At 44.2% G+C, this 68,340-nt stretch overlaps 8 protein-coding genes and 1 long non-coding RNA gene across 17 annotated transcripts in view; 4 read left to right on the top strand and 5 right to left on the bottom strand.

Annotated features, from left to right (window-relative positions):
• LOC134020588 (uncharacterized) overlaps window positions 1-881 on the top strand; it is a 5,010-nt gene extending 4,129 nt beyond the window's left edge. Inside the window, exons 3-4 of the long non-coding RNA XR_009930424.1 lie at window positions 540-587; window positions 849-881. This is a non-coding gene — a long non-coding RNA (uncharacterized LOC134020588). The remainder of the gene's footprint in view (window positions 1-539; window positions 588-848) is intronic.
• Window positions 882-1,147: 266 nt separating this feature from the next.
• LOC134020587 (two pore channel protein 2-like) lies at window positions 1,148-5,186 on the bottom strand. Of its 2 annotated transcripts, XM_062460749.1 has the most exons (12): window positions 4,981-5,186; window positions 4,616-4,781; window positions 4,467-4,519; window positions 4,270-4,346; window positions 3,846-4,029; window positions 3,523-3,639; window positions 3,325-3,431; window positions 2,668-2,740; window positions 2,368-2,467; window positions 1,841-1,906; window positions 1,590-1,654; window positions 1,148-1,416 (listed from the first exon to the last, which is right to left on the bottom strand). In XM_062460749.1, exons 2-12 carry the CDS (start codon window positions 4,713-4,715, stop codon window positions 1,366-1,368), a joined length of 993 nt encoding a protein of 330 aa, XP_062316733.1. In that variant the 5' UTR covers window positions 4,716-4,781; window positions 4,981-5,186; the 3' UTR covers window positions 1,148-1,365. The 2 variants fall into 2 exon arrangements, with proteins under 2 accessions (XP_062316733.1, XP_062316734.1); XM_062460750.1 differs by lacking the exon at window positions 4,981-5,186 and having other exon boundaries at window positions 4,616-4,791.
• A 3,125-nt stretch (window positions 5,187-8,311) lies between these two features.
• ric8a (RIC8 guanine nucleotide exchange factor A) lies at window positions 8,312-23,989 on the top strand. 4 transcript variants are annotated; one of them, XR_009930546.1, is made up of 13 exons: window positions 8,312-8,462; window positions 8,887-9,092; window positions 12,993-13,040; window positions 13,302-13,319; window positions 14,817-15,524; window positions 15,941-16,035; window positions 18,777-18,927; window positions 19,677-19,772; window positions 20,179-20,323; window positions 20,537-20,681; window positions 23,283-23,402; window positions 23,550-23,741; window positions 23,868-23,989. XR_009930546.1 is itself a non-coding variant. In XM_062462837.1 (13 exons), the coding sequence occupies exons 2-12, from the start codon at window positions 8,955-8,957 to the stop codon at window positions 23,686-23,688; spliced, it is 1,803 nt and encodes a 600-aa protein (XP_062318821.1). In that variant the 5' UTR covers window positions 8,312-8,462; window positions 8,887-8,954; the 3' UTR covers window positions 23,689-23,726; window positions 23,837-23,852. The 4 variants fall into 4 exon arrangements, 1 of the variants encoding a protein (XP_062318821.1); XM_062462837.1 differs by lacking the exon at window positions 23,868-23,989 and adding an exon at window positions 23,837-23,852 and having other exon boundaries at window positions 23,550-23,726; XR_009930547.1 differs by lacking the exon at window positions 13,302-13,319.
• A 1,998-nt stretch (window positions 23,990-25,987) lies between these two features.
• Window positions 25,988-27,091, bottom strand: LOC134021731 (cytochrome c oxidase subunit 8B, mitochondrial). Its single transcript, XM_062462836.1, has 2 exons — window positions 26,835-27,091; window positions 25,988-26,222 (listed from the first exon to the last, which is right to left on the bottom strand). Exons 1-2 carry the CDS (start codon window positions 26,943-26,945, stop codon window positions 26,130-26,132), a joined length of 204 nt encoding a protein of 67 aa, XP_062318820.1. The 5' UTR covers window positions 26,946-27,091; the 3' UTR covers window positions 25,988-26,129.
• A 527-nt stretch (window positions 27,092-27,618) lies between these two features.
• Window positions 27,619-28,869, bottom strand: LOC134021730 (spexin prohormone 2-like). The gene is made up of 5 exons (XM_062462835.1): window positions 28,696-28,869; window positions 28,542-28,619; window positions 28,366-28,423; window positions 28,158-28,232; window positions 27,619-27,995 (listed from the first exon to the last, which is right to left on the bottom strand). Exons 1-5 carry the CDS (start codon window positions 28,705-28,707, stop codon window positions 27,916-27,918), a joined length of 303 nt encoding a protein of 100 aa, XP_062318819.1. The 5' UTR covers window positions 28,708-28,869; the 3' UTR covers window positions 27,619-27,915.
• Window positions 28,870-29,320: 451 nt separating this feature from the next.
• Window positions 29,321-37,557, bottom strand: tesmin (testis expressed metallothionein like protein). 3 transcript variants are annotated; one of them, XM_062460746.1, is made up of 10 exons: window positions 36,820-37,557; window positions 36,505-36,660; window positions 35,605-35,770; window positions 35,088-35,272; window positions 34,815-34,894; window positions 34,594-34,665; window positions 34,051-34,153; window positions 32,102-32,239; window positions 30,119-30,252; window positions 29,321-29,911 (listed from the first exon to the last, which is right to left on the bottom strand). In XM_062460746.1, exons 1-10 carry the CDS (start codon window positions 37,255-37,257, stop codon window positions 29,728-29,730), a joined length of 1,656 nt encoding a protein of 551 aa, XP_062316730.1. In that variant the 5' UTR covers window positions 37,258-37,557; the 3' UTR covers window positions 29,321-29,727. The 3 variants fall into 3 exon arrangements, with proteins under 3 accessions (XP_062316730.1, XP_062316731.1, XP_062316732.1); XM_062460747.1 differs by having other exon boundaries at window positions 36,505-36,633; XM_062460748.1 differs by having other exon boundaries at window positions 36,505-36,607; window positions 36,820-36,960.
• Window positions 37,558-38,311: 754 nt separating this feature from the next.
• On the top strand, window positions 38,312-45,895 carry LOC134021728 (uncharacterized). The gene is made up of 20 exons (XM_062462831.1): window positions 38,312-38,676; window positions 39,406-39,552; window positions 39,662-39,768; window positions 39,883-39,991; window positions 40,425-40,541; window positions 40,714-40,775; window positions 41,369-41,518; window positions 42,025-42,216; window positions 42,287-42,380; window positions 42,460-42,601; window positions 42,713-42,896; window positions 43,104-43,203; window positions 43,397-43,515; window positions 43,709-43,746; window positions 43,835-43,947; window positions 44,083-44,231; window positions 44,360-44,454; window positions 44,809-44,887; window positions 45,089-45,197; window positions 45,448-45,895. The coding sequence occupies exons 1-20, from the start codon at window positions 38,598-38,600 to the stop codon at window positions 45,519-45,521; spliced, it is 2,259 nt and encodes a 752-aa protein (XP_062318815.1). The 5' UTR covers window positions 38,312-38,597; the 3' UTR covers window positions 45,522-45,895.
• On the bottom strand, window positions 45,893-52,842 carry LOC134021729 (kelch domain-containing protein 10-like). Of its 2 annotated transcripts, XM_062462832.1 has the most exons (10): window positions 52,596-52,841; window positions 51,910-52,002; window positions 50,273-50,494; window positions 50,032-50,186; window positions 49,595-49,743; window positions 49,090-49,174; window positions 48,270-48,336; window positions 48,139-48,186; window positions 47,890-48,029; window positions 45,893-47,751 (listed from the first exon to the last, which is right to left on the bottom strand). In XM_062462832.1, the coding sequence occupies exons 1-10, from the start codon at window positions 52,687-52,689 to the stop codon at window positions 47,542-47,544; spliced, it is 1,263 nt and encodes a 420-aa protein (XP_062318816.1). In that variant the 5' UTR covers window positions 52,690-52,841; the 3' UTR covers window positions 45,893-47,541. The 2 variants fall into 2 exon arrangements, with proteins under 2 accessions (XP_062318816.1, XP_062318818.1); XM_062462834.1 differs by lacking the exon at window positions 51,910-52,002 and having other exon boundaries at window positions 52,596-52,842.
• Window positions 52,843-53,681: 839 nt separating this feature from the next.
• LOC134021727 (ubiquitin-conjugating enzyme E2 H-like) lies at window positions 53,682-59,477 on the top strand. 2 transcript variants are annotated; one of them, XM_062462830.1, is made up of 8 exons: window positions 53,683-53,960; window positions 56,876-56,952; window positions 57,032-57,106; window positions 57,244-57,283; window positions 57,415-57,467; window positions 58,696-58,824; window positions 59,141-59,252; window positions 59,361-59,477. In XM_062462830.1, the coding sequence occupies exons 1-8, from the start codon at window positions 53,908-53,910 to the stop codon at window positions 59,365-59,367; spliced, it is 546 nt and encodes a 181-aa protein (XP_062318814.1). In that variant the 5' UTR covers window positions 53,683-53,907; the 3' UTR covers window positions 59,368-59,477. The 2 variants fall into 2 exon arrangements, with proteins under 2 accessions (XP_062318813.1, XP_062318814.1); XM_062462829.1 differs by lacking the exon at window positions 59,361-59,477 and having other exon boundaries at window positions 53,682-53,960; window positions 59,141-59,313.
• The last annotated feature ends 8,863 nt before the right edge of the window (window positions 59,478-68,340 follow it).

The raw sequence follows: 68,340 nt of genomic DNA, 5'->3' as shown, positions 1-68,340 counted from the left end.
TTTGGAAGTGTATGTTACTCTCAGAAAACCAATTGCTCACCTAATGTTCCAAATTGACCAGAGAAATGAAGACAGAAAGATGACTTGTCCTTGGACAAAAATAGATGGCTTCTCTTTCACATTTAGTTAACAAAGGTTCGAATGTTACTCTGAGAAACCTGCTGTTTCTACTTTAATCCTCTCTGTGACCTAACAGCAACACAGTGTTAATCTCCCTTACTCTTCAGATTTTCAACCAAGTTCAACCAAGGTTTGGGAATCAAAAACAAAGTGAAGCATTTTCTTTTAACCGTTGGGCTCTCGCAGACCCCCCACATTGCGAAGGTTAAAAGAAAATGATTTTTATTTGTTTTTGTATTGGGTAAAATTGGGTAAACACAACGATCATGTTCTGTCAACTTCTTTCCTTCAGCCAAGGAGTTTAGCCTTTCTCCTGCTCTCCAGGCACCTCAGCACAGAGCACAATGTTCTCATGCCACATCACATGAGCTGATGTGACATGTTATTGATTCTTCCTTTTGTATCTCTTCTGCTGGCAGAAGGGTCAATGCTTCAAATTTAATACAGAGGATGAGGCAGAAAGAGAGGTACTTTATTCTGTTTCTTAAATTTGACTATATACTGTTTATATACAGTTTTGTTTTGCTGCTTGCAACTATAATGTATATTTATAAAATCGACATAATAGTTTTACTAAAGGAACAGTGTTATTCAGAAGTGTCATTTTGCATTTCATTTGTACATGTAAATTACTGTGAAGTGATTGTCATTTGTATACTTAGACAGTTAAGTGCTGAAACATCAACTCATCCAATCTTCCTTATGTCTCCTGCATGCCTGGGTGTTAGGATGGGAAGTTACAAGAGGTATCATTCTAAAGATGGCAGTTGCATTTTAGAGAAACTTAATCCAAAGTTTATTTCTATAGCCAATTATTGTGACATGAAATTAACTTTGGAGGCAAGTAGAGGAGAAAGACCGTTAGCGAGGTGTCTTCTCAGTCAGACCCGCCCAAGGACCCGCCCTTCGCCCCTCCACAACTTCGCCCTCTTGTCCAAATATGGTCACTTCCAAAAACCCAAGATGGCGACCAGGACGTGTAAAAATCAAGGCTTCAAAACTGGCTTTCACAAACCAATGGGTGACATCACGATGACTACGTCCATCTTTTATATACAGTCTATGGTCAAAAGTAACAAACATACTACCACACACACACACCAATATTTTCCTGTCCAAACACTTTGCAGAGGGAGCTTTGTACCCCCATGCACCCTTACCTTGTGTCTTCCTCGGTGTGGCTGCGTTCCTGGAAGACCTGTCCATGGAGCAGCTCAAACGCAGCCCTGATAGCCAGCCGCCTCCTCAAGATGGATGTCTGGATTGACATCTGCAGCACCATGAAGGAACACAACACTAACACAAATTATATGCTCTATCAACTTGTATGGATAAATGTTCATCAAAATAATGCAATTTTATTATATTATATTCAGTACAAGAACATACCTTTTGTTTTGTGGTAGATGGTACAAACAGACAATTAAAATGAATGGCTCGTGAAAACAAAAATATCTACTCTGACTTACCACTAGATATCCCCTGAATTGATTGTAGATGATAGCCGTCACAAGATTCATCAGAAAAAAAGTTCCTGAAGTATATAAAAAACATTGAAGATTACTGTAGATTACAGATTACAGTAAACACACCAGGCTAAAATAAGATATTTGATAAATAATTTGCATTAATACAAACACTTATATGAGCATATGAACAATCCATTCCTATCATTGATATCATCAAGAACAAAACAGAGAAACTATTTCTGTAGACAAACCAAAGCCACTGAAGAGCATGAAGAAAGCTGAGAAGGCTCTGTTCAGGGAATACGCCGGTGTCATCACTGCACAACAGAGAGAAAACAAGAGTCATAATCTAAACTGCCATGATGCTGCTGTTTTGGTTTTCTAACCAGGTGGAATCCCATGGTATTATAGCAAAGAGGAGGTAGGGCAAATTTGTAGCAGGGAGGATGTTTGTCAGAGACGGCAAACCATAAACAGTTTTGAGGATGAGATATATATTTAAAAACCTAACAGTTTAGAGCATATGTAACGGGTGTGAACCTGTGAAACTCAATCCTCAGGCATGTAACAGGCCACCCGCGTTAATGAATAGCTAGCTTTTCTTTGGCGTAGCTGGTAGTGGTCACGCTTGGCAAATCGGAGGTCGTGTGTTCGAGCCCAGTGAGTGGCGAACGAGCTTTGTCGTGACGGAGCGTGGCTACAGCTGTTACATACCCGTCACACATATGTTCGGGCGCCTATACGTGCAGGTGTGTGTCTGTGTGTTCCAGTACTTTACCGTCTGGGTTGTTGGCAGTGGTCAGCAGGACTAGCAGTGATGTGAGTGACTGAGGAAAGTTTCTAAAATAGAAGTCCCATTCCTTATTCTCTTCTGGGTTCTGGTGAAAAAATCCACACACGTAAACACTCACCATCAGCTTTCACTCAATAACTCAGAACTATTTTCTAATAATCATCAGTTCTCTGTGTTGTTGCTGGTGCTGATATATAATAACATACATATTCCTGAAAGGCCATACTAAGCTGTCTCACTTGCTACTAAAAGGAATTTAAGAAAATGTCAACAAGTTTAACCTACCTCGCCCCGGACAAACAACAGCATAGCAAACATGGTGAACAGGAACACATGTAGAACCACAAGGAACATCACACTGGCAAGAAAGAAGAATTTTACTTCACCATCAGATTATGCATGGCATGCTACATGTCTGTGCCCCTCCCCCCACCCAGATGTGGTGCAAATGTCGCTAATCGCCTGGTATAAATAAATAAAAAAGGAATCTGGCTGAAAATCTCAAATTTCGAATACCTTCAGGAATGTACCTTTCATGTCATGTCATGTTTTTTCTAAAAACCTGCCTTGTGTGAGGCTCGAACTCATGACCTTCAGACAACACGCGAGACATGCAGTATGTCTGATGCCCTCCACCCACAGGTCAACAGATGCAGTGGTATAAGCTTAAAAAGAACCACCTGGTATCTGTGAGGTCCAGACTCATGCCCTGCAGATTATGATACTGAGATGCTGCTTAGTGTGCTAAAATGCATGAATGAATGTGTACATAGTGTACATGAATGCATGTGTATCAATATTACAATCTAAAGTTTATGTGAGGCTTAATCTCACAACCTACAGATTTTTAGATTGACGAGCTACCTAGTGCATTCCAACACCACACGCCTAAAACAGTTCAATCAATACAGATGTCACCAAAAAATCTGGTACACTAGCTACCTTGCAATCTCAGGTACTGTCCTCTTGATGCATTTCAAGGTTTTCTTCATTAAAGATGAGTTTTGAAGGAGGAAGAATGGACGCAAAATTCTTCTAATTCTCATTGTCTGTAGTCAAGAATGTAATCACACATGTCAGGATACATCTATGTTTCAAGTAAACAGATTCACAATATATAAAGTATCTGGGTTGACTTACGCCATCACAAGCCAGACCCAGGGATAACATCCAATCAGCAATAGACACTGTGATGACCACCATGTTGCCTATTAGCCATTTACACTTCAGGAATTCCTCTCGGCCGATGAGATACAACTACAAAGTAAACAACATTGAGGTAGCATGGTATTAGAACCAAAACAGATCCCACCCTAACAGATTAAACTGAGTTATAAATCTGAGTTTATAAATCTTAGTCTATAAATCTAAGTCTATAAATCTTAGTCTATAAATCTAAGTCTATAAATCTAAGTCTATAAATCTGAGTCTATAAATCTGATTCTATAAATCTAAGTCTATACCTTGAGAAGGAGATCAAGACTCAACGTGAGGAGGCAGGCAATCTCAATGGTCTCTGTAAGGCCACAGGGAGGTTCCCATGTAGCTTTCTGCTGTCTGTAGCGCAGGTCTGAAGTCACAGTAAGGGATGTTGGTTTCTCTATGAAGGCCAGGGCCAGAAGCACTGTGATGACCACGTTCAGCCCCCTGACAAGATACACATAAAAGTAACTTGAAGATTGTAAAATGATGTACTGCAAAAGGTGGGCTACAGTTTGCGCAGTGGAGAAAAATGCTCAACTTGTGCAAACATTTGCAATCAAATTATGGATGTAATTAAATATTTATGGATGAATTAATGGCACAAAATAAGTCCTGCACAACAAGTTTCACCACTCACAACAGTTTATCAACACACACACACACACTATTTGCCTGTATCTGTACCATTGACAGGGTCTGGAGAAGTACCAACTGTACAATATGAGTGATCGGAAGTCCATGCGATGGTTTATGGATCGATACTACAGAAAAAACACACACATAGCGGAACAAGTTTTAGTACAAATTGAACACGTTTCTGAAAAACTTTCAAAACTTGAAAACATTGTTGAATACAACGTGGAAAAGTCAGCGAGTACTACATGTATGGCGTCTTCAACAATTACAACAGCTTGCTGGATAAACAGCTCCTCTTCTGTGAACAGAAGAAAGTAGCACCATTCCACCACATGCCTCTCCAGCTCTCTATTCTCTGTCACATCAATAAAGAGATGTTCTAATTAATTCGTACCTTGACCCTCATTCCCCCAGGTAGTGAGTTTTAGCTTCGGTCTCCAGTCAAAGCTTGACCTGTAATGGATGTCTTTGTGTAGCAAAGGAATTGTCTCCATAGTCAGGATCTCAGCTTTCTCTTGGTTTAGGACTGGCCGTGGTCAGTGTGTAGGCCTAACTGGTGACTGGTTACAAAGATTTTACTTGACGTAATGAATGAGTCAGTTTCATTCACAATGCACAACTTCTCTGCCTGAGACAGTCACAATCTTATTTATTAGCTGTGTAGTTATGATGGATTTTACGTCTAAACATGTCTAGAACGGACCAACAAAGCACACAAAATCAGTGTCATATTTCTTAATGAACTCTACTATAACCTACCAAGTGACGTCGATTTCATAGCCTACCGCAAGGTGATGTTATCTTCAAAAACCGTTCCCAATTTAGGAAAATCCCATGTAGGCTAGTGTAGCAGGGTTAAAATGTCTCCACTTCAACGGTCAGACAGAGTATTGGCAACTGGCCGTTGCACGCTGGATGAGGTGACAAAGTTATGTCAAGTATTTCCCACGTACGTCGTGAAAAAAACGCTTTCTCTGTCAGGTCATATTAATTATACGCTAGCCCTCGCTATTGTTTTGATTTGATTTATTCACAATACCACTTCAAATATTACAATAATAATACAGTTGGGGTACAAGACCAATTGGGTAGAGTGAAAGGGTCCCCCAAAGAAGCTAGGAAAGCTTATAGGAGGGGGCCGATGATTCATGTAAGGGTAGTGGTACAGACTATAGGATACACAATACCACAGATGACGCACAAGTACATGCATAACATACATAACATGGTACAGACTATAGGATACACAATACCACAGATGACGCACAAGTACATGCATAACATACATAACATGGTACAGACTATAGGATACACAATACCACAGATGACGCACAAGTACATGCATAACATACATAACATGGTACAGACTATAGGATACACAATACCACAGATGACGCACAAGTACATGCATAACATACATAACATGGTACAGACTATAGGATACACAATACCACAGATGACGCACAAGTACATGCATAACATACATAACATGGTACAGACTATAGGATACACAATACCACAGATGACGCACAAGTACATACATAACATAACATTACATACCTTCAATCATACACATACATCCCAGTAGTTTTTTTATTTTTATTAATTAATTAATTTTTATATTAGGTATAGGTTAATAAGAAATTATGTTTTAGTTGTCTTTTGAAGTTGGAGATAGAGGTCAGCACTTTGAGGCCTTCATCAATCCCGTTCCAGATCTGTGGCCCCCTACAGACAACACTCATATTGGAACGCACATGTCTGCGACATTTTCCTGATATGAGTGGTTTGATTCTCGTTTGGAATATATGCTGGGGGCTGGAGATGGGAACAAGACTACTCAATCTAGGGTTCAGTCTGTTAACAATTTGGAACATAAGGCAGGCATTATGATATTCATTTAACTCAGTCAGTCTTAATAACTTAAAACTGTGGAATAGAGGTTGGGTGGGAGAATTTATCTCTGACCAAGACAGAGCCCGTATGACTGCCCGTATGACTTTCTTTTGCAGGGAAATAAGTTTTTTAAGATGGCTGGTGAAAGTGTTGCACCATATCACATTACAATAGTTAAGATGTGGTTCAAACAAAGTTTTATACAGCGTGAGAAGGACAGATAGAGGAAGAAAATGTCTGATCTTATAGAACAAGCCAACATATTTGGACAGTTTGTTTACGAGATAGTCGATATGACTTTTAAAGTTAAGCGACTCGTCAATGAGGACCCCCAGGAATTTAGTGGAGTACACTCTTTTTATCGCCTGCCCATTTATTTTAATCAGGCAAGGGTCAGTGTTGATACATTTTTTACATGATTTGAATAAAATGAAATTTGTTTTGCTGACATTTAATGATAGCTTATTGCATTTAAACCATGAAACCACTTTGGTTAACTCTGAGTTTACTATATCTTGTAAAATAAGTGGGTCCTTGTGTGATGTAAACAAATTTGTATCGTCTGCAAAGATAATTTTATGAAATATTTTTGAAGAATTTATCAAATCATTTATGTATAGAATGAATAAGAGTGGCCCTAAAATGGAACCCTGGGGGACCCCAAAGATCATGGGCTGACAAGTAGAGTTATGATCATTGACATGGACATACTGTTCCCTCTCATATAAATAACTTCTGAACCATTTAAGTGCTAAACCTCTGATACCATAGTGATGCAATTTATACAATAGAATATCAAAGTCAATGGTATCAAAGGCTTTTGATAAGTCCAAGAAAATACCAACACCACATTTTCCCTCTTCAATGCAGTCATTTATTTGTTCTATTAGGTCAAGTATTGCCATAGTGGTTGTACTCTTTTTCCTGAAACCGTATTGAGAGGCAACAAGAATATCCAGTTTTTGAAGATAGCCACTGAGTCTGGTGTATACTACTTTCTCCATTACTTTGGAGAAAGTGGGTAGGATTGATATGGGCCGGTAATTGCTCATATCATTTCTGTCGCCCGATTTGAAAATAGGAATTATTTTAGCAATTTTTGTCATTTTAGGTAGAGTGCCAGTAAGTAAAGAAAGGTTGATGCAGTGAGCCAGTGGCTCTACAATGACATTTGCAATGGCTTTCATGATCTTACTACATATTCCATCTACACCAGCGGTGTATGAGCTCTTCAAGTCCGAAATTATCTTGAGGAGCTCAGTACTATCTGTCGGTATCATGAAAAATGAGTTAATGTAGCTACCAGAAAGAAAATGCTTGAAGGTGACACCCTGAGGTTGACTTATATTCTTAGCCAGATTTACACCTATTGAGGCAAAATGATTATTAAAATTCTGTACAAAATCATCTTTGGCATCACCAAAGTCAGGCAGAGTAGTAGGTGTATGTCTCCTGTTGAGGACTTCATTTAACACATTCCATGACCTCCTACAGTCCCCCTGTGATGCTTGTAAGAGTTCAGCGTAATGGCTTCTTTTGCTCTTTCTTATGATCTGCGTTAGTTTATTTTTATAAGAAATATATTTCTCTTTATTTAAGGTAGAAGGATTTTTTATGTAGGATTTATAAAGCCTACTTTTATATTTAATAGACTTTAAAATTCCTTTTGATATCCAAGGGTTCTGGAGAGTAGTGCTGCATCTGACAGTCTTCTCAGGGATTGTGTCCATGATGGAGTCTTGAATGATCTTTACCAGACTGTCATATGCTGCATCAGGAGTCCCACTGTCATAGACAGAGTCCCACGACTTGGTCTGTAAGTTAACAATTAGATGCCTTAAAGTTCTCTTGTTGAGGATTTTAGACTTAATATTAGAGAGTGGGGGAGAGAACGATTTCCCAGAGCCAAAAAATATTACAATGGGAAAAAATATTACAATGGGAAAATGGTCTGTAATATCAGACTGCACGACTCCCGTCACCAACTTGGTATTTTGAATATTAGTAAGGATATTGTCAATAATCGTTTTGGATGTCGGTGTAACTCTAGTAAATCTATTAATGGTGGGGAAGAAAGAGGATGAATGCAGTGTTCATAAAGTCATGTTTTACCCCGTCTTCCTTGGAAATATCAATGTTAAAATCACCAAGGAGTATACAGTCTTTTTTTTGCTTATTCAATTGCATACAATCCATGACTCAGTCAAGTCAGTAAATTGTCCGCACAAATAAAATCAGCTCTCTTTCATCACAGCGGTTGGTCGAAAGCTATGAGTGCAAAATTTAAGCAGAATTAGTAGACTGGATTAAAATGCTAAATTTGAAAGCTGTAAAGTCAAGGCAAGGTAAGTGGCTTGTGAGGGAGCTGGAAAGCCTTCTGAAGTAGCCTAATCATGAAACTTGTAATTTACCCTGTCACTACCGACGGTACCGTAATTAGGCAACGAGTCAGTTTTAGGTAGCCTACTCTAGATATTCTCACGAGAATGCATGCCCAGTGTGTGCAAAGATAGCCAACCCGTGATGTAGACAATATAGAATGATTTGTTAAAAAGTCAATATGGCTCAAATGCCAGAGTTGTTATAGCTGACAGTGTTAGTTAAAGTAAAATGGACGGCATCTGTCTCGTAATTCATACGGATAAAAACGGTTTGAGAAGATTGTGCACGTTGCCTAGCTTGTAAGGCTGGAAACTACAAATCCCATGATCCTATGCTGTTAACTCGTAATCTTTCACTAATCTTATCATCCCCGTTTTCGAATCCCAGGCACCAGACCCGAGGAGTGCGGATTACAGACCGACTCATATGAATATTGACTTCGGAAGAGATCGTACATGATTCAAGGCGAGACGGGTACATTCGGGTGCACTTGGAATACAGCAGTGAAAATGGATTTAAATGCCATCATAGAAAACATGGAAACAGGGGATCAAAATGCCGCATTGATGGCACTACAGACGTATAATAAAGAGGTAAACAAATCTGACCACCATTATCAAGTGTAAAACCTGCGACTTTTTACCCTTCTTTGATGATTTCACTTGTTAAGAATAGCCTATTGATTTTAAGATGATCTCTTTCCCGTCATCAATCATGTCATTTTGTTATGAAGTGCAACACTAACAAGCTATCATGCCTCCTCAAAACAACAACAAATTATATGTATTATAGTGATCTGAGAAGTGGCTATTAGCTTCAGCGATTAGCAATTGCACACAAAAAATAACGCTCATCAAATGACACAGTAGCCTAGTTAAAACAGATGTCCAAGCCTGTAGCGTATGCGTGTGCATCTGGGCAGAAGTGTGATATTAGTGTAAGACATGGGCGGAGCGAGGGGATGGCTTCTGGGGCTTGAGCCCAGAATGTTTTCTCAAAAGCTCCAAATCCTGTAAGTAAAAATGTGGGTTGTCATTTTAGGCGCATATGCACCCTCGGTCACTGCAATGTTAGTACGCTATTATAATTCCGAGCATTGCACAATTTTTGTTTTAGAAATATAATTCACAATTTACGAAAGTAGGTCTGGTTGATATCTGCATCAAAATCAGCAAGCTATTCGCAATATCCAATCCACAACCTGAACTCTGTCCTCTCTCTTGACTCTGTCGTCACTCATCACTTTATTTTTATGTCACTCACTCATCAACGGTTCATCATGGACAGTCGGAGTTTAGATTAGCCTACAGTAGCAGCAAGTAAGATTACATTCATTAATGCTTTGCATTGATGCATTAATTATAGTTAGCTAGCTTACCATTGCAAAAGTGGCTAATTGCGACCATTTTGGTCACATACATTCCCGAAAGTGAGCAACTGCAAAATATATTTGGGAGAATATGTGCAAGTGCAAATAATTGTTATGGTGCAACATTTTAATTTATTTACAAAACGCTAGCTAATTAGCCTAACACATATGCCTGCTGTGAGCTGAGACAGTGACTGATTCAAATGCAATAACATTGTGTACGGTTGACAAACAGCCGGCGCTGCATGAAGTCAAACGCACCTATTTTTATGCGAACTTTCAGGAGGTATATAAACGGATTTATTAACTTTTGAGAACGTCTTCTGGACCAATAGGAACAGCGTATTGGTCCAATTATTACACTAGTATATAAGAAACAGTAAATATAATTTGACAGTATGTTTGACAGAAAGACTATCTAACTGGCCAGCCATGTCACTGTCCCCAAATTAATATCAAGAATTTCACGAATAAAGTATCGGCCATGTCATAGACTAGTAATACCTACTAGGCTGTTGGCCGCAGCCTGTAGCGAGTTGAAGAGCGAATGGATGTGAGATGATTGCATCAAAGTTGACATTCTCCAAACGGTAGATATACATTTACATTTAGTCATTTAGCAGACGCTCTTATCCAGAGCGACTTACAGTAAGTACAGGGACATTCCCCCCGAGGCAAGTAGGGTGAAGTGCCTTGCCCAAGGACACAACATCAGTTGGCATGACCGGGAATCGAACTGGCAACCTTCGGATTACCAGCCCGATTCCCTCACCGCTCAGCCACCTGACTCCGTGACTCACCTGACACCTGACTCCTGACTCCATATAATTTGACAATATGTTTAAAAACTAGCCAGCTATCCAGCCATGTCATTGTCCCCAAATCAATATCAATATTTTTACAAACAAAATAATCGTCCATGTGTATCAGGCAATAATTAGGGGAGACCGGGGAGTTATTTAACACGGGGTAAGTTGTAACACTGTCAGTTTGACCAATCAGAAAAGAACAAATTACCTCTCATTGTTAGATCCATCCCCAGCTAGTGTTACAACTCACCCCAGTTGTGGGGTAGGTTGTAACAATGGAACTCTTTGTATTTGGCACTAACTCACATAATCTGTGATTGTGTAGTAGATGTCCAAGTGAGTTATATTTATAGAAGACAGATATGGGTAGTATGTATCAAAGTTTGAGAGACCTAGCACAAACAACCACTGAATTACTGACGCTCAAACAAAAGGTGTTACTTTCATCCCCAGTCTCCCCTACTACTGTCGTATTGGCCGCTGCCTGGCAGAAGTAGACTGACTAGAGGTGAATAGCGAATGGAATGTGAGATGAGTGGTTATGTGACGCTGACACTGTAAATTCAGAAAATTAATATTCTGTTTATATTATTGTCATGTGCATATAGCCAATTGCATAGTAAACAAACCAGACATGTAACAAACTTACAAATTGATGTCTGACTGCACAGAATAACAATATGAGTCCAAGTCATGTTTTTATTACATCAAGCTCCAAAAACTGTATTTTGCACTCAAATTAATGAAAAAAATATATATCCTTGCGCACTCCCATCAACTGTGGAAGACCCTATCTAAACTCAAAATAAAAATCTGACAGTTCCTAGGTTGGTGCAAAGCCCCGAATAACGTCTGGCTCCGCCCCTGGTGTAAGAGTATTAATTGCCTTCGTGGACCACATCTTCAGTACGTGCATGCTACATCACATGTTGGTATCAAGATTCAATGTTGTAGTCTAAACTGTTTAGGGCTTTAACTGTGTTCTCATATTCTCCTGATCTACTCCATATCTGTCTCTCTCTATGTCTGAGTGTTATGTGTCTCTCTCTCTATGTCTGAGTGTTATGTGTATTATCAAAATTTAATTAATTCTTTACGTTTTGTACACAGCTGAGAGCCTAGACTCTGTGCCTCACAGAGGAACTGTTAGCATCTGTGTTTTGTTTTTTACTCACACAAACACTCGCACCTCCCTATTGACAGTGAACCAGCCTTGAAGTCAGTTGTCCAGGTAACACATCTTAGGTGATCTACTGTCAACAATCTTCACTTCTCTGCCTTCAAATGTAACATTCATGGTGTTGTGGTTTGTTTTTATTTAGTATCATTGCCTGTCTACAGGTGTGTATTACCTGTATACAAATGTAAGTCAGCAGTTACATAATTTGTAACAAAACAAGTGAGATCTGGAGCTGGAAAGTAACCTTTGCCAACAGAATATTGGATGGGGAAAATAGATATTTTTTGATAATCTGAATTGATGTTCTCCTGTCTCATCTGCACAAGTGTAGTGACGTGCCACCTGGAACTATCCAGTAGGACTTAATCAATTAAATTAGAAGCTTAGTGAGAAATTCCGAATATATTTTTTTCCACCTTATCTCACAGGTGCAGGTCTCCAACATGAAGCCCTGCTCAGAGCTGGTTGGGATTACTCAGAGCAGTAGGGTTAGGCTGTCGAGACACAAATAGCAGGCCTGTCAAATCCTGCCCATCAAACCGGCTCCCACCTGATCTTGTGCTACATGAGCTTAATACTAGAGGCGCTTGGCACACTTTGGAAGTGTATGTTACTCTCAGAAAACCAATTGCTCACCTAATGTTCCAAATTGACCAGAGAAATGAAGACAGAAAGATGACTTGTCCTTGGACAAAAATAGATGGCTTCTCTTTCACATTTAGTTAACAAAGGTTCGAATGTTACTCTGAGAAACCTGCTGTTTCTACTTTAATCCTCTCTGTGACCTAACAGCAACACAGTGTTAATCTCCCTTACTCTTCAGATTTTCAACCAAGTTCAACCAAGGTTTGGGAATCAAAAACAAAGTGAAGCATTTTCTTTTAACCGTTGGGCTCTCGCAGACCCCCCACATTGCGAAGGTTAAAAGAAAATGATTTTTATTTGTTTTTGTATTGGGTAAAATTGGGTAAACACAACGATCATGTTCTGTCAACTTCTTTCCTTCAGCCAAGGAGTTTAGCCTTTCTCCTGCTCTCCAGGCACCTCAGCACAGAGCACAATGTTCTCATGCCACATCACATGAGCTGATGTGACATGTTATTGATTCTTCCTTTTGTATCTCTTCTGCTGGCAGAAGGGTCAATGCTTCAAATTTAATACAGAGGATGAGGCAGAAAGAGAGGTACTTTATTCTGTTTCTTAAATTTGACTATATACTGTTTATATACAGTTTTGTTTTGCTGCTTGCAACTATAATGTATATTTATAAAATCGACATAATAGTTTTACTAAAGGAACAGTGTTATTCAGAAGTGTCATTTTGCATTTCATTTGTACATGTAAATTACTGTGAAGTGATTGTCATTTGTATACTTAGACAGTTAAGTGCTGAAACATCAACTCATCCAATCTTCCTTATGTCTCCTGCATGCCTGGGTGTTAGGATGGGAAGTTACAAGAGGTATCATTCTAAAGATGGCAGTTGCATTTTAGAGAAACTTAATCCAAAGTTTATTTCTATAGCCAATTATTGTGACATGAAATTAACTTTGGATTAATGTGATTAGAGAGAACTTGTTGTTTTCATGAGGGCTAGCTCCCGATGTGTTAACCAATTAAAAGCACCATCCGTGTTTCTAGCTGCCACCCAATTCCTTGGATTGCAATGACAACACCCAACATAGAACATTTGTTAAATTTGCCATGTTTCTTCACACATTTAGTTATTAAAATGTGGGTTAGCCCTAACCCTAGTTTTGTTAGTGAAGCTATTTTGTGTCTTAGTTTACTCTGTAATCCTTTCCGTCTGGCCACCAGTATCTATATCCAGTCCTACAATCAGAATGTCAGGCTTCTTTCTGTGCCACAGTAGACTGTAGTATGACTCTGCTGACCCTAAAAGTTACTGGAAGGAGTTATGCCAGGCAACTTAGCAGACCCTGCCTGGAACTCATACCTGTGGTACACCTGGCTCTGGTAGCTTCTCCTCTGCACTCAGACTGCACTACTCCTACTCAGAGCCATAGAGATATAGATGGCTTAACTATGCACCATTGTTTGCCAGGATGCACTTCTACTCGGGTACCGTTGTTACCCAGGATGCACTGGGAGTCATTGGCTGTATGAGTAGAAAGGGTGGAGAGCAATATTGTGAAGTCCTTTATCCCAGTGACTACAAGTAAGGGAAAACATTTAATTTATGGTAATAAAAAGTTGCCATTATACTTGGTGTGAAAATGGTATGATAGTTGTTTCTGTTTTATAGTTTTTGGGAATGAGGTTGGCAAGTAAACATTTTATAAATAATGTTGAGTGCTACTTATTTATGGCTTTGCTGAGACACTAGCATGTAACTATAATTTTTTCGCTCTTTATATATCTCTATCTCTCACACACCCTCTCTCCCACACACTTTCTGTTTCTGTCTCATGCACACACACTCTGTCTATATATCCTCACATGTGCTCTTCTCATCTGGCACAGGGCTTGGCTGGGTCTTGTTGGTCTAGATGCGTATACTATATATACTATAGCTTCAAAATATCCTGAACACAGACATACACACACTTTAGGTCTGAGGTACATAATGTCTAAATGTCATAATGTAGATACACCTAATTATGTAAATAGCTCATCAAGGAGCACATTAAATTATTTCATATTCTGATCTTCCTGAAGAAAAACATGGATGAACAACAAATGTATGTTTTGTCAGAACCTGAAAACTTATGTATTTATATGTATGTATTTATCTGGACCTCATGAAAACAAACTCTCTGTCTTAGTCATCTCTGTGCTGGGTTGTCCTGTTGGGTTTGGGGACATTAAGACTCAGTGTGGTTGGTCAGTCTGTGAGGGAGATTTAAGATAGTTATTTATTGACCCAAATGGATTAGTCCCAATGTAGGGCAAGGTGTTAGACCAAGCAATCATGCACTGTGTCTCTGGCACCTCCTAGCGTCTGGGAGAGCTGGTGATGGGTTTCCTGGAGCGAGGCCTCCAGCCTTCCTGCCAACTGGCCTGCCTGGAGACCATCCGCATCCTGTCCCGCGACAAGAACAACCTAGCGCCCTTTGTCACACGCCGTTCACTCGCAGTCCTCAGCCACCATGCGGGAATCGTCCCAGGCGATGGGGAGGCTGTTTCAGGCAATGGGGAGGCTGTTTCAGGCAATGGGGAGGCTGTTTCAGGCAATGGGGAGGCTGTTTCAGGCGACGCCCCTGAGACCCTGGATTTGGAGGTGATCGTGGAGGCACTGAAGTGCATCTGCAACCTCATACTGCACAGCCCCACCGCCCAGGAGCTCGGCCAAGAAATGGACTTGATGACCGGCATCGCCGAGCGCCTTAAGCAGTGCCACGACAATCAGTGGAACCACGAGGTGCGCTTCTTTGACCTGCGCCTCACCTTCCTCCTGACCGCGCTGCGTGTTGATGTTCGGAGCCAGCTGGCCCACGAGTTGCATGGGGTCAGCCTCCTGGGAAACGCGCTCGATGCCACGCTGGGTCTGTGCTGGCCTGACACCCTCGAAGTGGCGAGGGAGGGCGTGGTGGAGGACGCCAAAGAGCTGCCGCAGCTAAGCCGTGAGCAGATTGAGCGGGCCATGGAGATCCTTAAGATCCTCTTCAACATCACCTTCGACTGCTCGCGCCGCACAGTGGATGAGGTGAGGACATGTTCTTTTTTTTTATCGAACCAGTTATTTTTAAAGATATTATTTTGTTTAATATTGTGTAACTGCTACTGTCAAACTTTATGTTGTGTTTTGTTATGGGTTATGTTAAGACATAAAAATCACAGCATAAGCTGTCCTGCCACATTACTGATGTGCCTTGCTCAAGGGCATCAACAGTCTCCCAGCTGCCAGCTCGGTCTGTCTAAATGGAGAGACAAAACTTGGCTACAAGCAAAGGATAATTTGATATTTAAATGTGCGCACACACACACACACACACAGACATCTCCTTTTGATTGTTCTCTATGCTGTTGGGAGCGGTGTAAAGGAACAATACTCTGGATAAGAACCTGTGGTGAGGTTTGTTTAACTCTGGATGTGTGTGACTGTGTGTGTGTGATCCTCAGGAGGAAGCGGCCACCTACAGACACCTCGGAGCCATACTCAGACACTGTCTCTTGAGCACCGCAGACGAAGAGGAGCGCACAGAGGAGTTCCATAGGTGACAACACACCAGTGGCAATTTATTTAAGACTGCAAGGGAAGCTCGGCTTCCCTTTAAATGTCAAAAAATGTATGGTCAAATATTTACTATTATGTTAAATGCGTTAGAACACGTTCATCTCAAAGACGAGTTCGTTCAGAATCAGCTACATGTAGCAGGTCGACTGACTCGATTTTCTTCTCATACTTTCCCGTAGCGTCACAGTGCATTTCCCTGTTGAAGCCTCGCGTCCATGTACTTCAGTGGGGCTGCTTTGAACAGTTTTTTTCAGTGCTTCGAAACTATACGTCATTGGATAAATGCTGCGATTATGTCCTGCCCACGGACGCTTGGCGTCTCTGAGGGTGAATGGAGGAGTGGGCTGGCATGGACGCCGGGCTTCTGCGTGATGATTGGAGGGTCTGTCGAAAGACTGCATCTCCTTTTGATTGACAGCGATTTTGTACTATAAAAAGTCGCCTAAACTATTCTAGCTCAGTCCCATCGCGGATTTTGCAAAGGTAGTCAAAAGACAAACTGCTGCAACCGATTTCCTGGTATTTGCTTGGCTAAATTGCTTGCCAATTTTCATCATACATTTTATACAATTATAAAGCACATTAATTGTTTCAGTTTAACCTAATTCCCACATTTCCTCCTTCAAGTTTAATATCATTTTGTAGATCGTTCATTCATTCATTCATACAGAAGGGTAGGTTAGTGTTGTAGGAGTAAACTAGCCAGTGAACTAGAAAAATAAATGGACAATTTTTATTATGTAGGCCGAAAATGAGCTTCCCCTCTTTGAAAGACAAGCAGCCGCCACTGCAACACACACACACATATTCACACACCGACACACATTGACACATATAGAGCCCTATCTTGCACCCAGCGCAATTGACTTTGTCAACGACGCAAGTATCATTCCTAGTTTGCACTCGACGCAAAGCGGACTTTTCCCTCCACAGTCGCACGTCGGTAAATTAGGGAATGACCTTGCGCTCCCGGGGGCGGTTTAGCGAAAAAAGGAGGCGTGTTCCGGCGCAAACGTTCCCTGGTGCTATTTTGCAGTTTCAGAAAAGCAATTCCGCCACAGACCAGGAAAAACGTAGTTTAAAGTCAATGGCGCGTTATTCAGATTCTATTTTAAGGGCGCATGCTTGGCCCGTGCGCACTGCTGGCGAGGCCAGGGTCTTCTTCCTGCGAAGCTATTGTTTTGATTTATTGTATGGCTGTGTTACATTTCTTTCATGTCAATGATTAAAAAGATTTTCATAAGAAATCTCTACGTATGTGAACTTGATTTGTAACAATTGTGTCAATTTCCTCCCATGCCTGTTTAACCGAAGCTAATTTGGGTGGGTTTCTTCTCCCATGCCCATGCCCATCAGAATCAGAATCAGAATTCGGTTTATTCGCCATGTATATGTTACACAAACACGGAATTTACTGTGGCAGGAAGGTGCAAGCAATAAACATATACGGGTCTTAAATTAAGTAAAAAAGTACAATGGTTAAACTAATTCTAAGAACTAAACAATTAAAAAATATAACAATTTAAAAAAATATATATTGTAGCGACCCTGTGTTATTGGACATTCATTGGTTGTTAATGTTCATGTTCTTATTGGAGGGTTTGGGAGGTTGTGGGATAGCTGGGGTGGGTCATTTTTGGCTGTAGCCTATATATAGGGGTGTTTTGGCGGTTACCTCCCTCTCTGTTCTCCCTTCGTGTTTAAGGTCAACAACTGTGTGTAGGTAAAACAACAAAACCAGAGCCATTAAGCATCATTATCAATATTGTTCAGATTACGAGACTATTTGTATTAGTTAAGGCGTAGACAGTGGCCCACAACTGTCTGTGTAATAAAACCCAGCACTTCACCGGTTGACTCCCGACTCCTCATTAGCATCCCGGCTAGGGGTGCTACAATATATATAAAAATAAGACTAATGAGCAGCATGAGTGGGCAACTTAGTGCAATGAGAAAACTGCTCTGCCTTTCCCATACAATGTCACTTCTCTATCTTTTACGGCCCTGACGAGAACGTTGGTCTCCTCGGCTGTGAACCGCTCCTGGCGTGCGCCTGGCAAATCCGCCGTTATAATAGCAATCCGCCACGGAACAAGCCCGCCTGCTCTTAATTAAAGGGAATGTGAGATGACGCTCTGATTGGTTTATTGCACGTTACGCCGAAACCACACCCATTAGTAATGTAGCTACTTAAGACCAACCCATTTTATAGCAGTTTTCTCTTTATCCCGCCGGTATAATAGCAACAGCGGCGGAGTCCCGCCCACAAAGTTACTTGCGCTTTGCGTTTGATACTTACATTTACATTAAGTCATTTAGCAGACGCTCTTATCCAGAGCGACTTACAGTATGTACAGGGACATTCCCCCGAGGCAAGAAGGGTGAAGTGCCTTGCCCAAGGACAAAATGTCATTTGGCACAGCCGGGAATCAAACTGGCAACCTTCAGATTACTAGCCCGATTCGCTAACCGCTCAGCCACCTGACTCCCTACATACATGATACTTGCGTTTCAGATCGTTAAAAAAGGGCCCATAGACACATACTGTACAAAGACACACATAGTCACAGATAGACACACATACCTAAAAACACATACAGCAAACACACAGAAAAGGTCATTTTCACTGTTCCATAATGTTAACTTGCCTCTTAACTCGTCTCTTTGTGTGTGTCTCTGTGTGTGTGTGCGTACTCATGCTTGTGCGTGTGTTTTATCCAGCCATGCGGTGAACCTGCTGGGGAACCTGCCTCTGACCTGTTTGGACGTCCTTCTGGCACCCAAGGTTCAGCAGGGCTCCATCGAGCACATGGGACTTAACATGGATGCTGTCAACATGCTCCTGGAGTTCATGGAGAAGAGGCTCGACAGGGTGAGCTTCCTGCCTGCCCAACCTCCTGCATAGAGAGCACACCCTAACATACCAAACATTCACATTACATGCTCTCTCATACTCCCTCTGTTGGGTGGGCCAGTGTGGTTAAAAACAGGTGTACCAGTCCCCGTCATTCTCTCACCAAGCCCAATATCCAGTCTACCATTACACCAAGTGCAGAAGCTGCTTCCCCCCTTCAGACCAGACGGTAGTGTCTGAGGGACGAAGCCCTTCACCCTCTCAACTGCTGCTGTCTCTGCCCAGTGCGGGTTACTGGTAGTGTGCTTGTTTATCCAGCAAGGGGTGCTAGCGTAACCTGAGGTAATTACTGGGTAAGGATGAGCCTGTTGTGGAGGCTAGGATAGAGCCTCAGGGAGCCTCACTGAGAAACAGGCCACAACTGGGACCTGCAGCACACTAATGAAACTCATGTTTCCTACCTTGGACACAGAATAATTTGGAACACATCTATCCAGACCCCTTTACTTAGGGAAGAGAACAGTTGTGGAGCCCACTTTCACTTCTGCGTTAGATGTTTGAATAGAGTAGTACGTTTGAATAGTTAGATGTACGTAAAGTAAAAAAACTTTACGTACGTAAAATCAGACATAACAATGACCTGGGTTCAGCTGATACTGGCCACAACACATGTGCAGAACATATACGGTGTTATGGATTGTCTGTGAAGACAGATAAAAAAAACAACATTCAAGAGTAGGACTGGGTGTGTGTGTCCCCGTTTCCAGGGAAACAAGCTAAAGGAGACACTCCTTCCTTCCCTGAATCTGCTCACGGAGAGTTCCCGCGTCCACAGAGAGACCCGCAAGTTTCTCAGGATGAAGGTCGGCGTCTGCTTTGGGACATTTCCTTATTCACTTATTTAACTATTATAAGTCCATCTAATGGCAATTCAGTATGCATAAGCCACCTTATCTCAGTATCCAATTGCACTATGTTGACCACTCACGCTGCTCATTCTATTCTTATTTTTATATATATTTTATTTTATGTTTAAATTGTTGTATTCTTAGATTGTTTAGTTCTTAGAAATAATTAAACTCTTAATTTAAGATTCGTATATGTTTAGTGTTTTGCACCTCCCTGCCACAGTAAATTCCGTGTTTGTGTAACATACATAGCGAATAAACCTGATAGTGATTCTGATTCAAATTGACCAAGCAAATAATTTAAATAAGTGTATGTGCGTGTGTGGGTCTGCATTTTGTGTGTGTGTGTGTGTGTGTGTAGGTGCTTCCACCACTGCGAGATGTGAAGAACAAGCCGGAGATGGGGAACGCTCTTCGTAACAAGCTTGTCCGCTTAATGACTCACATCGATACGGATGTCAAAAACTGCTCCTCCGAGTTCCTGTTTGTTCTTTGTAAAGAAAGCGGTGAGACAGACATCTTTGCTAATGGCAATTAGGGTCAATTTAGTTGTATTGTTTTCATTTATAAATCATTAATTGTATTCTTATTTATTCATTGAAATTATGTAGACATGCAAGATCCTTTACGTGTATGTTTTTATTACTTAGTTTATAACGGATTTTCAAAACACCATTCCTGTTGAAAAGTTCTCCTCATCCTCCTCTTCCTCACTGCAGTTTCCCGGTTCATCAAATACACGGGTTATGGGAACGCGGCAGGGCTACTTGCTGCCCGAGGCCTGATGCATGGAGGGAGCGACCCTGGCACATACTCAGACGACGAGGACAGTGAGACGGAGGAGTATAGGGAGGCCAAGAGCCAGTGAGTCCTCACACCCCCTACCTCCACGCAACACCCCCTACCTCCACACAACACCCCCTACCTCCACACAACACCCCCTACCTCCACGCCCCTTACCCCCTACCTCCACACCCCTTACCCCCTACCTCCACGCAACACCCCCTACCTCCACACAACACCCCCTACCTCCACACAACACCCCCTACCTCCACGCCCCTTACCCCCTACCTCCACACAACACCCCCTACCTCCACGCAACACCCCCTACCTCCACACAACACCCCCTACCTCCACGCAACACCCCCTACCTCCACACAACACCCCCTACCTCCACGCAACACCCCCTACCTCCACACAACACCCCCTACCTCCACACCCCTTACCCCCTACCTCCACGCCCCTTACCCCCTACCTCCACGCAACACCCCCTACCTCCACACCCCTTACCCCCTACCTCCACGCAACACCCCCTACCTCCACACCCCTTACCCCCTACCTCCACGCCCCTTACCCCCTACCTCCACGCAACACCCCCTACCTCCACACCCCTTACCCCCTACCTCCACGCAACACCCCCTACCTTCACACCCCTTACCCCCTACCTCCACACCCCTTACCCCCTACCTCCACGCAACACCCCCTACCTCCACACCCCTTACCCCCTACCTCCACACAACACCCCCTACCTCCACGCCCCTTACCCCCTACCTCCACACAACACCCCCTACCTCCACGCCCCTTACCCCCTACCTCCACGCAACACCCCCTACCTCCACGCCCCTTACCCCCTACCTCCACGCAACACCCCCTACCTCCACGCCCCTTACCCCCTACCTCCACGCAACACCCCCTACCTCCACGCCCCTTACCCCCTACCTCCACGCAACACCCCCTACCTCCACGCCCCTTACCCCCTACCTCCACGCAACACCCCCTACCTCCACACCCCTTACCCCCTACCTCCACACAACACCCCCTACCTCCACACCCCTTACCCCCTACCTCCACGCCCCTTACCCCTTACCTCCACACAACACCCCCTACCTCCACACAACACCCCCTACCTCCACACAACACCCCCTACCTCCACACCCCTTACCCCCTACCTCCACACAACACCCCCTACCTCCACACAACACCCCCTACCTCCACACCCCTTACCCCCTACCTCCACGCCCCTTACCCCCTACCTCCACGCAACACCCCCTACCTCCACACCCCTTACCCCCTACCTCCACGCCCCTTACCCCCTACCTCCACGCAACACCCCCTACCTCCACGCCCCTTACCCCCTACCTCCACGCAACACCCCCTACCTCCACACCCCTTACCCCTTACCTCCACGCAACACCCCCTACCTTCACACCCCTTACCCCCTACCTCCACACAACACCCCCTACCTCCACGCCCCTTACCCCCTACCTCCACGCAACACCCCCTACCTCCACGCCCCTTACCCCCTACCTCCACGCAACACCCCCTACCTCCACACCCCTTACCCCCTACCTCCACACAACACCCCCTACCTCCACGCCCCTTACCCCCTACCTCCACACAACACCCCCTACCTCCACGCCCCTTACCCCCTACCTCCACACAACACCCCCTACCTCCACGCCCCTTACCCCCTACCTCCACGCAACACCCCCTACCTCCACGCCCCTTACCCCCTACCTCCACGCAACACCCCCTACCTCCACGCCCCTTACCCCCTACCTCCACGCCCTACCTCCACGCCCCTTACCCCCTACCTCCACGCAACACCCCCTACCTCCACACCCCTTACCCCCTACCTCCACGCCCCTTACCCCCTACCTCCACGCAACACCCCCTACCTCCACACCCCTTACCCCCTACCTCCACGCCCCTTACCCCCTACCTCCACGCAACACCCCCTACCTCCACACCCCTTACCCCCTACCTCCACGCAACACCCCCTACCTCCACGCCCCTTACCCCCTACCTCCACGCAACACCCCCTACCTCCACGCCCCTTACCCCCTACCTCCACGCAACACCCCCTACCTCCACGCCCCTTACCCCCTACCTCCACGCAACACCCCCTACCTCCACACCCCTTACCCCCTACCTCCACACAACACCCCCTACCTCCACACAACACCCCCTACCTCCACGCCCCTTACCCCCTACCTCCACACAACACCCCCTACCTCCACACAACACCCCCTACCTCCACACCCCTTACCCCATACCTCCACACCCCTTACCCCCTACCTGGACCTACCATCCCCTCACACCCCCTACCTCCATATAAAATACCCTCACACCCCCTTAACCCTTATCTGCATCTAACACCCCCTTACTCTTACCTCCAACTAACACCACCTAACAACCCTCCTCACCCCCTACCTGCACCTAACACCACCTACCTCCACTTAACACCATCTAACACCCCTTCACACTACATTGTGCTGACACACAAACCTTTGCTACTAACCACCTCAAACCACCTACCTCCATCTAAAACCACCTAACTAGGATGTACTGTAAATTGGAAAAGACTGGCCATGGTTGTGGCTGGAGGGTCTGGCCATGTTAGTGCATTTCTGTCTGTGTACATTTGTGTGTGTGTGTGTCTATTGTTCTATGTGTTCTGTGCAGGATCAACCCAGTGACAGGTATCGTTGAGGATGAGCAACCAAACGCCATGGAGGGGATGACAGAGGAGCAGAAAGAGATGGAGGCCATGAAGCTGGTCAACATGTTTGATAAGCTCTCCAGGTAGAACAGCAATGTATTCACACTAAGCACTGAAGGCTGAACCGAGTGTTACTTGGACACATCTGTATTTCCGTTAATGTCCACCAGATGGGTTAGGGTTCAGTCTTTCCTTTTTGTCATCCTGACATCTGACGTCTGTCCGTCCAGGAACCATGTGATCCAGCCGATGCAGTTGGGAAGTGATGGGATGATGAGGGAGATGAACGTGTCTGACCTGAAGAGGTTGACCCAGCAGGTTGCCCCCAACCAGCCACATGCCTCTGACAGCGAGGACGATCTGGAGTAAGCCCCCAATGAGGTGTGCGTGTGGCTCAGTAAGGCTAGGTTGGGGGGGGGGGGGGGGCGCTAGGTTGGGGGGGGGGGGGACTAGGTTGGGGGGGGGGGGGGGGCTAGGTTGGGGGGGGGGGGACTAGGTTGGGGGGGGGGGGGACTAGGTTGGGGGGGGGGGGCTAGGTTGGGGGGGGGCTACGTGGGAATTGGTGCAGGAATGTGGCTAGCTGCGGGGGAGCGTAGCTTGATGTAGCTCAGCTCCACAGTTTTACAGATTTAAACTGGTAATGTGTGTTTTTCAGTCTAACAGTCTAACAGTGGTTTACATTTAGTCATTTTTTTAGGTGGTTGATCAGAATGTGATGACAGAAGAACACGCTCACAATGTCTGTTCACCCTAACCTAACACTAGGAGCACTATTGCTTTGTTCATTGCCTAGTATCACCTCTCGGAACACATTTAAATACATTATTCTAACAGTTTGTGTATTCCTGACTCAACAACCAGGAGGAGACCAGCTATGTGAGAAACTGACCAGCCTCTTTATAACATGGGAAGTTATTCTTTTCTGTAGTAGATGTCAAATCGACACTATTTCTGCTTCTTGAAGGCAAAAATCAGATCAGGGCACTCAAACTATACTATTTTGTCACATTATTTCAGTGTGATCCTAAATACAGGTACAGGTTTCACTACTATTTGTAAAAATTCCACAGCAATATCTGTGGTCTATGACATTATCTTGATGAGTTCACTGCAAATGTGATTAAGATGTGCAATCTCTTCAAAGTTGCAATGATGGTACAATACATTCTTGTTTCCACATGAACCCTACATGTCCTACTGGATGAAAAGATCATTAAAAGTATCCTATATTTTAGATGGTAAGAATGATGATTGTAATGTGGTATGCAAAGATTCAGATTATATATTTCCTGTATCCTAATTTATATTGTGTATATATTTGCTCTAATGTGAGGTTCAGTAAATATGTTTAAAAATAATTTTCTCTTTCTGGGGTTGTTTTTGTTAACTATACAGCAAGATAATTAAGTGTAGCTGAAAATGTGACTAAATTCTTCTTCATAACTTACAGTAGTAACAGTATACAACTTCTTGTTCAACGACAGATACACACAATAGAGAATCAAAAGGGGATTTCCATGTCAGAAGAGAGGGTGGTTGTGAGTAATATTTGGCAGTCAGCCAGATCTTATCAAGACTATAGTTTGCTGGTCACAAACAGTTGTTCTCATGGCATCCCGGGGCCAGTACCGTATGAGAACTCTGTTACTATAACAACATCTCAGATTGATCAGTGTCTAGTTGTTCCGCATTATTGCCTTTAGCATTTTGTGTGACGGTATGAAGACAGGAATTGTAGGGGAAAGAGAAAGGGGATGAAATGCTTGGACTGGGGCTCTCTCCTTTACTGTTGTTTTGACACTCCAGAGATTCTGGATAAATACACAGCTACATAGAGATGAGAAGGGCCATTAACATTTTAAATACAATTAAAGTTACTTCACCTTATTATGGAAATTATTCTGACCTGCTATTAAAATGTGCCATGACTCATGAGTGATGTTTTTTATGCTGAGCACATTTCTTTACCTACTCACTCAACCTTTCAATGTGTCCTCTCCCTAGACTCCTTTCTCATCAGGTCTGGTACAGTCAATTTTGTATCTAGTTTTGTAAGGGAAGTTAACCATAAGAAACAAACATTATGGTTACATAGGTATCTCAGATCCACATTCGTTTTCTCAAAAAACTGAGGCTTTACATAGCCGAAAGCATGCCACACCATTCTCATAATTCATATAATCAGAGACTGTTTCTCAGATCTGTGTTAATCACAATGAGATTAAGAGATGTAATGATTCATCTAGAGATACTGTGTCGGCACTAGTGAAGACAAACCTCGGATCACACCCCTGGGTAAGTACTTCCCCACCTTCAGGTTGTTAGGCTGCCGTTCTTTATTTGTTGCTAATCCACTTCGGAGACCGGTGTCAGCCCAGATACAACACTAGCGTTGTTGACGTCCAACTGTAGACGGGAGAACCAGGGATATTAGGGGATGCTCACTGTACTTAGGAGGATATTTTGGATGTCATCTGAACCCTCTACCCTTCAAGAATTATATTTTCTCTGTACAGGAATGGGAGCATTCATTCAGACTTCGATTCCAGTGTAAAAATATATATAATTAAAAGATTTATTACATTAACTATTCTTGATCCCAAAACAATACATGTGGGACTTGTGGTATGATGGACACAGAAACAGATACATTTGCAATCCCAAGTGATGGAGTTTTTGGTTGGTATATTTATTTAGTAATCAGCAGACTGATACAAATAGTGTAGGTGTAGAGGAGGCAGGAAGTAGTGAGATACAGGTGGCCTCGAATCTCGGTCTCCTCTCTCTTTTTCTTCCTCCATCTCTCTCTTTTAGTGCTTCTTGTAGTCTTCAAGGTGTGATAAAATCCAACCGGATGGACCCAGGATGGCTACGAACATGGATATCAAGGCAATGCATTGCTCCTGTAGAAACCACACACAACAAAATAACATGGCATATTGAACATCAACAACAAAACTGAGGCATTTCTAAATATATCTACTGTAAATCTCTCCAATTTCAGACTGTGTCAAGAGTTGCCATTCAATTGTCTCTCTTGATAAACAAGTAACTTCTCCAAATTAAAAGAATGCCCAATGCTCGTTAAAAAGGAGCATTGGGCACAACCTGACTATATTTGGTTGTTGCCTACCACCATAACAAGGTCAAATATTTGGCAAACTGTCAAGCCCTAAGTCACAAGGGCAGAATCACGAGACAGAAAGCATAACTAATAGTTATCAGTGACTGGAAATCCATTCCTCTTAAGATTAATTGTTGAAGTGAAAAATCTAATCGTAAAAAAGCAAGAATCTTGGTACGTGAAGGAATTGGGTGGAACAATGGCGATCCAGCGTGCGCCTTAAATGGCATCGCTCAAAAACCTATCAATGAGTGATACCTTATTAATATTATTATCATCATCCGTATGCACATTGGCAAAATTAAAGCAAAGACTATTAGTAAAAAAACACTAACTTTTACGCGCGCGCCGCACTCTAGGAAAGTGCGCCACAACCTGCCGCATTACTTACGCCCGCTGATATGTGATTCTTGGCAGGCTTTGTAGAAATACTGCTTCTGGGGATGATCTGACACCTTACTGCGCCACGCAGCAAATTCACTGAGCCGTTAAGCGCAGACATTATGCTTAAGAATTAAATCCAAAGTGGTCAAGATGATATATCAGTTGTGTTCCGTCCCGTTGAGCACTGGTTGTATGTCCTTCAGGGGTATCCGTTGGTTTCAGTCTACCTGCCAAGTGTAATATAAGACCAAGCAAATAAAAGTGAGCTGGCTTGGGATAGTGGAGTGTCGCTCCGCCTCGCGGAATGTAATTGGCCAGCTTGTCAACGTTGCGCCACGACACAGCAGTGTCCTCAGCTCACCCCGCCTGTCTTCTCTCGATGGATGTGTCAGCTGCTTTGGAAAACGTTGTGTGTGTGTGTGAGTGAGAGCGAGCGAGTTTAAAGTGTAGTTATTTTAGGATACCTGCCACCAAATTTGAGCTCATGGCTCGAAATCGTTTGTAGCTTAATAGAAAATGAAACTAAATAGGCTACGGTATGATCGCTAGTGCTGAACCGAACCTGACCAATGACCAGATACCGCATATTTGTCAGGGTTGCGTTCGATAATCTTCAATTGCAAAATCATGATGTATACACTGAAGACAGGCTCACCATTTCCAGCAGATTGTGCTACGTGTCACGTAAACTTGCACGATGCACCTGAAATAAGGTGTAGCCTGCCTATTGATCTCTTCAGAGAGCATAGAGAATCTGCCTTCAACAAAATGTAGACGCGCACTTATAGGCAGTCAGTAACAATTATTTAACCAATAGTTTATTCACAGTTCAGCACTGGGTGTAGGCTGCAACACATTGTAAGATCGGTCTACACAACAAAGATGAAACATTTCAACAAATAGCATTAAATATATATAAGCATAACAATACCTAAAACTGATGAGAAATGGAAGAACTACAGTTCTTTACAAAACATAGATTTAGATCAAATGAAAAATAGGGATTAACTACAAACACACTCTTGGTTTCTCTCTCTCTCTCTTACTTTACAATAACTGTTTCAGATGAGCTCCACATGAATCATCTATTAACCAAGAGGTGCAGTTTCTGGTCCTGTCAGAAATATCCTGGGGTTTCTGAACTCTACTGATCTCAACCTCTGGAAACCTGGAACAAAATGCAACATGACCAATGAACAAAAACAGTCTTAGTCTCAATACAATTTCACATTTGAACTGTAAAACCTGTCAATTATGCTTACTGATGACTGTAAGGTATTTTTTGGCATGGCAAGTCTATATTTGTACAAGTCATGGAATGAAGACCCACCTTTGATTGCTGTAAACCAGCCATTTAAACCTAATTTGACAGTGCCTTGAGCATCAGGTAAATATCTTCTGCCATCTGAAATAAATGAAATTGGATACTTGTTAGGTTATTGATGGAATTGTTATTGAGAAGCTATGAACATTTAATATTTACAGTCATCTAGATGGACAGACAGACAGATTGATTGATGGATCGATCTAAGGCGTACATTTTCCCTTCAGGTACATCATAGACTGGGGCCCCCAGTGATGTGGATTCAGTTTAACCTGTTTGGGAGACACAAGGATTTTAAATAACTGCAGTGAAACTTATTTCCCTGTTTCCTTACTTTTTGGGTAAAGCCATCATGACAATGAGAAGGAATGAGAAAATGCAGCACCTCACCTGTTGCGTGTGGTGTGACTCCACAATCAGAGAGATCACTAGTAAAGTACACGTCCACTGAACCGACACTCTCGCTCTCTGTAATGCCAGGGATACATTTTTTAACAGGAATAAATACAAATAAAAAACAAAAAAATATTTATGAGTTACTTACAATAGCAGCCATCGAAAGAGCTAGTAGTCTTCAGCCAAGCCACACCATCAGTGATTAAACGAATGTCCAAGTCTCCTTTTATCCCTGACGGTAACGACAACAACCGAGCTGGGGTTCGATATGCCCCCTGCTGCCCCCTGCGTTGAGCACTTCCCCAGGTGCTTTTTCTCCCAGCTCAACATGTACCGTCGGAGCCTGCAAATACAGGCCTACGTCACAAACAGGACAGTCCTAATGAAAGTCAATACCTCAAAAGCAGTCAGGTGTGCTTTGGACTATACCATCTATCTAGTGCTATTTTGTTTAAACCACCTATCTAATACCAGTTTGTTTATACCAGCTATCTAATACCAGTCTGTATATTTTTTAGCTAGCAGTAATAGCAGTTTGTATAAGCCAGATATAATACCAGCTATCTAATATAAACCAGCTATCTAGTAGTAGATTGGTTATACCAATAATTTTATACCAATGTCTTAATTGTGAGAAAATTGTGACTTGGTCAAATTAAAGGATTTTAAATAACAGGATACAGTATACATATTATATGAAAGTTGGTTTACACTGTATAACATGAAATTAAAGACTTTAGTAGAGTGATAACAGTTAGAGGTCAAACATTTGTAAATGTTTTATTGTAGCTTTTTACAACAGGACAGGAACTTGAACAAGTAAATGGTAGAACGACTAATGATATCGTCATATCAACACATGCTGATACAGATGCAACAGGAGTGACAACACCAAAGAACGACTTAACCTGAAGATCTGAAATAGCCATAAATTCACCCGGTTCACCCTTCTTTCTGGGTCAGTGAATGAGTGAATGAATACGTTAAAATGTATAAATAGATAAATTATAAAAGTGTAAAATCAAAATAACAAACTCTCTGAGAAATCTTTTTGCCATCTACAAATGCTTTAAAAAAATAAAAAAGGACAAGCATTCAAAACAGTGGACATCTAAAGCAAAAGCAACATTTAGGAATTAGTTATGACAGCCACACATGTGGTCTTTGATCCAGTTTTCTCCTACAAGCTGGTGGATTTAAATATTGAGCGGACTATTTGCGTCAAACACTGGCCAAACTCTTCCAGGATGATTCTTTCAGCTTGAGTCAGAGAGTACAACTCCTTCTCTGCCTCCTCAGCCTGGGCCAGCAAACAGCCGCATGTGGCTTCCACAACATGGAGCGTGATGCACGACAGAGGACATCTATCAACACACACACAAACACATATAAAGACACATCACATACAAACACACACAAGCACACACACAGCCAAGAAAACGCATCTATTAGCAATTGTTGTTTTGCTGGAGTTTGATTGTGTCTGTAGTAGTAAAAGCACACTATATTTCATGCAATACTCTTCCCTACTCTGCTTCCAACCGGGTTTAACTAACAGTACAGTAGCTCACTTGTTTTTCTGGCAGTTGGCCTTCTTGTAGAAAGTGGTGTCAGGACTATCCCAGACGACAGTCCGTCTCGCTGGGCTGTCCTCGTAGTTCCTGCAGCCCACACACTTACAGGTCGAAGAGCACATGATCTTGGCCTGTGTGGAGGATCAAGGGTCACCAAGGGGTCAGGACACATTCTGGTACCTCTCGGTAGTCAGATAAGTGTGAACGTAGTGTTGAACAGACCAGCCCATCAGAGACATGTTAGCTTGTAATAGCTTCACCCTTCAAATTACTGTTTTGTATTTTCTGATCCACTGTTGAGTTGATAGTTAACCAGCTATATTGCACTCATGTAGTGGATTTTTTAGAGTTCCCTGTGAAATCGTTGTCACGTCTATCCACACATGTAATCCTTGTGCCAGATCTATATTCCACTCATATGGTCAGGTCTACAGGAAGGGCATCATATGGTCAGGTCTACAGGAAGGGCATCATATGGTCAGGTCTACAGGAAGGGCATCATATGGTCAGGTCTACAGGAAGGGCATCATATGGTCAGGTCTACAGGAAGGGCATCATATGGTCAGGTCTACAGGAAGGGTATCATATGGTCAGGTCTACAGGAAGGGCATCATATGGTATGGTCAGGTCTACAGGAAGGGCATCATATGGTCAGGTCTACAGGAAGGGCATCATATGGTATGGTCAGGTCTACAGGAAGGGCATCATATGGTCAGGTCTACAGGAAGGGCATCATATGGTCAGGTCTACAGGAAGGGCATCATATGGTCAGGTCTACAGGAAGGGCATCATATGGTCAGGTCTACAGGAAGGGCATCATATGGTCAGGTCTACAGGAAGGGCATCATATGGTCAGGTCTACAGGAAGGGCATCATATGGTCAGGTCTACAGGAAGGGCATCATATGGTCAGGTCTACAGGAAGGGCATCATATGGTCAGGTCTACAGGAAGGGCATCATATGGTCAGGTCTACAGGAAGGGCATCATATGGTCAGGTCTACAGGAAGGGCATCATATGGTCAGGTCTACAGGAAGGGCATCATATGGTCAGGTCTACAGGAAGGGCATCATATGGTCAGGTCTACAGGAAGGGCATCATATGGTCAGGTCTACAGGAAGGGCATCATATGGTCAGGTCTACAGGAAGGGCATCATATGGTCAGGTCTACAGGAAGGGCATCATATGGTCAGGTCTACAGGAAGGGCATCATATAGTATGGTCAGGTCTACAGGAAAGGCATCATATGGTCAGGTCTACAGGAAGGGTATCATATGGTCAGGTCTACAGGAAGGGCATCATATGGTCAGGTCTACAGGAAGGGCATCATATGGTCAGGTCTACAGGAAGGGCATCATATGGTCAGGTCTACAGGAAGGGCATCATATGGTCAGGTCTACAGGAAGGGCATCATATGGTCAGGTCTACAGGAAGGGCATCATATGGTCAGGTCTACAGGAAGGGCATCATATGGTCAGGTCTACAGGAAGGGCATCATATGGTCAGGTCTACAGGAAGGGCATCATATGGTCAGGTCTACAGGAAGGGCATCATATGGTCAGGTCTACAGGAAGGGCATCATATGGTCAGGTCTACAGGAAGGGCATCATATGGTCAGGTCTACAGGAAGGGCATCATATGGTCAGGTCTACAGGAAGGGCATCATATGGTCAGGTCTACAGGAAGGGTATCATATGGTCAGGTCTACAGGAAGGGTATCATATGGTCAGGTCTACAGGAAGGGCATCATATGGTCAGGTCTACAGGAAGGGCATCATATGGTCAGGTCTACAGGAAGGGCATCATATGGTCAGGTCTACAGGAAGGGCATCATATGGTCAGGTCTACAGGAAGGGCATCATATGGTCAGGTCTACAGGAAGGGCATCATATGGTCAGGTCTACAGGAAGGGCATCATATGGTCAGGTCTACAGGAAGGGTTAGGGTCAGGCTACGGCCTGATGATGAGGAGCTGCAGTACCTCATAGCACTCGCAGTAGTTCTTCAAACAGCCTGATCGTTTACAGTTGCAGCCTTTGTTGTGACGACCTTTGACCTCTCCTGATTTACCCTGGCCAATCTTGGGCCTGAACGCCTCTGGGTTCCTGTCCAGGCAGATCTTCAAACACACACAGTTTAACATCTGTCACACCTCTCTCACTGTGTGGCATCACAAACACACACAGTTTAACATCTGTCACACCTCTCTCACTGTGTGGCATCACAAACACACACAGTTTAACATCTGTCACACCTCTCTCACTGTGTGGCATCACAAACACACACAGTTTAACATCTGTCACACCTCTCTCACTTTGTGGCATCACAAACACACACAGTTTAACATCTGTCACACCTCTCTCACTTTGTGGCATCACAAACACACACAGTTTAACATCTGTCACACCTCTCTCACTGTGTGGCATCACAAACACACAGTTCAGGCCTTGTTAGGGTTAGGGTCATGCTTTCACCTCTCCTGCTTCATTGCATTTGAACTCCAAATACATTTGATTGACTTGGAGCACTTTGTTTTTATTTGTGGATCCCTCACAAAAGAAATCTTTCATCTTTCACCCTTCATACATCTTTTAATAAATAATAAAAAATAAATAATAAATAAATAAAACAAGGGTTTCAAATAAAGCAAAACTATTCTTAGAGTTCCACTTAAATAAATACCCTAGCAGGGAATGAAGCTGGTCGACAGTCCACTGAGATACGGAGACCCAGTAATTGTGTGACCTGCTCACCAATGGAACACCACTCTATCAGCTCAATAACAGGTTTGCCTGGTTAATTCAGGTGTCAGGGAGTCAGTCAGGCAGGACAGCAGGGAGTCAGTCAGGCAGGACAGCAGGGAGTCAGTCAGGCAGGACAGCAGGGAGTCAGTCAGGGAGGACAGCAGGGACGTACAGAGGGATCCCCAGGACTTCTGCTTCCTGATTTGCGTCAAGCTACAGGTGTTATGTCCTGATCTCCGTCCAGCTACAGGTGTTATGTCCTGATCTGCGTCCAGCTACAGGTGTTATGTCCTGATCTGCGTCCAGCTACAGGTGTTATGTCCTGATCTGCGTCCAGCTACAGGTGTTATGTCCCGATCTGCGTCCAGCTACAGGTGTTATGTCCCGATCTGCGTCCAGCTACAGGTGTTATGTCCCGATCTGCGTCCAGCTACAGGTGTTATGTCCCGATCTGCGTCCAGCTACAGGTGTTATGTCCCGATCTGCGTCCAGCTACAGGTGTTATGTCCCGATCTGCGTCCAGCTACAGGTGTTATGTCCTGATCTGCGTCCAGCTACAGGTGTTATGTCCCGATCTGCGTCCAGCTACAGGTGTTATGTCCCGATCTGCGTCCAGCTACAGGTGTTATGTCCCAATCTGCGTCCAGCTACAGGTGTTATGTCCCGATCTGCGTCCAGCTACAGGTGTTATGTCCTGATCTGCGTCCAGCTACAGGTGTTATGTCCCGATCTGCGTCCAGCTACAGGTGTTATGTCCTGATCTGCGTCCAGCTACAAGTGTTATGTCCCTTCACAATTCTGAAAACAACTAAAACCTGCCTGGTCTTTTAGTTGAGTTTTTTTTTTACTAACCTTAATGAGACTATATTAGCTGTCTGTATTTTGACAAATATTTGTAATATAATTTGAATTTTAAAATAGCTCATATTTAACAATGGAACACTTGTACACATACTGATATAAAAAATAAATCATAATAACTTTTGCTAACCTTTTATTTGAAGTGGGTCTTCACAATTACGTATTTTCTGGTGAGATAGTCAGCATGTTTGTATTCACTGATAACCTGTTATGTTTGCACTGTGTCTGCTAAATACAGACCGTTAATTCCAGACTTGCCAAATGCACTATTTGTACAGTATGTCACATGACTGAGATTCAGGCTTTCATGGGGGCAGGTGCCTACCTTGATGGCCTTGTATCTCTCAGACTCATGATCTTCATTGTTGAAACAGTTGACACAGTTACAGTTGCTGCACACATCACCGTTGGCAAAGCAGTCACAGTATCTGGAATAAACAGCAGTCACAGTATCTGGAATAGACAGCAGTCACAGTATCTGGAATAGACAGCAGTCACAGTATCTGGAATAGACAGCAGTCACAGTATCTGGAATAGACAGCAGTCACAGTATCTGGAATAGACAGCAGTCACAGTATCTGGAATAGACAGCAGTCACAGTATCTGGAATAGACAGCAGTCACAGTATCTGGAATAGACAGATTCACAGCTCATATGGAGTGTTAAGAACTAATATGTGGAGATGTGTCTAAATGAAGACCCTGGACAGTGTGTGACCTGCCTTCAAAGACAGATGCTTAGCCATGCTGTACACAGGCCACACAGGATGAATGGCAAGGCTTGCTGGACATATTATTGTAATAACAAAATAACCGATACGGAATATAAAGGACAGAAAAAGAGAGGTCCTGTATTCTCCAGGACTCACAGTTTCAGACACTGAGACTTGGTACAGTTACAAGGCTTCTTTGATTTGGAATCCCACGCTAATTCAAGACTTCTAGAGACGGATCAGAAAGATAAGTTAGCAGATAACTATCAACACATCTTCATTACAAAATAAAACGTTTTTTCATTAATTGAATCAAATGTTTCTAGTGGCATGTGTGTGTGTAATTGTGAGAAGAGCTTCAGATGTGTGTGGCCTACGGTGGGTCTGGAGCCACACGCTGGGAGTCAGGGGCCAGAGGCTGGACATCAGAGTACAGAGGGCACAGGGCCTGGTGGTACTGCAGGAGGAAGAGAGAAGACAGGAGAAATGGAAAAAAGTAGAAGAGAAGTCTTAGATTAGAAAAGAAAAATAACCCAGGTTTCAAGCACCATGCTTGGTTGTGTGTGTGTACAGTAGACAGCTGAGAGCAGGCCACTAACACATCCTCAGTGATGGCGTACTCTGACTGGACTGAGAGGATGTTGGCTGACCTGTGAGTAATTGTGACCAGGCATGTGGCCATAGCCGTAGGCCGGGCTGATCTGCCCGTGGGGCAGTAGTGTGTGTGTGCCCACAGGCGAGGGCTGGAGGCCCAGATAGGAAGGCACCCCTGGGGCAGGGGGCTGCCCCAGCACGGCAGCCCCCAGCTGGCCGGAGCTTACTCGGACCCCCATGTCTGAGGACCACACAGAAATGAAAGCCAGAGGGGAGGATTCACTACATGCCTCACAAAGGGATCTAGGTGTTTCACTTAAAACCATTGCATTTGACATTTTATTTAGCAGACGCTTATCCAAAGTGAAAAAGTGCATATGTCTGCATTTGTATGCCAACCATATTCATTCCTGGTAGATTCAAACAGCTCAATATAGGTCTATATACTTATATAACAACAGATATTATTGTACTTTAAAGAAATATTGCTACATGGACATAACAATAGACTGCAGAACTTAACTATATTCTCATCAGATATTCAGTTGGCATCATCTCCAGAGCAGTTCTCACCCAGAGAGAGGCAGTGATCTAGGGGTCGCCTGGAGGTGGGGCTTTCATAGAAGGGCTCAGGGCTGGGCTGGTGACCTGCTGCTGGTGCCAGGGAGTGGAACATCTGACCTGGGCTACAGTTGTTCAGCAGCACCACCTGTCCTCCTCCATTCATACTACACACCACCTAGACAAAGACGTAGGACCCATCTCAAAATATCCGAATCACTGTTGTGTAGTAGTACTGTACTGTGACATGACTACTGTACTGTGACATGACTGTGGTATAGTAGTACTATATTGTAGACACGCTGTAAACACCACAGAGTTGAGACCAGGTGTTTTAACACATTTTAGTAACTTAGTAGAGAGTTGTATCCAAGCAACTACTACACCACAGTCATAGTGTATGTCTTGTAATTAGTGACTTGAGTGTAAATAAATACAATTGCTGAGGCATCTAAATGGATGAGACTACAAATCCAGAAAATGGCAGTATGGTGAATAAACTGTACTGACTTTGGTTTCCACATAGTCAACACTGTGTCGTTACACCTGTTTTCATCAATTACTTTTTATTAATCTTATTTTAAGATGATCTTTTATCAATCTTTATATTTGTATTCATTCTTTATTTTTACAGTGAATAACCAATCCATGAAACTTAATTTACAGCCATCACTAACTGTTTTACTAATTTTCACATGAAGGTTTAGCACTCTGAATTAGAATCAGGTTTACTTACATACACAAAGATTAAGAGCAGACATTTTTAAAAGCATACAAACATTATTATAATGTGTGTAATTATACAAAGCCTCCGATTTACCCAAATCAAAGCATCTACAATTATACCAAGAGAATGTGTCATCATCTATCTGAATGCTATCTGGAAAACCACCTCTACAGTATGACACTTACAGACTGGCTGATGTCCATGTGGTTGTGAGAGATGTCGTCTGCCATCTTGTCTGGTTGGGGGACGATCTCTCGGCCATGGTCATCCAAACTGTCAGGACAAATACTGGCCACGGCATCATATAACTCGCCCTTGCCCAATGTAATAAATAAAAATGACTGAAAATGAGCAAAGGTTTCAAAGGCAATGCCTAATGACTCATGAACACAACACATAGGGGATCCACTTCTTAAACATCTGTAACATGTGATACCGTTTATAGTTTTTCGTTTAAACGAAAACACAGCTGATATACTGTATTAACTAACTGCACTTACTGAGGTCATATCGCAAAGCACTGCCCCTTCCGTTTCCCAGGAGCCCGAATGGGAGCAGCTGGGGTGAGCGATGCTAGCCAGACTGGGCATGGGGTTGAGTAAGGGGTACGGTCCAGACTGGGTTCCCAGTGAATGATACACTGGGTGGGAAAGTCGCTGTGGGAGAGACCCCTCGGGGTCATGGTGGGGTGGTAGAGAGCAGTAGAATATGTAGTTGGTGCACGGGTGTTCCCCCACCCTGCTTTGGCCAGGCCACCCTCCATCACCTCCGCCGACAAGATGAGGCAACACAACGGGATCGATTAAATCCGAGGGGTCGCCCGGGCCATCGATGCTGGGTTCGTAGGCCCGGCCTGCATGGCGGCTGTAGCAGTCCGAAGATTCACCTGTGCTCTCCAACCGACTCGTACTGTGGTTTTGCTCTTTAAAGCAACTCATTCTCGGAGCAATAATCCTCTCGACTGAAAAATATTAAATTAAATCATATGTATCATGTCACATTACTATTTTTTACAGCCAATTTAACTGGAGTTATCCGATGATCCTCAATCTCGGTTTTATTTGAATTTGAGTAATCAACATAGATACGGTAGATCTATGTTGTGTGGCTACACTACTGTATCTAGTCTAACTCGTCTAACGTGATGTCTTAAGCAAAACTTTAGTTAGCTAGCCTAGCTACATTCAAATAATAATATCTAGCTGGTTAGTACTAGTACATAGAGCTAGCTAGCTAACAGGTTGACGATGAACTGAGGTGAACTATTAGTGCACGCCCACACTGATTCGCGCTTAACGTGTGACGGAGCGTGTCCATGACAGCGACGCGATGCGAGCGACGCTTGCCATTCATTTTCAATGGAGCCAGTCAAGGAGCGATTTTCGCGAGCGATGGCTTGTTTTTGTGTTTCTTGTAACGTAGCAACCGTTGATCATGGTAAACATTTCTAGCTTTCAGTTTCAAGATGAACGACAACTGATCGTCTGTGTGGCTACATACCCAACCCTGTTTGATACGTCTCTGTATTCGTACAGAGATGTTAGCTCTAACAAAAAAAATAGGCATGGTGCAGGGTCGCCGATGTTGTTGGTGCTCCTGGTGGGGTTTATGTATTTTTAAATTCAGTCTCGTAACAAAACGTAGGCCTAACTTTGCTAGCTACTGTAGCCCTTTATACTGTATATATCTATGCTGTAGCCCCATCGGCGGTACTGTTAAGACTGGTTACCCCGAGTTCCCGGTGACATGATACTGTAACATGTAATAATCTTTCAACCTGAATAAAATAAAATAGATATAATAGATCATGCTACATCTAGCAAGCGTAAGGGATTTATTGCATCATGTGTGTAAAAGTTGTGTTTGATATCAATAGGTGTGTTCGACTTCATGCAGCGCCGCAGCCGGCTGCAGTCGGTTGACTTGAAGCAGTGAATTCTGATTAGACTTCTCACGGTACTTTGATGAATACGTCACTGTGACATATCCATCAAAGTACCGTGAGATCGATTTGAGAACAGCCGGCTGTGTAGCTCAGAGCCATATTGCGAGTAGCTTACGTAAATCCAAGTCTGCACACTTTTGCCATGATGTTATACGAACTACAACAGTGACTTTAGAGAACTACAACTGCATTCATCTGTCTGAGCGTGGTGCACTGTGGGAAGGCAAGCGATGGCAAGCGATTTGTGTCGCTGTAGTGGACACGCACCTGATGGCAGTAGACGACGGGATTTACTTGCATAGTGCCCTCTAAATAACATACGCTGATACAGAAATGTCTACCTCGTCCTCCAACACACGTTTTTCGACAGACACAGAAAGTAGAAGACGGAGAGTAGTAGCCGACAGCCTGGGTAAGTCACGTGATGTAGCCTATGGGCGAAATAAAAACACTACTGAGACAATTACTTGCTTTGTAAACAGAAAACACGGTGTTGGTGTCTCCTCAGGGGAATCACTGGTATATGTCAGTAACCGTAACCTCTTAACAGCGCCCCGACCTTCTACAAACTGCTGTCATAGCGCCCCGACCTTCTACAAACTGCTGTCATCTATAAATTGATGTAGCCTATTGTCTAAGTAACTCTGTGATGAGGCGTTAAGTTGGAGACTGCGGTGAAGTCGCACCGTCATGCGATTAAACATGTCTGGTGTTGAGACAGTTTAGAGTTCAGACATTATATCTTTGAGTTCAGACTTCTGAGTACAGACATGATCTCAGTCGAGCCTTAATTTTTTATGTCACACCCAGCAGCAACTTAGTAGTTAATGCATGAAATAGGATTCAAACACATATAGTGTATAAACTATCAGTGTTGCAGGAGTCCAGACCCCACATCCATATATCCTGGTCGGCATCCTGAAGCGTAATATGATTATGTGTCTCTATGTTCATGTAGGTCAGCCCACCCCCCCCCCCCCCCCTCCGCCATCTGTCTCTGTGTGTCACAGGCATGCCATACACTTCTCTTTCCTAAATATAACATAACATGTCCACAGTAACAGGTCTATAGTAACAGTCCCTCATAGATAGTAACAATAGTTAAAACATGTTTTACATACCAGTCTCTCACATCTCTCAGCACACCTCTGGGTCTGTGACCCCCAGGGCCCACCACAAGAGCCTCCCTGTGAGTGCCTGCCCAGCCACACCCCAGACCTGGTGGAGACATCCTGCACCGTGCACCCTGGACTCTGCCCCTCCAAATGCCTGGGGTCTACACACCTACGTGAGTACAGAGGCCTCCTCTAACCTGCAGTTCCTTGGGTCATTCCCTGAGCTGTGCACCTTTAAACGCCTGATGTCGTTGCTGTGTGTGGATGTGTGTCGCCTCTCAGGACCTGGCCAGCTCTCCTCTCAGGACATGTGTGAGGAGGTCAGCAGCCGAACCACCCTCAGAGCAGAGAATGAAGTGGAAGCTAACAAGTTAGCCAACAACTACAGGGTAGGAGAGACTGTCCTGAGCAGCAAACAGACTTGCATTCTTCCAAACCCAAAATATAATCGTCCCGTTTTTTTACAGTCCATGCTTTGCGTGTGCATGTAATTTTGTTCTCAGTTTGGCTTCAGAAAGTGGAAGAGTCATGTGACAGAACGACCATTTGAAGTCAGGTCTGATGTCGTAAAAGAACTGTACTCCGAGCTCACCGTCATTAAACCACACACAGGTGAGGATGTCAGAGTTGTACAGTCCAAATCAAGACAACGTGAGATGAATCATGCTTTAACCCTCGTGCTGCCTTCGGGTCACATGACCCAAAGGTTCACAACGAACCATCGTTGTGTTTACCCAATTTCACCCAATACAAAAACAAATACAAATAATTTTCTTTTAACCATTGCAATGTGGGGGGTCTGAGACAGCCCGACAGTTGAAAGAAAATGCTTCACTTTGTTTTTGTATGAGGTAAATTTGTCGCAATACGACAGTGGGTCACAATGACTGATGGGTCAGAATGACCCGAAGATAACACAAGGGTTAAAGTAGATGGTACATCTTTGTAGCTTAGTTGTTACGTAATCATGTAACTCCTCTCTGTCTCCCTCTGTACTTTCCCTCTTTCTTTCTTTCTTTCTTTCTTTCTGTCCTTCTCCATTAAGGGTTATTGATTACCTGTGGAAATGTGATGTATGTGTTTCTGTTTGGCTGGTGGCTGTCTCTGACCTACCTCGTGGCCAGCACCCTCATGTTCATCAGCATCATTGGAGCGCCCTATGGTATGACTGTGACAGTGGAACTAGATAAACTCACTTCCTAGAGGACCTAAGATGGCACACTAGGGAAGACACACTTTCACGTTTAGTACATACCTCTATGTGTTACCATAGCGGCCATGTTGGATGGAAGATGATTCCAGTGATTCAGCAGCACACCTTCTTCTCATTACAGGTCAGCTCTGCTGGAATTTGTCATGCTACTTCCTGTGGCCTTTTGGGAAGTTCATTCAAGAGGTACCTTACCCCCCCCACTCCCCACCCTTCATTCAGGAGGTACTACGATTTGCTGTCTCAGATCTCCTCCCCCCACCCCCCACCACCACAACCATCTGTCTATTTCTTTCTACCTGTCCTTCCTCTCTCTCACTGTCTGTTTCCTTTTATCTGTCTCTCTCTCATCTGTCTCTCTCTCTCCGTTTTCTCTTTGCCTGTTTTCCTCCAAATCTCCTGTCTATTGTTACAATTAGGGTTAAGGCATCTATACTGACCCTGGCCTCTCCTGTCTCCTATTACCATTGATCTTTTTTCAAAGTCAAACATAGCTAGATCTTTGTTGAAGGCCTCTACTCTCATTTCCTCATGAACTGAGAGTTTTGTGACAGAAAGCAGAAGTCTGTACTTCCTTTTATCGCAACAAGTCTTTTCAACAAACAGCCAAAGAATGTCTTAATGCCCCAACAAGCATTTTGTCTTTATGTTATATAGATCAAGAAAAAGGCATTTCAGTTATCCAGTATTGATATGCACTGATGCACTGGGTTGTGTTCCGTTCCGGGTTGGGATTAAAGTAGGTGCCAAACTCCACCTCTCTCTCTCTCCTGCTCCAGGTTGGAGGTGGGGTGGGGAGGTTCCCAGAATGTGAGGATGTCCCAGTGGAGGTGGAGGAAAACAAGGACAGCTCCCCCATTCTCCTGCCCACACCCACAGAGGGGCCCTGCGCAGACCCGACCCCTACAGACCTGCCCAGGCCGTATTGGGTAAGAACTGCCACTCAGTTGGATACTAGGGGTATGTCATTCTGATGCAACACATTGTGGGTTACTTGTTGAAAAGTTACTTGTTGACATGAGTTTGCATCATGCTTGTCCTATAAATATCTGTTAAAATATATAAATAGAGAAAACCTAGTACTGATAGAACATAAGGTACTGTACATTATACAACAGTCTGACCAAGTAATTTGATTGGACAAGAGGCCAAGAAGATATTTTACAAAAGCAGCACTGGGACTTTTAACTTACGTGTGTCACTCCGCTTACATTAATGACCGTTATCTATCAATACAAAGTTTGTGTTTCTTGGAAACAGTCCAGTGGAGTTGCAGAACAATTTTGTGTTGAGCCACATAAATGATTAAATAATCCAAAAATTACAGTCGCTTTGTTAACTAATTAATAGCGCTTGTAGAACTGTTATATGAAGGCAAAATATTTGTTAATTATACGACACACCTGTAAATTCATGTCATGTGTGTAACATGTAGCTACGTGCAAGCACCTATGCGTGGCTGCTGCTGGCATACCCTATTCTGGCCCTGGCCCACAGTCTGGCCTGCGTCCTGGCCTGGGCCCTGGTCTTCACCATCCCTGTGGCCAAGATGAATGCCCGCACCCTGCGTGTCATCCTCCTCATGCCCCCGGAGGCCATCGCTGTCTCCAGCTGCTCCCCGAGGAAGGTGAGCAGACTAAAGTGAAAGGTCAACACTGAAGGTGAGGCGAGCATGCTAACGAGTCCTCTGTGTTCAGCATCCGACCAGGCGGGCGCTCCTGTGCTGTTACCATGCTGTCAACTGGTACTATTACAAGTACACCGTGGATGGAATTAATGTGTTTGCTGCCAGTATCCTTTAATCCCCAAAGTGTGTGTGTGTGTAACCGTGGCCATTTTGATGAAGTCAAATCCTTAAACTGCCACCCAGACCTCCTTCCTCTGGTGATTGTTGCCCTGGTGATTGGCTATGTTGACAAGGACAACCAGTTCGCCAGCTCCGAGGCCAAGTTTGCTACGACCATCTGCTCCATCATCCCACTGTCTTACTACATTGGGATGGGCATTGCCAGGTGAGTTCACTCAAAGACACTGTGTATTAATTGCGTGAAAACATTTAAAAAGCATCCAATCACAACAATCCCGTTGGCCATTCAAATAGTGCAGTGATGCCGTGTTTGCAGTATCTCAGCCCAGAGTAACTTTGCTGTGGGCGCGTTGGTAAACGCCACCTTTGGGTCCATCACGGAGATGACCTTCTATATCACTGCCCTGCTCCGTGGCCACAGGGAGGGGAACACCTGCCTGCAGGAGATGGTGAAGGCTGCCCTGACTGGAACCTTGCTGGGCTGCATCCTCTTCCTTCCTGTGAGTTGGACGCACACACAAGCCTGGGGCAATTACAGAGATCAATGATGAAATGTTCTCAGTTGTTCCTGGTGAAACTATATCTATGTGTCTCATGGTCGTTGGGGTGGCAGTGCTCAGTCTCTCTCAAGGAATCTGTATTTGTGGTGCATTTGATTTGTTCACGGTTGTCTGTTAGAGGACTAATCTGGTGGCTGTCTCTCCCAGGGCATCTGCATGATCATAGGAGGTCTGAAGCACCCAGAGCAGAGGTTCAACAGTCGCTCTGCTGGCGTGAGCTCTGCCCTGCTCTTTATCTCTGTGGGAGGTGAGGTGACTATGGACCAGTGGCCCCAATACTAGCCCGACACTACCACAAATCTAGATAAACACAACCCCAACCCCACACCAACACTGCTGCAAAACCACCACAAAACACTAGCTCACCCTTCCTGCCCCTCTTCTCTATCCTGTTGTGACCTCCTGACCTCCCTGCTGCCCCCCCCTCCCCCCCCCCCCAGGCGTGTTTGCCCCCACATTGTTCTCCAAGGCGTATGGACACCTGCTGTGTGAGGGCTGCACTAATGCCACGGGAAACATCAGCGGACCCTTTGTCTGCCGTAACTGCCACTACGACCTGGTGGGCAACGCTAACGTGCCTGTAGCACTAACACACACACGCCAAACCTCCACCCCAATCTCATCACACACACACAACACACCCCTACCAGCCCTCACCATACACACATCACAGAGCAGCAAAGTAGTGTACAACACACATATACTGCATGCCTTTCGTTCTTATGTTTCCATTTTATTTTTGTTTTATTCAGAGTGAGAACAACGACACACTGTTCCACAACCACATTGAGTAAGTCTGACAGCTGAGAACAGAGGTTTGTACACAGTCAATCCATAGTGTGATCAATCTGTGTGTGTGTTTTGTGTTCTCATTGCAGGCCGCTGGTATACTCAGTCTCTGTCCTTCTGCCTGCTGCCTACATTATCGGCCTCATCTTCACTCTGAAGACACATTCCTACATTTATGATATTCATGTTGACGAGGGACAGTGTAAGAGGGGGGCACACACCACATGCGCAAAGTCAACCCTCATCATGAATACTAATGTGCAACCATATATCTGCCACAAAAATCAAGTATGTTTTGAGTGTTTCTTGAGTTGTTCCATCATGTTGTCTGTTTTAGCTGTGTCCAGCCACCAGGGGGCAGTGGTGCACTGGTCCCGCTGGCGGTCCTTCTTCATCCTTATTGTGGCCACCCTCCTGATGTCTGCCTGTGCTGACCTTCTAACAGAGCACATCCAGCCCATACTGAGCCAACCTAATATCTCCCAGGTACACACACACACACACACACACCAATATGAGTTTCAAGCATATATACATGCGTCAACATACACCTGCCTATCGCAGTGCTGTTATTATGTCATGTCCATGTGCTAATGTCATGTCCATGTGCCCAGTACTTCATAGGTGTGACCATCCTGGCCATGGTACCTGAGATCCCAGAGATTGTTAATGGAATACAGTTTTCCTTGCAAAACAACATCAGTCTGAGGTAAATTCCATAGGTTCCCTGTAGATCATACTTTAGATTTCCCAGTAGATCCTGTTGTAGATCCTCCCATAGATTCTATATCAGATCTTCCTGTGGATCCTGGAGGTCTTCTTGTAGATCCTGTAAATCCCCCTATATCTCCTGTATATTCTACTATCTTGTATATCCTTCTGTAGATACCATTAATGATTTTGAATATCCTCCTTATGCTTTATATATAGTTATAAGAATAAAATATAGAGTCATAATCTATAATGTATAGTCTCAACCGTAACCCAGGTATGTGTCAGGTATAGTTAGAATAACTAGTAACAGGGTTAGGGTTAGTAACTGAGTCCTTGTGTGTTCTTCCAGTGTGGAAGTGGGGAGCTGCATCGCTGTCCAGGTGTGCATGTTGCAGATCCCTCTGCTAGTCCTCTTCAACGTCTTTTATGTAAGGGTCTTCCTCTTTCTCCTACCACATCTTTGTCATCAACTCAAAATGGACCAGTTATACAAGCCCTCCTACCCCCCGGGTCAGAACTGGGCCAATTATGGAGATCTTAATAACATTGGATACTTGCTGGATTTAAATATTTTAAAGCAAGATAAAAGCAGCACATTAATGGACAGTATTTCCTCTCTATGGTGACAGGATGTGGGCTTTGTGCTCGTCTTCAGTGATCTCCACCTCGGGGCCAGCATCTTCGCTGTGATCATGGTCAACTACATCTTCATGGACGGGAAGTCTGACTACCTTCAGGGTAAATAACAAGTAGGACCTGATATAGTAGAGCTAGACCTAAACCCTAACCCTAGATCTCTGCCATCTGGTGGAGGGGGAAACCCCCTGTCTGCTGGGTTAACCCTTCTGAACGCAGCCAGCTGTCAGCATGCTGCTCAGTACTCACCTCTGAAATACAGCAAAGAAGGCAAGACGTTGTGTGCATCTATTCATGTATGGGGTGAAGCTTGTGAATGTCTGTGTGTGTTAATGGTGGTGTTTCCTTCCAGGCACAGCTCTGGTGGTTGTCTACCTGATCCTGCTGGCTCTTTACTTCTTTGCTCCATCCCCTGCCGGATGCTGACGACCGTCAGAAAGGCGGCATTTACGATAAAGTTAGTAAGTAGGGTTAGGGTTAGCTAACCCTTAGCTAAACAGGACCTGATTTTATTTTTGACAGGGAATTGTCTTGATCATAGCATTGATTACCTTTACAGATTAGTGTTAAGAACCTGTGTCCTCCTTATGTCCCAGTAATGTACTAGCATCTAATAAGGGGGTGAAAGGTCAACTCAAATCTCATGCTCTTGACCTTTTCACTTGAGAAATTAGGATTCTTAAAAGCCCAACTACAATTATATATTTTTCTTTTAGAAGATGGTTTTTATAAGTTTAAGAGTTTAAGCTGAACCTTTGAGGTTTAGCTCGTAAACAATAAACAAAGAATTGACTAAATAACTTCAAACTGTTTATTGAACATTAAATGGCAAATTAACAACAAAAAGTACATGTTCAAGTTCCACAGTGGGAGTCATTTGAATAGTGACATCATGCAGATATACTAACAGGGGTATCCAGAGCTTCCATACATAGCCCAGCAGAGTTAACAGGCCTGCGTTAGTGAGTCAGGCTCCAACAAACCACCTGCCACATTTTGACTTCACCAGCAGTGTAACCGGGATCAACTAACCCCCTTGAAGTGTAACCCCCCCAGTAGCATTATGACATCACTAGGTGGGTAACCCCCATAACAGCCCCCAGTCAAATTTGACCAGCTGCAATGTTGCCGTCAAACTACAGTTGGAAGGCCACTGGTCATTATGTCGGTACCAGAGAACAGCCTGATGGTTGTTATGGTAGGATGGGGACATTTTATAGAGAATAAGGTCAAATAAACAGAAGTCAATACATGTCATTGAAATAAATAGCATTCTGTCACTGGGTCCAATTTCATGGCAAGGGTGAACAGCAACAACTCACAAGTTCAGATAGCCATACCCCTTTTCATAGAAGATGTACTGACTGCTTGGACCAAATACCAGTGAACTGAATTGGAGAATAAATTACACAGATTAAGGCTTAATGGCTCATATTTGCAAATACAAAAGGTTACATGCACATGTACACCATCATGGTTTGCATGCCTCAGTCATTATCTTTCACTGAAACAAGGTAGTCAAATTAAGGAAAGAAAACGTACATGATTTAAAAACATGATATTCAATTCTGAAGAAGGCACTGGAGGAATTGGCATTATTTTGAGATTGTGACTAACAGACTGGAGACACACCAGGCACTACAGGATTCACAGTGATTCACAAAAGGCTCTGGTTAGAATCAAGGGATTTCCCACGGTCTTACTTAACCCCAGCTCAGCCCTAGCCCCGCCCCATCTCTGCCCTACCTGACAACTATGACCAACATGAGTCCAAAATGACAGCTAAATCAATCTTCTCTTGGAAGCTGAATTTTTTTTGCATCCGTTTCACCTGTGAGTTTGTGACAGTGGACACAGCAGCCTTCTGGACTGCCTGTAGCCGTTTCTAACAGGCTCGACCAATGTTATGCAAGGAGGAGAACAATAACATGTCAGAAAGCCAATAACATGTCCTAGTCCAGAGAGACTGCAACCCCAGTACTTAAAGACCATCCAAGATATCAAATAAATATCGAACCCCAGTTATCAAACTTTTGCCTGTTTTCGTGTGTGTGTGTGTGTGTGTGTACACTAACAAGATTTAAAACAGCACTGAGTAAAGTGTGGAGTGGAAATGCCTTTAGAAAAACTAAAAACTATACACAAAATAGACAGCATTGGGTGACTATTCCAAATATTAAGGAGGGAGCAGCACCCGCCAAAAGACACTCAAAAATTGAATAAAAAAGTACACAATATTTTCTAAAAGCTTTAAAAGAGTTTGGAGGAAGACCAGCCCATTAGTCCATGTCCACTTCCTCAGTCCACTCTTGGACCTCCCAATAGCACAGGCTTCTATTAGTTTGTTGGCAACGTGGTCTGTGTAGCTATTGGTGAACCACTGATGGGGTTCGCTGGTCCGTCCCACCCCTGACCTCTGGTCCTTGTCTGACCCCAAGCGGGGGCTTTATTTGAGGCGCTGGATAAGTGAGTGTGTAAAGCCCAGGCTGAGGAGCTGCAGAGAGGAGAGGTGGGCCAGGCGGGGCCAGGTCTTCAGCAGCCTCTCCCAGGTCAGTTCCAGCAGACTGGGCACCACCAGCCACACCTTATACAGAGAGCCAGTCCTTCGGTTGTCCACCTTGTTTACCACCCCTCCATGGACATACATGCAGCCCGCCTGGTGGGGGTGAAAGACAAGTTGGAGTATGAGAAGTTGTACCAGCTCTCTTTTGTCTGAGATGACATGGGCAATTAAAGGTATATACATGCGTGCGCATTAACTTTATGGTATATTTGTGTGTGTGTGTGCACTGACCGGAGTGACAGCAGCGCAGTGGAAGTATGCTGGCTCAGGCATCACAGCAGGCAGTCTAGTCCACTGGAAGGTGAGCAGGCTGATCTTCCACAGGTCAGCCAGAATCAGCTCCCCATTGTAACCTCCACATATAAACACCTCTGGGGAGAGGGGGAGGGGAGAGAGAGAGGTGTGTGTACAGCAGGAAAGGTGTTTTAGAGGAGGTGGGGTGTTTACAGGAGGTGAGGTGTGTGTGTGTGTAGATCTTACCATCCTTCACCTGTACACAGCTGTGACAGCGTCGGGCTGCAGGGTAACCTGGCAACAACAACCACATGTCAACACAGCCTCTACACCCAACGCTCTCTCCATGGCTCAGACTTTGAAACATAAGGACACACCTATTGTTTTGTGAGGCTTGGTGACAATCTCCTCCCAGTAGTTGGTCTCCAGGTTGTAGGCATGAATCTACAGAGGAATAGTGGAGCCACAGGTGCGTAAGGGGTTTCAGCAGACTACCATAGGAGAAGTCTGCTCAGAAAGCTACATTAGATCACATATCACCCTTTTATGTCAAAATTAAGATTAGGATCCATATAGGGTTTGGGTTATATAGGGCTTATAGACCGCTAGGAAACAGAAGAATCAGGACCAAGAGTTCCAATGTAACTGTACTTGTAAAAAATGTGAAACCTAAAAGGATGAACAGGAAGACCAAGGCCCCACCTTGTCTAGTCTACAGGAAGACCAAGGCCCCACCTTGTCTAGTCTACAGGAAGACCAAGGCCCCACCTTGTCTAGTCTACAGGAAGACCAAGGCCCCACCTTGTCTAGTCTACAGAAAGACCAAGGCCCCACCTTGTCTAGTCTACAGGAAGACCAAGGCCCCACCTTGTCTAGTCTACAGGAAGACCAAGGCCCCACCTTGTCTAGTCTACAGGAAGACCAAGGCCCCACCTTGTCTAGTCTACAGGAAGACCAAGGCCCCACCTTGTCTAGTCTACAGGAAGACCAAGGCCCCACCTTGTCTAGTCTACAGGAAGACCAAGGCCCCACCTTGTCTAGTCTACAGGAAGACCAAGGCCCCACCTTGTCTAGTCTACAGGAAGACCAAGGCCCCACCTTGTCTAGTCTACAGGAAGACCAAGGCCCCACCTTGTCTAGTCTACAGGAAGACCAAGGCCCCACCTTGTCTAGTCTACAGGAAGACCAAGGCCCCACCTTGTCTAGTCTACAGGACGTCCAGGAAGTTCCTCCCCCCAGGATGTAGATCCTCTGGCTGTCATGAGCCAGCTCATGTCGGTACCTGGAAAGACAGACACAGGGTTACATGCATCTGGGTCTCTCGCGCCCTGGGGAGGGCAGGAGGAGGAGCTGGGTGGTGGAGGCTGGGCTGGAGAGGGCAGGAGGAGGAGCTGGGTGGTGGGGGCTGGGCTGGAGAGGGCAGGAGGAGGAGCTGGGTGGTGGGGGCTGGGCTGGAGAGGGCAGGAGGAGGAGCTGGGTGGTGGAGGCTGGGCTGGAGAGGGCAGGAGGAGGACCTGGGTGGTGGGGGCTGGGCTGGAGAGGGCAGGAGGGGGAGCTGGGTGGTGGGGGCTGGGCTGGAGAGGGCAGGAGGAGGAGCTGGGTGGTGGGCGCTGGGCTGGGGAGGGCAGGAGGAGGACCTGGGTGGTGGAGGCTGGGCTGGAGAGGGCAGGAGGGGGAGCTGGGTGGTGGGGGCTGGGCTGACCTCTCCTCAGGCAGGTCTGTGGGGGCGTTGTCGGGATGGAGGTGGGTCCATTCCCTGGTGGTGAGGTCCAGCCTGTGCAGGTCAGTACTGTACACGTATCCTGTGGTACCTCCGAACACATACAGGTAGCCGTTGATGATGACCATAGCCTGTCAACAGGGGAAGATGGTAGGGATAGGAAAATGTTTACATTGCTGTGCATACAGTGCTCTCCATAATAATTGAGACATGTTTTTAAATCTCTACTCTTCAGTTTTACATTTGTAATCATACAACTGACAAGTAGTTAAAGCACACTCAGGTTTTAGTAAAGGGAATTTTCATAAATGTTGGTTTCAACATGAGAAATTACATCTTTGTCCCAAACATTACAGAGGGCACTGTCTATAGAGTCCAAGTGAGCACTATAGAATCTGGTTTGGGGGGTGGTCCTTTACCTGGCCATAGATTCTGTTGGGCTTCTTGCCCCTGCAGTTGAGCAGGTTCCAGCGCTTGTACTGGACGTTGCACACATGGACGTCGTTGCCATTGTTCTCACCAAACGGGATACCCGTGCCGCCAAACACCAGCAGGTTGTTGCCATGCAGCACAGCTAGAGGTGAAGACACACGATGGCCTTCTGGTCAGAGTCTGAGACCTTTGGATACACCAAGTCCTCTCCAGGTTAGCACACCTCACCTGACATGGATGCCAGCTCTGTGGGCGTGTAGCCTTCTGTGCGGACCTGCTGCCAGGTCGCAGTGGCAAAGTGGAAGCGCCACAGCTCCCTGAACAGCGGGTAGTCTTCATTCTCCGACCCCCCGGCCTCGTCGAAGTCTGGGTTGTAGCCACCGAATACATAGAGGTTGGCGCTGTCGGCTACACAGCGGTGTCCACTACGGGCTGGCGGGGCCGCATGACCTGGGGGGAGGGGTGGTTGGGGAACAAGCTGGTTTAGGGGTTGCAGATCACAAATCAGATATCTAGCAGCAGGTTATTTGTCAAGTGTATTGACCAATGACTGTGTGTGTTTGTGTATTAGCTCAGGCCTAGAGAAACAACAAGGCGTTTCTTGCTTTTGGAACATTCCTGCTCTTCTAACCTGATCACTGTCAAACTGAAGGATGGATGACCAAGTGCTCTGAAGTCATAAGGCAGGTACTTGAAATGTACAATCCATCAATGTAAAACTTAATCTGTTCTTCATATTAAGAGACCAGGACTGTGCCCTAACCAACATGGTTATTTCCCCTGGGAAACGTTGCTTCTTTTTGAGAAGTTTACAGATATAACACGAAAAGACACTTTCACAGCTGAGCACCAAACAGCGACCCAGAACCTTCTTTCTGTAGTCGTGTTCAGGTTCCTGCCCTACCCCTAATCCTAGTCAGGAACCATGACTGCCCTAGTCAGGAACCATGGGTCTTTTTACACAGAGATCCTGCAATGTCGCCGTTAAGAAGAACTTTATGCCAGCATAATGCTGCCCCATGCGTGCTTTACGATAGCATGCCGACATTCAGGAATTGGAGATGTGACGTCAGTGTAGTTGCTAGCATGTGCAGTCCCACCATGCCGGATGTCCCTTTTACACAGATGAGATTCGGTTCTATGACTACCTCCGCTGCTGGCAGAACAATGACCCTCCCAAATCCGTGTCTACCTTTAACACAGAACTGTGAGGCAGCATAAAAGCGCCGCATTCACGGCTTTAACAGTCAGTGTAAAAGGGGTTATTGGATCTTTCCTAAATAGTCATAACATACACTGACCTCGCACACAAAACATCAAGGGAGCTTTGAAACAGTTAAATTAACACAAGCCAAGATATATGGCAAATGAACATGAAACACAATCCTCACATATACAGCAATATGAACAATTTATGAGTGAATAGTTACCACAAATAGAACAAGGGTCAGGCTCCTACAGTTAACAGCAAAGACCACAGACAGACCCATAGAAACCCCAAACAGACATGCAGGAAGGGGGAACATCACACACCCTGAAAGGAGGCAGAAGAAAAGAAAGAGTAGAAACCAGTTTAAAGGATGAGAGAAAAAAGACGTGGTGGACATCCTGTAGTGGAGAAGAGGAAAAGGGGAGCAAAAAAACCCAAAGAGTCTCAGAGAGCAAAGGTAGGAAGAAGGAGAAGGAGGAGGAGACATCCTCAAGTCATGAACAGAAAAAAGTATAAGAGAGACGTCTAATACTTGAGATAGGGATGGCTGGAGAAGTCCATGAGGTTGAGAGAAGGAGGGAGAAGGGCTCTGGGTTGAGTGGAGGAGAGTTCAGTGGTCTGTGGGGGAACGGCCTGGGGGCTCCTCCATACCCACCTTCTCTCAGAAACCTGTTGGGGATGCGGAGGTTGGGACAGGAATGGGAGAAGATCCTCCGGGCCTGAAGCCATCGCACTCTCTTCTTTGTGCCTGTCAGGCAGCCAATTCATGACGAGTCAGACACCAACACAGGCACACCAAACATAACCCATTTTGTCTACAATAAAACGTAGTACTTGCCTCAAAACCAACGTGCAAACTAATCTGTGTGTTGACGGACCTGACATGCACTACAGGTCAGACACATCTTTCAACACGACCATGAGCATCACCACAAGAGCAGCGTTCAAGATTCAAATATAAAATGTGCACTTACGTAGCTACCGAGCTGAGTGCAGACAAACAAAACAAACTTAATTAAGATTTCAATTCAGACGTTACAAGCTATCGAACTTTAACTTAAAAGTGAACATATTTTGAATTTGGCATGATTGCCCAAGCTTTAATTAATAGCATACAATAAGAACCCAATACTACAGGCAATGCGACGAAATAAACTGGCTTCCGTAGCAAGTCGCTAGCAGGCCTATTAAGTTTGAATACCTCCCTAAAACCCATCATCCTACGTAGAACGTAAATGTGTCAGCTACAATTGAAAATCGTCCTATTTTACATTTTTTAAGCACTCCTGTTTCTAACCAAGTGGGTCAGTTAAATTCAGTTGACTCGTTTTATCTACAAACCTGAATCTCTGATACAAGGCCTCCCCGAAAGCTTCTCAAATTTAATGAGCTGATTCAAGCCGCAATTATTTTCTGCATCTTCCGCAGGGGACATTTTGTTATTGAAATGGTATGGGGAGTCTACTAAAAGTGTATTTGAAATGTATTGGTAAACGAAGCCCGCAAGGACCAAAATAACAAAACACCAGCACACATGCAAGAGGAAACCAGCTGAGCTGGGCTGCTAAACCAATCAGAGGATTTGAGGGTGCGTTCAAGAGTCACGTGTATCTGAAACGGTTTAGAAATGGAGTTGAGCATAGCAGACCATGACAATAGTTCAAACAAATTATTTTAAAACTCAACTTTTCTCTGCTCATTTTGAACAGACATGTAATCATATTGCTATAAGAAGGCTATGTGCATTCGTGATTCTTGAAAGAACACCAAAGATCGCATAACATGACTTGATTCAAGCCATTCCTAATAACGAGACCAATGCCCCATATAGCATTAAAACGAAATAAGTAGTTTTAAAATCCCTCGTGGCGCTGCATGATCATAGTCAACCTTTACTCCAGATTCATTTTGTTGCTCAGTGAAACCTGCTGATATACTAATCTGGAAATGTGGGTGAAGTTGGCAGGATAGACACATGATGAAAAACAAGCAGATCAATCGTCTGAATTGGACTGAGTTGTCTTGACAGGCTGAAGTGAAATCCAAATTACAAAAAACTATCAACAACGTATGACTGTGAAAAATGAGTTTATGATTTTATGTGTGTGTGTGTTTGAGAGAGAGAGAGACAGAGAGAGAGATTAATGTCACTAGTTAAAAAAATGTATTCTGGTATCCAGATAAAATATAATTAGAATCGGTTTAGATCAGAGCAACAACGCATGAGGATTTACAGGAGTCTCTTTGGCGTGTACTTGTTTTTGCGCTTCTAAAATAGAACTAGGACAGCTAGAATTGACTTAATTTAATAATCCATAGGCCAATGTTTTCTGAAACCAATAGGAATGTAAAAACTGCGTTTAGTAGATCTACTACATGTTCTAGTTCATTAAAATCTATGTTCCAACCCCTCTTCTCACCACTCGATGTCGCTTGGGATTGATGTCATTGGCGGAGGGATAGCTTCAGGACAGGGGTTCTGAGACGGACGTTTGTTGAGAGAAAGTGGGAGACAATTAGCTACGAGATTTCGTTCGATGGACAAACTAAAAAGGCGAGTAAAACATTGCTAGTAGCTGGTATCGTTTAAGTAAAGTATCGGGGTCACAGTGAAGACATTTTTCAAATTGTCACTTCGTAAAAGGATACAAAAATGTCGTCTCCAAGTCCGGGCAAGAGGCGAATGGATACCGACGTGGTGAAACTGTATCCTTTTCAGAACATTTATAAACAACAGAGAAAAGAAGGAAATATTTCTCTTGACAGCTTCATTGCATTTGTTGTAATTCAATGTATTATTTGTTGGGTTTATCTAGTTAACTAACCGACTTCGTTGTAAAAGCAGTCAACCACATATGGTATGTTGGCCTTTCTGACAACAAAAGTGGGAAATGTTTTGATGATGGACACCACGATTTCTATTCGTTGTCGATTGGTGCTGGCTAAACCAGTTTCCGCCAGCTCTATGTTTGTGTAACAACAAATTATGCTAGCAAGGTAGCACGACTATAACAAGGCAATTGCACAATGCGGCTATCTTATGTTAGTTTTAGTTGGTTATAGTGCAAGATCAATATTGTAAGTGATGCGCCTTGTAAGCTACCAAAAGATGGGTAGCCTAGAAGCCTTCGTTCTAGCTTGCTCAGCAGTAGGAATTGTAGGCTACGTCGACTATCACCATGTTGATTAGCGAATATTTATATCAAGGTGAAAGTGTATTCAAACAACGCTAATTCCATTATTGGGCACACTTATAGCATTATTTGGGCAAACGGTTCGTAACGCAGTACTTCACATGTTGTTAGTTAAATTAGCCAATCACGGCAATGTCCTAACAGTTGGCGAGTTAGATCGATGTGGCAACATTTTGTTTACTAGTCATTAAAATGTTCCACTCCCGTTTGTTTTCAACCAGTTATACATGTTGGGTTTTAGACTCGTCTTTCCTTCCAACACTGATTTATTAGGAACAGAGCGTTCTATTATGAAACCTGTCTGGTGGAGTCGACTTAATGTCGATGATGTTAGATAACAATGTCTTGCTAGAACTGACACCCTGCTTCTCATTGTTGTAAAATCTGCAATAGCCTGTGATTTATATCTAACGTGTTTTCTACTCATATTTAATCGATTTATGCCACTGAACAAATAGTTTTATTTGACTACGCGTCAGAATAATTAACCAAGGGTTTCTACATTTTACCAGCTTTAAAGACATGCTCAAATGCGGTAGTTACCAGCATCTATGATTCAATCGAATGACTTGTCAGCGTTCTATTGAAGTTTACATGCAAGGCTGAAGCTCCCTGAGTTGTTTTGTTTTTGTTCTTTGCAGCTACAGCTCGTGTTTTGATTGGTTAGCCTGTTACCATCCGGAAACTGGTAGAGGGCGGGACTTCAGAAACAGCTGATCGGGTAACAAGAAAACGTGCATTACAGGCGGGCGGGGGGCAGGGAACATAGGCCATCACTTGCGATAGTCAGACCCGTCCAGTCATAAACTGGGACCCACCTGTCAGACGAAACGAAATAACAGATATGACCTGTTTAATTATACTATTTTCTCTTTATGGTCTATGTACAACGACTATTTCTTATTTAGTTTCATTTTTTTTTTCTTCTGATGTTCTTTTATTTGTGTCAGAGACAAATAAGGATTTGGGTTAAGAAATGATGGTAAATAATACATGTATACTAAATGTAAAAATGACATGTTGTCGTTGACATATTATAGTAGGTTTACAATATTACAACTATATATTATGGGAATATATATTATAGGGAGTCAGGTGGCTGAGCAGTTAGGGAATTGGTCTAGTAATCCGAAGGTTGCCAGTTCGATTCCCCAACGTGCAAAATGACGTTGTGTCCTTGGGCAAGGCACTTCACCCTACTTGCCTCGGGGGGAATGTCCCTGTACTTACAGTAAGTCGCTCTGGATAAGAGCGTCTGCTAAATGTAAATGTAAATATTATACAATATTATTAGAAATGCACTGTAACTGTGCATAGTGAAATGCACTGTAACTGTGCATAGTGAAAGTATATGAGGGACTCATGGTGGGTGTTCACCTCTGAAAAGCATGTGTTTGTGTCAGGCGGAGAGCCTACAGACATAACTGCCGTACATCCCCACCCCCTACTGCCCCTCACCCAGGAGCAGAGGGGGCAGGAGAGCACATCCCCACCCCCTACTGCCCCTCACCCAGAATCTTTTTTCAACCTCCGGGAACCCCCATTTTAGTTTGTTGAGGGAGTATGCAAGATGCATGTGAATCTTACCCCAGTAAATTGAACAAGCGAAGGTTTGCTCTACAGTGGTTACAGTGCAGCTTTGTAAGGCACTGCACAGAACACACTTGGAGACCAAGAAAAGTCATGTTTGTTACTGTCAGTGTGTTTCTCTGCCAAAACATGGTAGCATCAGGCCAAAGTGGTTGGTTGGTGTTAGGGGTGTGTTATCTGAACATAATTAGTGTGTGGGGGGAGTGGCTCATCGGTTTGCTTCATAGAACCCTTTCATCCAAGCCAAATGCTTTTGTTAAGGTTGTGTGTGTGCAAAACAGACAGTTGAACTGTGAGCTTAATTCCTGGTAGAGGAACAGAGAAGAGTGTGACAAGCAGGTCTGGACTGGGACTTAAAAACGGCCCAGGACTTTGAAACGCAGACCGGTCCACGACCGTGTATTATTATTTTATTTTTTTGCATTATGCCGCGGCCGTTTGACCGGCCGTTCGGGAAATCTCCTGCCGGACAGTCCGACCCTGGTGTCAACTGTGTGTTTGATGGGTTAGGGTTAGGGTTAGGGTTTGATGGCACAGCAGGGAATCCGCTTCTCTCTGTAGAACACACTCTATAAAACCTGCTCTTCTCTATAAAACTCACTCCTCTCTGTAGAACCCACTCTTCCCTGACGTGTCCTGTGGAGATCGTAAAGTGAACAGGGCTGCGCTGGCTGATCCTTCTCTGCATTATTAATCCAGACTGGTGCTGACCCCTGCTCACACTGTCATTCTGCTGGGAACTGGGTTAGCTAACCTTAACCCTAACCAAAAAAAGTGAACGTATGTATGTTAGTATTTTCTCTCGCACTGCTCCTTAACCCCCCTCCTCTCTCCCAGCATTGAGAGCAAGCATGAGGTCACCATCCTTAGTGGACTCAATGAGTTTGTTGTCAAGTTCCATGGACCCCAAGGGAGTAAGTATTTTTGGTGTTTTGCATTAGAGTGTGTCATGCCTTGGATGTGTGTGTTTCTAATCCTGAGTTTATCTTTCAGCTGCGTACGAGGGCGGAGTGTGGAAGGTGCGGGTGGACCTGCCAGACAAATATCCCTTCAAATCACCGTCTATAGGTAGGGCCACAGCCACACCACGCAGTACATGAACACACAGGAAGTCAAAGTTACAACACTGTGGTTGTTTCCTGTCTCATTGTCTACAGTCTATCCCACTCAGTCTCGCTCTAATCTTCTGATGTTTCTCTTCCCAGGATTCATGAATAAAATATTCCATCCCAACATAGATGAAGCGTAAGTGTTTCCAGATGACTTCACCTATAGTTCAGTAGCATCAGAACTTGTCAGAGCCTAATCTACGTTATCTGGGTACTGGCCATGCTAACCATGCTAACTATTGTAACTAGACCTCCTCTGTCTCCCAGGTCTGGGACAGTGTGTCTAGACGTCATCAACCAGACATGGACGGCCCTCTACGGTGAGTGTGAAAGGTACTGAGTTAGCGAGGCAAGGTTAGTCATTTTGCTGTAAGATACTCTACTGTACTCCTGTATAGTTATATATATATATATGTATTAAGGCAGACTGCCCATGTACTCTACTAAACTATATTTGACTCTGAAGGCAAAGCACTCTAATCCTCTTACACAGAGACAACTGTACACTTAAAGTCTTGATGACCCTGGGCTACAAGGTCACTAAGCAGTGCACACCACCACACTCGGGTCACTAAGCAGTGCACGCCGCCACACTCGGGTCACTAAGCAGTGCACGCCGCCACACTCGGGTCACTAAGCAGTGCACATCGCCACACTCGGGTCACTAAGCAGTGCACACACCCTAACCCGCCACACTCGGGTCACTAAGCAGTGCGCACACCCTAACCCGCCACACTCGGGTCACTAAGCAGTGCACACACCCTAACCCGCCACACTCGGGTCACTAAGCAGTGCACACACCCTAACCCGCCACACTCGGGTCACTAAGCAGTGCACACACCCTAACCCGCCACACTCGGGTCACTAAGCAGTGCCCACACACTAACCCGCCACACTCGGGTCACTAAGCAGTGCACACACCCTAACCCGCCACACTCGGGTCACTAAGCAGTGCCCACACACTAACCCGCCACACTCGGGTCACTAAGCAGTGCACACACACTAACCCGCCACACTCGGGTCACTAAGCAGTGCACACACCCTAACCCGCCACACTCGGGTCACTAAGCAGTGCACACACCCTAACCCGCCACACTCGGGTCACTAAGCAGTGCACACACACTAACGCGCCACACTCGGGTCACTAAGCAGTGCACACACACTAACCCGCCACACTCGGGTCACTAAGCAGTGCACACACCCTAACCCGCCACACTCGGGTAGATCCCATGAATACAAATCCCCAGTGCCTGTGCTGTCCTCACCAGAAAAAAAGGCTTGACCTTAGCTCCAGGGGCTAGCTCATCTTGACCTTAGCTCCAGGGGCTAGCTCATCTTGTTTGGCACAGAAATCCCTGGTTCATAGTTGATTGTAAATGGAAGAGATGGCTTTTCAGTTTTGTTTTATTGTATTGAATTAAACCAGCAGATATTGTGGTAGATTGGACACCTCTGGAGGCGGATGGTGGTACTACACCTGCCTGTTAGGTGGTCTCTGAGGTGTGGATAGCTAATTCACTCATCGCTTCTCTCCCACCCGCCCCCCAGATCTCACCAACATCTTTGAGTCGTTCTTGCCCCAGCTCCTGGCGTACCCCAACCCCATCGACCCACTCAACGGAGATGCAGCTGCCATGTACTTGCACCGGCCAGAGGACTACAAACACAAGATCAAAGGTGGACCTTTAACCTAAAAAACTATAAATTCCACCTTTTGAAAAAGTTTGTATTTCCAAACTGAGGCTAATGAAGAGATTTTGGAACACTACCTTCCAGATTTATACTATGTATGAACCCTTGAGATAGGATAGCATGGTGGAATGTAATATGCATGGTGGAATGTTATGTGGATAGGTTGTCTGAGGGGCAAATTCAATGTGTCTCTCTGTCTTCTCACTTTATTTATTTATCGTCCTCCGTCTCTCAATTTATCTTTCTTCCTCTTTATCTCCCTCTCAATCCATCTTACCTCTCTCATCCTCCTCGGTTCCAGAGTACATCCAGAAGTACGCCACAGAGGAGGCTCTAAAGGAGCAGGAGGAAGGGCACTCCTCGTCCGAGAGCTCTATGTCGGACTTCTCTGAGGACGAGGCCCAGGATATGGAGTTGTAGTGAAGGGGGAGTTCCTCCTTCCGTTACAGACTGTAGTGAAGGGGGAGTTCCTCCTTCCGTTACAGACTGTAGTGAAGGGGGAGTTCCTCCTTCCGTTACAGACTGTAGTGAAGGGGGAGTTCCTCCTTCCGTTACAGACTGTTATTGTTTCCTGACAAGCAGAAGCAGACTATTATAATCATATTTAAACAAGCCGATTTTTTATGATGGGGGGGGGGGGGAACAAGGATTTTTAGCGCTGTGAGAAGCGTTACGCCTGACAATGTCGCCCTGTTGGGGGAGTTAGTGTTTAGTTATCCCCCACCACCAACCTCCTCCACCAGCACCCCTCTGGTCCTAACAGAAGTGTCCATCTATAGATCATCCCCTCTAGGATGTTATTTATGTCCACGCCCCCAGGACCCTTTGCGCTCTCTCCATGCTCTACACACCACAGAAGACACTTTGTGGGTCCCTCGTGAGAGAAGTGCATTGTGGGTAGACAGGATTGGAACTCGCCAGACAGAGAAAGAAACAATCCACTCTCGCTCAACCCCAACCTAAGCCCTCTAAACAAACCGCTTTCACTGCGGAGACCCATTTCTAGGGTTAGGGTTAGACCCATTTCTAGGATCTATGACGCCATGTCACATCTTCACTTACTTCCTCCTTCCCATGTGACAGCATGGTAAGCTGCCATGATGATCACAGGATCAGGACGGCAACAGAAGAAAGACACTGGACCAGATCTACTAATGCCTGTCCTTCTCTCATGGTCCCAAGGCCCCTCAGTATGCAGAGCTGGCCCCTCCCCCTTCCATATCCAACCTTGTTTGAACATGCCCTGTAAACACCCCCTAGATACGAACAGCAGCACACCCTTGTACTCACCACATACAGCCACAACACGTGCACCCGCACATTCACACACACACCATAATCATCACTTTCTGCTGATGTCCAGAAGAACAGAAACAATCAGTATCAGAGAAGGAGGGTCCTGTGACAAGATGGAATGGTATCAGACGCTCCTCTGACCTTCCACTCCCCTCCTCCTCTTCCTCTCCGTTTTAGGAAAGTGGTATTACCTGAGAATCCTTTTGTACATTGTGGCATGATGATGCAGGTTACTTATGCTGTCGAAGAAGATGCAGAGCTCCTGGGGGCCCTCTGACTCACCGAGGGCTCGGGAGGGGTGGCTAACAAGATCCTTGTTGAATTGTTGAACTTATTAACTTTGCCCATTGCTTGTGTTCTACTAGGTGTTTGACTTGCGTGAGGCTAGCTAGGTTGTCATAATATATTGTTCTTACCCTTGGAACCAGCCAGTTAGGAGGCTTATTGGCCTGTGAGGCTGAAGAGGATTTTTATAATACACCTTGATTGAAGACCCACCCGCCCCCCCTCCAAGACATGCTTCCCCTTACTTTACTCGTATGCAATGTAACTCTTCATTGTAATAGACTACCAGTGTGTGATGTAGAGTCTCCATGGTGTCTATTCTGTGGAAGAAAACCAAATACAGACAGCAAGCATGATCATCTGATGGTGCTAGCCCGTCTACCTGGCACGACTCGGCCTCCCAGAATCTTTTATTAAAAGGAAGTATGTGGACTATGCCTGCTCTGAGATCCGGAAGCCTAGTTAAGATTTGAGTCTCCAATGACTGTGTGCACAGTGTCCCGTCAGGGGCATGTCTCCATCAGGAGTTGTGACAATGCCAGTCTCCAAGCCAGGTTCACTTACATCAGGTTTTTTGCATTTGTAAAATTTAATTTGAATGCTTTGTGACAACAAAACCACTGTTTTAATTTTAAACATGTAATATCAAGGTCAATCAAAAAATGAGATACACAAGGCTGGGCTGGGCTGTTGTGTGAAGATGGAAACGCGGCTGCCCCAGAAACATGCCTGGAACTCTCCCACATCCATCACCCCACAGTTCTAATGAGGAGACATTGTTATCCTTTAGTTGAATATTTAGTACTAACATGCAATGATATTGGCCTGCGATGATGTCAGAGTGGGACTGTGGTTGATGATGCCGCTTTCTCCTGTTGGTTTAACATAGGAGAGGGGATGAGATTAAATCTAAAGGCCTTCTGTTTCTCAGTTCCTCACCCCTCTCTTCTAACTTACTCTTACTTAAACCTCTCTCCCCTTGACTTGTCTCTCACCCTTACCCTCTTTTCATCCTCCATATTCTCACCCTCTCCTCCCTCTCTCTACTAATTATTAGGAACTTGAGTCATTGGGGAAGGTGGATATATCATGAACATCCATATAGTGTACTGTGTAGTGGATGTAGTTTTAGCAATGTGACCAGGCTGGGTAAGCATGCAGGCTTTGCCCTCATGATAGACTGGGCCGCTTGTTACCATGTCTAAGAGCATAGTGTGCAGCTATATGGGTTTTCTGCATCTGGACAATATCTTTATGATCCCCCCATTTGTCATATTTTTAATCTTTATGTAAAATGTCCAGAAGCCCCAACAAATTTTAAGGAAAAATAAATGAATAACTAAATGTGCTTCCCATGTAACTTTAAATAAACACGATTTTAAAATAAACTAATTCTAGATTTTGTATTATGGCTCACAGGAAGAACGCTTGTGTTTGGACCTGCTCAGTTTATGTCTGGTTTTTTTTCCAGTGTGCAAGGCTGCTATTTTCCTTAATTCCAGCAGGTGACAGCAAACTGGAGTACAGTCAGAGGTGGAAAAAAATATAGTTCAGAAGTTATGAGATGCATCACTCACTGATTTGGGTTCTCGATCACCACCTGATTCAAATTACAATCGTCACCAGAAAGGGTAAAGGGAATTTGTGTGGTGTGCTTGTGTCGGTTGCAATGGGCCATTTTTTATTTATTTTTTTACTATATCACCTCCAAACCTATTGTTTAACCCTCGTGCTGCCTTCGGGTCACATGACCCAAAGGTTCATAACGAACCATCGTTGTGTTTACCCAATTTTACCCAATACAAAAACAAATAAAAATAATTTTCTTTTAACCTTGGCAATGTGGGGGGTCTGAGACAGCCCAACGGTTAAAAGAAAATGCTTCACTTTGTTTTTGTATGCGGTAAAGTTGTCGCAATACGACGGTGGGTCACAATGACTGATGGGTCAGAACGACCCGAAGATAACACAAGGGTTAAACTATCAAACATTCAGAGAATTTTCAAGAGTGAACTTTTAAATTTTTAATTTGACATCTGATATTTCTGTATATTTCAAATAGGTATGCATACTTATTATTTATGAAGATTGCATTGAGCAACATTTGTAGCCCAAAAATTGGATTGTCATTTTCTGCAAGCGCACCCTCGCGGTCACTGTAATTCTTGTATTATAATTCCCAGTATCACAAAAAATCTCTCGCCTCTGTCATCATCTTATTTTAACGTGACTCATCAGCGGTTCACCAAAGACAGTCAGAATTTAGAGTACAGTAGCAGGAAGTAAGATTACATTTATTGAATAATAGGGAATAAAACAAGTTGACTGTTATTGTTCTGTAGGGTTATATATATAATGATATTATGATAGGGTTATTCATATATATATATATATATATATATGATAATAGTTAACGTTAAACTGTAGGTAAGTGTAAACTGTAGCTGGTGCTTTAATCAGAGCTAGCTAGCTAACAATTGCATAGGTGGCTAGGTTTGAGCCATGATGACGCTCACTCCCAAGGCATCACTTCCGCATATTGCATAAGCCAGGGCAACAACTTCCAGTAGCTAGCAGTTATGGTAGTTCTCTCACACAAAATGCTGTTTTTACAAGGAGTTTAGGTGATTTTCCCAAAATGACAATCAAAGATGTACATAGTATTCTATGTTGCTGCCCTTCAAGCAAGAAGGAAAAGGGGTTCAAATTGTAGCCTACATTTAGAGCTACATCGACAACTACGAAGGTAAGGTTTATCTAACTCTCAAAGTAAAAGTAGCTAGTGAGCTTTCACTAGCTAGCTATCAACGGATTTGAGCAGTAACATTAGCTAGGCTAGCTAGTTAACAATGTATTTACATTATGATGTTTGATGATTATCTACTTGCTTGCTAGTCGTTAATGTGAACAGATAAATAATTTGTCTGTCATATTTGTTGCCTATGGATAATGTAATGTGACATGTCTTTGTCAGTCTCTAACAAAAATCTGGAAACTGGAGAAATCTATCTGTGCGGGCTGTTATTATTGGTCGATGAAAAAAAGTGAGAAGCCGCACAATCTGAGTGTAGGGTTAAAGATGCTGTAAAGCAGAACTGAAAATGAGTTTTAGGTTCATCACATTTACATTTAGTCATTTAGCAGACGCTCTTATCCAGAGCGACTTACAGTAAGTATAGGGACATTCCCCCCGAGGCAAGTAGGGTGAAGTGCCTTGCCCAGGGACACAACGTCGTGTTTGCACGGCTGGGAATTGAACCAGCAATCTTCTGATTGGTAGCCTGATTTCCTTAACCGCTCTGCCATCTGACCCCCATTTTTCATAATGTATTCAAATTGTTTCTACTAGATTATGTAAGATGGGTCTGCAAACCTCTCCCCACTCTGCCTCTGATTGGCTGTGAGGTTTAGGCATTAGGAGTGACGATTGGTTCCACAGCCAGTTGTAAAGTTGGGAAGCATGTAGTTCAACACAGGTAATCCTGTTTATTTAATTGTTTTTTATGATGTATGCTATACAAAAAATGTTTGTGGTTAAAAGAACATGACATTTTTTACAAATCAAATCAAAATGTATTTGTATAGCCCTTTTTACACGCAAGCATGTCACAGAGGGCTTCACATACGCCCATAGAACTGCCCCTCAACCAATCTAAACCCTCAAGGAAGACAAGGAAAAACTCCCAGAAAAACTCACTGCAGGAGAAAAAATGGAAGAAACCTTGGGAGGAGCAATTCAGTGAGGGATCCCCTCCTCCAGAGACGATTGGTGAAAGAGAGGAGCAGAACACAGGCTTAACATAGTCATACAGCAGGGTAGTGTCAATGGATTTTTAAACATCAAAATCCATTGTTCAACTTGGTAGATGTAGATTCTACATAGAATCTACATCTACCTAGATCTACATATATCTAGCCTCTTAATTTTGCTCTCAAAGTGCACCAGATTCATGCATTTAACTCTAAAATGTAATACATTTTGTGACATTGTCACATTCTCATTGGGGGCTGAGCACCCCTAAAGGTCTGATACTAGAATCGCCCCTGCAACACACTCCCCCCGCTATATGAACGATCTCTCATTTCCCTCTACCTCAATACCGGGGCTGTCATCGATGTTTCTGTTGTGTAGTGTAACTTATACAACAAAAAGGAAACTAAACAGGAGATGGGAGTTAAAACCAACGTGTCTTGCTTTTTTATTAAACAAACTGCACCAGATTCCACATCCGCTCGTAAGGGGCGTTACATGTAACCAGACGGGACAAACATCAATAGGCTACATAACAGTTTCAGTGTTAGATTAGACGCTCACTTCTATCAGCAGAGTGACGGGCCTGCCTGCTGCCGTGCTTTTAAATATTTTTCTCTCCCTGTTTAGTTTGTCATGGACACCCAACTGTCTTAATTCAAATGTATTCATATTGTCAAGAAGGCATCTTTCATGGATAAATTAGCTGATGAGATCATTCCAGCCCTACAAACGTTGTATAGTCGCGACGTCATTTATTTTTGGTTGGATTTATTTTATGCCCTCACCTTACAGAACAATTAGGTAAGGTGTAGGCGTGCAGTGTGGCCCTGGAGGCGTGCAGTGTGGCCCTGGAGGCGTGCAGTGTGGCCCTGGAGGCGTGCAGTGTGGCCCTGGAGGCGTGCAGTGTGGCCCTGGAGGTGCCTTATCCCATTCCGCTCTTCAGCTCGCTTTCTTGCCCTACAGAACAACTATAGAACCTGAACAACTCCGTTATGAAGACCCACAATTAGGTGTGAAATATTAATTAGCATTCTGTATATTCTATTCGAAGTCCATCCGAGGATTTACGTTTCGAGTTTCAACTTTTCATTGACTTTAATTTGGCTGTCATGTGTCGAGCGGGGAGGGCTGCTACATGAGCATGCCGGCTGTGCATCCTTCATAATGCATGGACGGGACAATAGGCATGTGGATGGATTTCAGCACGGTTTAACCTCCGTCTGAATTAAATGTAATCCGAAACGAACTCCTCAGCCTGAAATCAGATGAAAGGATATGCCCGTTTTCTACTGGAGCCTCAGCATCTGTCACATAGGCAGCAGGTAACCGGGGCGTCGTGAGTGGCGTGGGGGCATACATATGCTACATATATGGAAAAGGTGCTTGAGGCGCAGGCAGAACACGATTTTGGTGGTCTGGTTGGTCATCAGTGCGGGCGGACTGTTGCAGGCCCTGAGTATAGGTGGCTGCACGTTCGATGTGTACACAGGTGAGGCCGTGCGGTGATGTAGGAACTTTTGCATGCAGTTTAGACTAGAGATATGCAGAGGTGAGATTTGAGACAAAAGAAGTTCTATTTACCGATCTGTATCGTTGTTTTGGGGGTTACTGTGTGGTCATCTTCATCGTTCTGGGAGAAGCGTGGTGTTGAAAGTGACAATGCTGTCAAGGCATACAAATGGATAGTATGGGGAAATGTTTTTTCGTTATTTGGAGACGCACAGCTTTTATGGGTAGCATTAAACTCTAAACACATCTTGTTCACATGGGAAAATATGATTAAGTTAAAAGGCACCAGCGCTGTTTTGCACTGCACGTTGCGCGGGACGCAGTAGCGCGGCCTTCCAGAGAAAGAGGAGGAGGGTGCGTGGATTACTCGCGCCAGTGGGTTAAGATGCTTACCAACTAATTACCTTTTCATCGGAAAATCCCCCTATCACACAGGCTAAACGGAAGAGAAGAAGGAGGGGGGGACGAGGGCTGTTAAAGCCGGGAATAGAGAACTGAGTCACGTTGAATCTGTCTACGTTTGTCCTCTAGCCACACTTCAGAAAGATACAAACAGAGAGAATGAAAGAAAAGGGAGATAATGCAAAGGAGGGGGGCTAGGTCACTGCAGTGGTGTTGTCTCTGTTGCTATGTCATTGAGAGTAGCCTATTTATTTAACTCCGGACTTTAAGTTTACCTTTGACACACTTTCTTCCTGTTTTGCTTTGAATGTTGGCCGAATGATGCTAAGGTAAGCATACTATAATTTTTAATGGTAGTTTTGAATTTGAATAGCGTAATTATTTTATTGTAGGCCAGCTTGTTGTTTTCGCTATAGAAAATTTGGAGAAGTCATATTGTGTGTTTAAAAAGCTTGAGGTTTATCCATTTGGCCTTGTTCTTTATTTTTTCGTTTCAACACAATTATGAATTGGATGCAAATGATTATTGAGCACATGCACTTATGGTAAACGCAGGGTGTCAATATGCTGCGCACATTTAAATACATTGGAGGCGTAAATTAATTGACTGTCCTTCCCTCTTATGTTTGTATTTCCAACCCATTCCTTAAATATCTGAAGTTTGAGGCGGGTAGGCCTATAGGCTAATCATCACAGACAAATGCGATTATCTATTCAGGATCTGGAGTAAGAACAGGTGTGACAGTTCCAACCATATCATGACACGCAACTTGCGCAGTCTAACCAAATATTTCTTCTACAACAGGTGCGTCCGAGTTTAAATTCTAAAAACAAAAAAACAAAAAAAACAAAAAAAATCGTAGCGTAGTAGGTAGCCTATAAAATAAAGATGTCATCAACATTGTCAGCTTGTCAGTTGGGCTGCACTCAACATAAAGCCTACTTTCTCTCGTCTCGGAATCAACTTTGCTTTTTAGAGCTATCGATCTTTCCCGGAAACGGGAAGACGAGCCTAGCTTTGGGACCCATTTGGAGCGTCTCAAAAATCACTTAGCGCATCATTCCATTGCCGGAATCAATCCGTGCTCTCTGAGCCTCTCCTGCTGTCCTGGGACGTCCTACACCCGGGGACGGGATGCTGGCCCGGGATGTCCTACACCGGGGACGGGCTGGTGGGGCGAAAGCGGCAGGCTAGTCAGGTTGGACTGCTAGGCAGCAGATGGTATTGCAGGATAATCCTGTTTTATGGACGACATGGGGGTCGGAAAGGGATATTCAGGACAGGAAGAATAAAGCGTATTTATTGATGGTTAACTCTCAAGACGACACTGAGCGGGACTACTCCTCATGTTCTGTGTATGGCACTGGTAGAATTCACTGTCACGGCTCACATCAGTGGATTACCATAGGGCCATAAACAGAGTAGAGAATTAACCACAAAATCCAGCGCAAGCTGTCTCCACTACAATTGTTAAACTACTCAGGACTAACTTAGCCTTCTGGTCCTATCTTCTTTGCCCATTTTGGCACTAGCACATTTTTGCTTCTGTCCTTGTGTGTTTGAGCAATCATGTGTGGTGCCAATATAGGAGAAGACAGATAACCTACGCAGCTTGGTTTCCTAACGTGAGTGGAGGTTTGATAGAAAGTGTTCTAGGTGTGATACAACAGGAAAGAAAAATTATATATTTTTAACTTGCTTACTCTGCCTGTATCTTGTGTGTGTCCAAATGAAAAGTAGAGAACAAAGAAAGTTGCAGAAAGGGAGCATGACTGTTTTACGAATGTATAGATCAGATTGATTATGCTGGTCTTCTCCGATATCAGTGGTTGCCATGGAGGTCTATATTCTAGCTGTGACACTCTGTTACTGGTAACCTAAGCACCAGACACAGAAAAGACAGACACACTTGGAGACACAGACAGATATAGAGAGAGACTGACAGACACAGATATAGAGAGAGACTGACAGACACAGACATAGATATAGAGAGAGACTGACAGACACAGATATAGATACCAACACACATTCAGACACCCAAAGACATAGATACACATAAAGCCCAGCAGGGGTTGGGCCATGGCTGGCCTCCTGTCCTCTTGGATCCTGGCTCTTCACAGTATTTGGCAATGGTAGAACTCACACTGGTGGGCTCCATGGATCCGGTGGTTCTAGACTTGCCAACAACTGACTGAGCACTTCTACATCACTGTGCGAGCAGGCTTGGGTGATTGTGTCTACAGGGTGCGTTGGT

This window comes from Osmerus eperlanus, chromosome 5 (assembly GCF_963692335.1).
Source record: "Osmerus eperlanus chromosome 5, fOsmEpe2.1, whole genome shotgun sequence".
Lineage (NCBI taxonomy): Eukaryota > Metazoa > Chordata > Actinopteri > Osmeriformes > Osmeridae > Osmerus > Osmerus eperlanus.
This window is presented reverse-complemented; position numbering and strand designations above follow the sequence as displayed.

Coding starts and splice junctions, on each gene's coding strand:
- LOC134021727 (XM_062462830.1), top strand. CDS start 53,908: ATGTCGTCTCCAAGTCCGGGCAAGAGGCGAATGGATACCGACGTGGTG. Junction 57,107..57,243: donor CTTCAAATCACCGTCTATAG/GTAGGGCCACAG, acceptor TTCTCTTCCCAG/GATTCATGAATAAAATATTC. Junction 57,468..58,695: donor GACATGGACGGCCCTCTACG/GTGAGTGTGAAA, acceptor CCCGCCCCCCAG/ATCTCACCAACATCTTTGAG.
- LOC134021731 (XM_062462836.1), bottom strand. CDS start 26,945: ATGTCTGCGCTTAACGGCTCAGTGAATTTGCTGCGTGGCGCAGTAAGG. Junction 26,223..26,834: donor AGAATCACATATCAGCGGGC/GTAAGTAATGCG, acceptor TGGTTTCTACAG/GAGCAATGCATTGCCTTGAT.
- LOC134021729 (XM_062462832.1), bottom strand. CDS start 52,689: ATGTCCCCTGCGGAAGATGCAGAAAATAATTGCGGCTTGAATCAGCTC. Junction 50,495..51,909: donor CAACAGGTTTCTGAGAGAAG/GTGGGTATGGAG, acceptor CCCTCCCCCCAG/GTCATGCGGCCCCGCCAGCC. Junction 48,337..49,089: donor CGTCCTGTAGACTAGACAAG/GTGGGGCCTTGG, acceptor ATTCCTCTGTAG/ATTCATGCCTACAACCTGGA.
- ric8a (XM_062462837.1), top strand. CDS start 8,955: ATGATTCAAGGCGAGACGGGTACATTCGGGTGCACTTGGAATACAGCA. Junction 19,773..20,178: donor GCAAGTTTCTCAGGATGAAG/GTCGGCGTCTGC, acceptor GTGTGTGTGTAG/GTGCTTCCACCACTGCGAGA. Junction 20,324..20,536: donor TGTTCTTTGTAAAGAAAGCG/GTGAGACAGACA, acceptor TCCTCACTGCAG/TTTCCCGGTTCATCAAATAC.
- LOC134021730 (XM_062462835.1), bottom strand. Junction 28,233..28,365: donor GATGTACCTGAAGGGAAAAT/GTACGCCTTAGA, acceptor CATTTATTTCAG/ATGGCAGAAGATATTTACCT. Junction 27,996..28,157: donor CTGGTTTACAGCAATCAAAG/GTGGGTCTTCAT, acceptor ATTTTGTTCCAG/GTTTCCAGAGGTTGAGATCA.
- tesmin (XM_062460746.1), bottom strand. CDS start 37,257: ATGAGTTGCTTTAAAGAGCAAAACCACAGTACGAGTCGGTTGGAGAGC. Junction 32,240..34,050: donor AGAGATACAAGGCCATCAAG/GTAGGCACCTGC, acceptor GTGTGTTTGAAG/ATCTGCCTGGACAGGAACCC. Junction 29,912..30,118: donor GCCAACTGCCAGAAAAACAA/GTGAGCTACTGT, acceptor GTGTGTTGATAG/ATGTCCTCTGTCGTGCATCA.
- LOC134020587 (XM_062460749.1), bottom strand. CDS start 4,715: ATGGAGACAATTCCTTTGCTACACAAAGACATCCATTACAGGTCAAGC. Junction 3,640..3,845: donor GTCTTGATCTCCTTCTCAAG/GTATAGACTTAG, acceptor TTTACTTTGTAG/TTGTATCTCATCGGCCGAGA. Junction 1,417..1,589: donor AATTCAGGGGATATCTAGTG/GTAAGTCAGAGT, acceptor AATTTGTGTTAG/TGTTGTGTTCCTTCATGGTG.
- LOC134021728 (XM_062462831.1), top strand. CDS start 38,598: ATGTCTACCTCGTCCTCCAACACACGTTTTTCGACAGACACAGAAAGT. Junction 39,553..39,661: donor CCTGGGGTCTACACACCTAC/GTGAGTACAGAG, acceptor GTCGCCTCTCAG/GACCTGGCCAGCTCTCCTCT. Junction 42,897..43,103: donor GCTGCATCCTCTTCCTTCCT/GTGAGTTGGACG, acceptor TGTCTCTCCCAG/GGCATCTGCATGATCATAGG.